At 43.6% G+C, this 71,221-nt stretch overlaps 3 protein-coding genes, 1 non-coding gene and 1 pseudogene across 7 annotated transcripts; 3 read left to right on the forward strand and 2 right to left on the reverse strand.

Moving 5' to 3' along the window:
• The first annotated feature begins 13,949 nt into the window (after window positions 1-13,949).
• LOC146578264 (uncharacterized) lies at window positions 13,950-41,238 on the forward strand. The gene is made up of 7 exons (XM_085268613.1): window positions 13,950-13,980; window positions 15,490-15,531; window positions 15,611-15,877; window positions 31,862-32,125; window positions 37,127-37,303; window positions 37,878-38,003; window positions 38,126-41,238. The coding sequence occupies exons 1-7, from the start codon at window positions 13,950-13,952 to the stop codon at window positions 38,128-38,130; spliced, it is 912 nt and encodes a 303-aa protein (XP_085124739.1). The 3' UTR covers window positions 38,131-41,238.
• LOC146578265 (E3 ubiquitin-protein ligase TRIM21-like) lies at window positions 21,966-23,721 on the forward strand. Of its 4 annotated transcripts, none has more exons than XM_085268550.1 (2): window positions 21,966-22,319; window positions 22,650-23,721. In XM_085268550.1, the coding sequence occupies exons 1-2, from the start codon at window positions 22,005-22,007 to the stop codon at window positions 23,685-23,687; spliced, it is 1,353 nt and encodes a 450-aa protein (XP_085124676.1). In that variant the 5' UTR covers window positions 21,966-22,004; the 3' UTR covers window positions 23,688-23,721. The 4 variants fall into 4 exon arrangements, with proteins under 4 accessions (XP_085124676.1, XP_085124677.1, XP_085124675.1 ...); XM_085268551.1 differs by having other exon boundaries at window positions 21,966-22,289; window positions 22,635-23,721; XM_085268549.1 differs by having other exon boundaries at window positions 21,966-22,264; window positions 22,301-23,721.
• Window positions 41,239-53,152: 11,914 nt separating the features above from the next.
• LOC146578266 (uncharacterized) lies at window positions 53,153-68,723 on the forward strand. The gene is made up of 7 exons (XM_085267792.1): window positions 53,153-54,375; window positions 63,125-63,166; window positions 63,246-63,512; window positions 63,596-63,835; window positions 63,925-64,146; window positions 64,309-64,434; window positions 66,436-68,723. The coding sequence occupies exons 1-7, from the start codon at window positions 53,178-53,180 to the stop codon at window positions 66,471-66,473; spliced, it is 2,133 nt and encodes a 710-aa protein (XP_085123918.1). The 5' UTR covers window positions 53,153-53,177; the 3' UTR covers window positions 66,474-68,723.
• Window positions 68,669-68,740, reverse strand: trnap-agg (transfer RNA proline (anticodon AGG)). The gene has a single exon. It is a non-coding gene; the product is annotated as a tRNA-Pro (tRNA).
• A 1,169-nt stretch (window positions 68,741-69,909) lies between these two features.
• LOC146578268 (uncharacterized) overlaps window positions 69,910-71,221 on the reverse strand; it is a 7,678-nt pseudogene continuing 6,366 nt past the window's right edge.

A 71,221-nucleotide genomic window follows, 5' to 3' on the forward strand; every position in this document is an offset into this window, starting at 1 on the left:
TGTAACATCATTTGTAATGTGGGTCTCAACAAGCTCAAGGAACGCTTTAAAAGTAGCCATTAATATGGTAAAATCACAGGTAGCCAGTGTAGCGCTGTTTTTTAAATATGCTGAAAGTGTGGCAGCAGAGTTTTGAACGAGCTGGACTCTTGACTGAGTAAAGTCTGCACTACGTGAGGAGACTGGAGGAGATGAAAGCATGGAAAACTGTGAGATCAACAGATTCATCTTTTTCTGGTGAAATGTCTGGAAGTTTCTTTGGTTTGTGTACAAGAAAGTGAAACAATTTTCTTGAATTCTTACACATTTTTACATGATATTAGTCGGCGGCTCCTTTACTAAACAGCTCCAACTGTTTGATTTGTTTGAATTTTACAGGACAGCTTTTCCCCGTGTTACTCATTCATTATGGAGCTACTGTAGTTAACATGTAATGCTTCTCTAAAACCCTGTGACACAATCTTCTTTAACATTAGTGCGCATTAACCCCACATCTTCCCTGTTTTATTGCTGATGTTGGCCTGACAGTATTGGGGTAACAATGTCTCCTCTGTTTAGGAGAGGGCAGCAGGGTCACATCCTCACTGACATCACCTGTATTTGCACTACAGTCATTCCCTTCACTGACCTTTGCTCTCCTTCTCTTTTCCATCAGGTTGTGTAAAACTGAAACAGGCATTAAATGTTTACTACAAATGATGCTTTACACAGAAATGCATTGTTAGCTGTTTTTACACACCAGCCTGTGTGAACCTTTAGTCTGAGCATGGGGTCAAAGGTCAGGACAGAAATGCAGCACTGTAACACATATACATATGTAGAACATCAGACATTTGACTGATTTGTGTTGTGACATTTTCGTTTATACAAATAAATCATCATCACACACAGAAGAAATGTGCAGACCGTACATTTATTAGCTAATATCAGTGGATACAAGAAAAATGGTATAAAGACAAACACTAGCAGCCTTAGCGTTTCTGTTCTGAATCTCTAATCTCTCACAGACATTCATCAAACCCTGTCCTCTATCAGCTTTCAACATAAGAAAAGTATTAGGCCTCATTGAAAAACAGTCTGTGTGCAGATGAAGTACTTTAAAAATATCTGTGATTTATCTAGATTTTCTTGACTGAGTTTACAATTTACTAGAACTGCCAAAAAACATGAATACAAACAAATGATGAAGGATCCACTTCAAGGAAAGTGGAAAAGCCTCTGTTAGCTGCTGTTTGCAGCTAACAGAGGCTAACAGAGGCTAATACCAACGCTAACCAACAGTTTAGCATATCGTCGACAGCTCACCTCAGCATGGCTGTCCTCGGTCAGCAGTGAGCTTTATTAACTTGCACACAGTTTTACACCCTGTTTGAGAGTAAATAAAAGTGGACATTTCTCAGCTCCAGCATTGACAGCTGAGGTAAACGGTGGACCGACAGCTTATCCACAAAATGGGAAAAACTCCGGTCCAGAATCCGGTCCAGTCCTCGTGGCAGTAAAAACTGTAATCATGCATACATGCTTTTGTCACACCTGACCATTTCGTACAATATAATTGAAGTTTTGGATTTAAAAATTTAGCAGACGTGAACGGCAACATTCCTGATGAGGCTGGTCAACGCTGTTCAACTAGAAGCCTACGTGGATGATATCCCAGCCTACACATCCCCCTGAACTGAACTGCCTCAGTGAAATACTTGCTCACTCACACCAAACTTCATTAAATGTGAATGTGTTACTTTGCTGGTTCCCAGTTGCAGCTTAAGTGCATCCAATATTAGATTTCCCAGCTTTTCAAACACACCATGAGCTGTGCCATTTTCTGGGCACAGCAGGTTAACACCATATAAAGATTTCCTGATGTTGTATCTCCAATAACAGGTCACGGCATTTCGCTCTCGAGGCAGCCAGTGCGCTTCCCTGCAGTCCCAAAAGGTTGATTCGGTTCATCTTGACGCACACCTGTGTGAACTTATATTCAAAAGGTTTGTCCGTGTAAAGATCTGATAGTGGGTGTGGGGAGTCATAGATTCAGCCCCCCCCCCCCCCCCCCCCCCGAGGACCACCGGATGGGCAGATGCTCCACCCTCCTTGAAAGAGCTGAAGAGATGCCTATATGGGACGTCACCCAGTAGCCACAGTGCAGAAGTCAGAGAGGGCCGGCAGCCAGCTGCACCAGAGCGGCCCGAGGTTTGAGGGTCCTCCACCCCCCAAAGTAGCCTGACGGAGTCACGGATGCCAAGCAGCCGCCGGGAGTGAGCCAGTATGTGAGACCTGACTTGACACATAGACATAGACAAACATGCACACACAGACCACAAACATACACCACCCTCATACACACATATACAAATATTCAGCACTCACCCAGTGTGGAGACAAGATGAACCCACACTCCCCAAACACACTCTGAACCCCAAGTCCATTTCTTTTAGGGGAGAAATGTTTGATTTTGGGGTGGGGGTAAATTTCATGATACATGATCACATGGTCAAATATTTTTAGACGTTTGGCTCCTCCCACGGGATGGTGTGCATCTTTCTCTGCTTTCTCTGAGATGTGAGTATGGATATGTGTGTGTTGACTGTTGAGGCAGGTGGATGCTGCTGATTGCTGGTTTGAAAGAGTTCCTAAGTGTTGATTGGATGATTGGATGTACAGCAGCTTCTTAAACCCCAGCTCACAGCCACCTCCGCCCTCTACTTCCCTCCTCTGTACCAAATAAGGAGCTAGCTTTGATCCAAATCAGCTAACTGCGCATCACCAGCTCTTCCTCGTCCTCGCTGTCCAGAAGCAGCAGCGTGATGATCTTGACAGGGAAGTGGTGAAGCTGAAGGTGTCACTCTGCTGCCAGTCGTCGTCCCGACAACATGAAGACTTCATCTGTGTCTCTGCTCCTCGGTGAGTCAAACGCTGAAATCCTTCACTCACTCATAGCGTTCATTTATCTTATAACACAGTAACAGAGTGTGTGCTGGATGCTCTCACTGACTGACTCTAAAATGAAATCTCTTCAGGTCTGTCCAAAGTCTGAAGTTACGTTTATGCGAGAAGAAGAGTTCACTCTTCTTCTTTAGTGTTTTTGTTGTTTTAAAGTTCAGATCCATCGTGTGTTCTGGACTCAGAGAGTTGGACCTTCATATCCAGTTTGTTGTCTGTAACATGTTGACTTGTAGAGAAGTCAGGCAACCTCTTTTTTTTATCGAAGATCAACTTTCATTCAGGAAACCACAGCTGCTAGCTGCAGGTACCACATGCTCCTCTGGTCTGTTATGTAGTCTTCACTTCCACTATAGAGAGCAAACTTTCCTTCATGTGGACTCTAATGAAAGGACTGGAGACTGTTTTTTGTCATTTACCTTACTTTTGTGTATTTTGTTTTCTCATGATGAGCTTCAAACAGAAGCAAACTGGGACTCAAACCTGTGAATAAAAATCAATGAAGCAGCTTCTCCAGGTTTTTATTCAGCAGCTGATGCTGAATAAACAACTAACCCTTATCCCATGGCTTTGGTTTATAAGTTCTGACTGTTTAATCCTGAGAATGCTTTTCTTGCCTGCTGTACCCCTTACTCCTTTATTCCCCATTGCCCATCCATCCAAACTGCTGAGCCTTCATGAATCCTGAGTGGGGAGCAGTTTCTCTTCTGCTTCCAATAATCAACAATTCCCCAAAATCTGCTTAGTTTGGGAAATGTTTAGGTGCAGGGTGTTGGATTGTCAAAACAGATATGACGCCCACCTCATTCAGACCAAGTGTACCAACATAGTTTCGTCAGCATGTGTTAAAACTGAGCTGGCGCTTTGTGTGATGTTTATAAGTCTAAATGTACTTTTAAAACCTAAACAGAACCTTAAAAGCGAATTAAAGGTCTCCCCCCTTTAATGTGTTGTTTTTGGAACAAGACCAGATTGAAACAGGTTCCTGCCCTCTGACCTTCAGTGACCTCTGACCTGTTGCAGGTGTGTGTGTGCTGCTGCTGTCTGCACTGAATGTTTGTGCAGGTGAGTAGATGAAGTGAACCATGGTCCAGGACAAACACTGAGTGTAAACACTGATAGAAACTGTCCGTCTGTCCTCCAGTCTCTCTGAGCGTCAGTCCAAACCTTCAGCAGTTCTTCACAGCAGCCTCAGTGTCTCTGACATGTGACGGTCAGCTGGGCTCTGATGGATGGACGGTGAAGAGGGACACAGGAAGTGGGACTGAGTCATGTGGAGCAGGGGGGCGGGGCTTTGGGAAGATAAATGGTCCATCCTGTGTTTTTGATGAGTTCAGCCCAGTCAGTGGAGTTTACTGGTGTGAAGGTGAAGCTGGAGAGAAGAGTGAAGAAGTCAACATCACTGTATCAGGTAATGAAGTCATTCATTTCATCAGACTAACAGCACACTGTTATACCACCTCTACATCACTCTGTGGGTCTTTTCCTCAGATAAAGAAGTGATCCTACTACACCAACACCACCAACAACAAAAACATCAGCAAACATCCATATCTCCTGTTCTCCTCCTCCTCTTCCTAATCCCTCCTTCATCATCCCAGTCATAGTTACTGTAGGTTCTCTGGTCCTTGTGGTTCTGGTTTTGGTTCTAGTTCAGCTTCTTTGGAAGAAACGCACAGGTATGATATCTGTCTGACCCACCTGGGCTCTTTTGGTTCAAGCAGCAAATTAAAATATTTTGAAATTTCACTTGAGAAAATCTGAGGGACTTTCCTGTCTGCATTTATTTTGTAGAGCACTGGGTCCCAACATCTTTAGACTGATGCGTTCCCATGGCCCAATTGAAAAGTTTTAAAAGTTCTGGAAGTGGGTCCATAAAAATGAAAAGTATTACTGATATAAACTGGGCTTATCTCTCATTCAAAGTCACGTCCAGACAGCTTCCATCAGGGTTTCAATTTTAGGATCGCTCCCCAGAAATTAGATTCAGACTAAAACCCCACAGACACAAACACCAGTTTGGGTTGTTTTTCCTGATTGGCTGTCACTTGTTAAGGTGGTATGATACAGGAACAGTGTTCTGTGGTCTCATCACTCTGATGCTGCCATCATGGCTCTGCTTAATCCATAATCAACGAGTCTTTGCTCCTGAATCCTGTACCTGTAACATCAGACTGTCTATGAAGGTCTTCTAAACATCCTACAGCAGTGAAGTGATCACCAACGTTCATTCACATCACATCATTTCTGCAGGGAGACACCAGCCAGCCTCTACAAATGATGTCACATATGCCGAGGTCACCATTAGAGAGTCAGCCAATAAGATGTCAGTCATCCAACCAGAAGGGATTTACTCCAGCCTGAGCATAAACACTACAGGTACACATTCTAGCAGGTGACATAAATGAGCGATAAAAGCAAGAGAAATTGAGAGTTGAAGAAGATGAGACTTTTTTTCTCCTCTTCATGCTGCCATGAGTATTTGACCTCTGTCTCTAAATTAATCTGAAAGCTTCTTGTTCTGGACAAATTTAAATGTAAACCCATTTTCTAAAAATTTTAAATTTAAAAAATGTGTAAATAAACAAAGAATACAAAGATTTGTAAATCTTATATTTTATTAACAATACAATACCAAAACCAGGTTAAAAGAAGAGAAAACCAAGTGGTACCAAAGACCAACAGCTGGAGGAGGAACACTTCCAGAAATGACTGTCAATGAACACAGTTCACCACACCACCTATTCCAGGAGCGCAGCTTCATAGTAGGAGAGTCAGGTGCTGAACTGGCCTGCCTGCAGTCCTGATCTTTCATCAATGAAAACATCTGGAGCATCATGAAACCAGAAGCAGGACAAAGAAGAGCCAGGACTGCTGGGCGGCTAAAACCCTCCATCAGACACGGATGGAGCAACATCCCACTCCCAAAAAGTCCAAAAGCTGCTGTCCTCAGTTCACAGACATTTCCAGAATGATGTTAAAAGGCGAGGCTGTACAGGAGCATTACAAAATTACACTTCTGACATGTGTTTGGTTTTCTGTCTTTGAGAGAATATGAGACTTGAAAATCATTGGATTCTGTTTTTATTTGTTTTAAACAGCATCACTACTTTGAGGTCGTAACATGTGGTCATGGAAAAAATATTTTTACCTCAAATATATCAAAAGTTTTGAAAGTGGGACAGGAACGCAGGATCCACAGCAGGTCTGCAGCTCTGTCGCTAGTTTCCTGTTTTACAGTTAACGTTGTCACTGGTTTCCACTAAACCTTTACTGTGGTCTCTGTGGTCGAGTCACTGTTTGAAAAATGGGACAGTGACAGTGTCAGACAGCCGTGGCACTGATCCTGCAGCTTCAACAGATCGCTGCACTGGAAGAATGTGATTGGTACATAGTGTGAGTCAGTTCAGGTTAGTATGAACGTCTGCCCTTTTCCAAAATAAATGTGGGAAATTTTCTTTATCCATGTGTGTTTGGTGAAAAATAAAGTTGACAAGTCGCTCAGAGAGAGATCAAAGATGAGGTTAGGCCACCTTTTGGATTCCACACGAGGAGCTGATGAAGATGCAGAGTCACCAAAGTGACGGGAGAAAGTTCTCCTGTGTGAGACGCAGCAGTCACATCAAAAGCAGATAAATGGTGAAGTCACCTGAGTCAGTAGCTGTTTTTCCCCAGAGTCGAGTGTTCATTCACCCACATCAAAACAGGTGCTGCTGGTGTGGTTAACTGATGAGAGAAGCTGAAGTCTCTGCGTGACAGGGCTTCCTTGTTGACACCAGTGGGAAATGATCAAAGGTAAAACAACCGGTGTGATAAACCACGAAGTGTTTTATGTGTTTAAGTTCAGTTTAACTGCTGTTCGAACGTTGTGGACTGTTTCCCGCCATGAAGAAAGAAAAGATAAACAGTGTCTGACAGAACATGAGAGTGTGCTGAACTGGATCAAATTATTACTGAGAATGAAATACCATGACCTCATGAACTACAGTAAACTAAGAATGATGATGATGAGTAGAAGGAAGAAGACTACCTACAACCTCCCTCCTCAAATGCCTGTCTCCTCAAGGTCAGCTTTGTTTCACTCAGCAGTTCCACCTCAACAACGCCGTGTGGTTCAGTCGAATTTTCCCGTATCAGTTATAGTTTCCCTGCTTTCTTTCTTTCTGGTTGTTTCTGCCCTCCCGTGACCATCCTAGAGCCTGTCTCTCTGCCTGTTCCTGCTCACAGAGAGGCTTGTACCCTGCCTTCCCCTGCACCCTTTCCAGTTCCCTGAATGGTGGTCGCTGTGGTCCAGTCAGTCCCAGTTGCCTAGAGCAGCTAGGGCTCCGCTTGTCCCTGCAACCATATCAGTTCCTCAGGTAGCAACAGCTAGTGTCCATGCCTGCTCCCAGCGTGAGGACATTCAAGGCCCAGTCCACCTTTGCACCCTGGCTGGTGTCCAACTACTTCCCATGCCTGTCCCTACTCGTAGGGTGACAGTGGCCAAGACACAACCTATCCTTGCACTCGCACCCATTCCTTGGATTGGGACAGCTGTTCAGCCAATCCCTTCAGCAGTACCTGTTCTAAGCGCTCAACGAATCTTAATACACCATAGAAGCACAAGCAACAGGGGTGGGGGTAAGCCGGTGTAGACAGCACATCTGGTCCTGTAGCATGCGCTGGGCCCAGATCTGCCCCCTGACCTCGGCCTTGGAGATAAGCATGCAGAGGTGTTTGGGGTGCAAAGGATGGGAACGAAGATTCTAAACACAGTCTGTTATCATGGAGAAAGGTCTTGTTGTCCAGCTCCAGCCTTGAGGCCACAGCTGGCGCCAATGTGGTAGGCGCATGAGATGGTAGTGATTTTCCTTTAGTGCAAAAACTGCATGCCAATTTTACAGTTGCTCTAATTGTCCGTCACTGGTCTCTCAATCTCCAAGATGTTATTACTATTATTATTATCATGTTATTACTATTACTCAGCTCTTTTTAGCGGCTGTTTGACCACAAACAGCTGGTGCAGCTTTGCTAGATTAACCCAATGATTTAAAATCATGGTTGACATTAAATATTTTGCATGTAAATGATCAAAGAACGTAGATTTTACGATTTGAGCCCCGTTATTATCTTTAGGGTGACCTTAGCCCTTTGGAAAACTCCAGAACTTCCTGATTAAAAAATTTGCAAGTGATTTCTTTCATGGCAGTTTTTCATTTGTGAAACAAATCAATTCCGTTGTAAAAGCCAACTTCTTCCAGCTCAGGGCAAAAAATAAGTGAACCATGGTCCAGGACAAACACTGAGTGTAAACACTGAAGTGCTTCACTCATCTGTCACAGATAGACACACTAACAGAGTGTGAGCTCTCACTGACTGACTCTGAAATCAAATCTGTTCAGGTCTGTCCACAGTTTCATGTGTTGTTTAGGCGACAGGAAGAGTTCACTCATCTTCTTTTGTGTTTTGGTTTTATTTGATATTTGTTTGTCATGTTGTGAAGAGGAAATCAAGTAGAGATGTTTTCAGTTTCTGTAACATGATGGTTTGTATAGATATCAGCCAACAATCATCAGATATCAGCTTTCACTCAGGAAACCACAGCTGCTAGCTGCATGTACTAAATGTTTGTCTGACCGGCCTTTGTTGTATAGTCTTCACTTCCTCTTCTGTTTACAAATTTTCCATCATGTCAACTGAGTCAAATTTAATTTCTCTCAGAGTTTGTATGCTTTGTTACTTTCTGATGATGAGCTTCAAATATGAGCAAAGTGAGACTCAAACAGGACGTAAACCTGCAAATAGAATCCATGAAACAGCTTTTTCACACTGTTCATCCCACAGCTGAGGTGGAATAAACATCTAACCTTCAAGAATGTGCTTTTTTATTTTGCAAGACCTGCCTGCAGTACCTTTACTGTCCACTTACCCAAAGCTGCTGAGAGCCTGAGTGGGGAGCATCAACTCAAACAAACAACAAATCAGTGGAGTTTACTGGTGTGTCATTCCGTTACAATCGAGGTGAGTGGCTGCAAATTTCCACCAGGTTCTTGAACCTCTTTCATATCCGCCCCAAGCAGGCCCATAATCTCTTCATCTGCTCCACTCACCTGGAGCTGATTTTTGGCAATCAGGCTGGAGATATTTAAGCCTCACACTGACGTTCCTTCTCCACCAGTTAGTCAGCTACTCCATGTTGGAGCTGGCTTTTATGTCCCTTGTTCTCGTGTGCCTTAGTTTTCCACGTCTCTTACTCTACCTTAAGCTCATCCCTTGGACCTCGAACAACTTACCTTCACTCTGGAAATCTCTCCGTGCCTCACCGGCCTGCCATCCCGCTCCATCCAAACCTGTGGAACGTAGATCAGCCAGCTCACACCATCCAACTCACCTGGACTCACACTGCCCCTCCCTCAAAGCGTTTTTCACTCCAACTGCCAGTGAGCTATAAATACAGCTAAACTTACCCTCTCCAGTGTTTCCCCTTCTTCTAACTCCGTTCTCCTGACAGCTAGACCTAAGCTGTCACGCTCCAGTTACCCTTCCAGCCCAATTTCCGCTTTTGGTCCACAACCACGTTACCAGGTTTCTCACGCCAAGTCACTGTTGCATTCTGTGTGGCTGTTTTCTGCTACTGCCAAGTGTTAACCTGTGCTAGACCAATAAATGTTGTTAAACCCTGCTTCTCCTCCAGGGTTCTGCTCAGTTCTGGCCCTCATGACACGTTCATTTAATCATCAGAATAACAGCACGCTGTTTTAATTTTTATATAAAGAAAGGATCCTGACATCCTGACACTTCCTGAAAAGACAGGAAGTGATGTCACTCTACGCTGCAAAGACAAAACTGGTGGCATAGTCACTGCTTATTTCTACTTTAATGGACAACTAACCAAAACAGAGCATCATGATTAATGTGCAGCAGTCTGATGAAGGTCTCTGCAGATGAATTTGGATCATCTCCTCAGAGTTTTCTGAGGGTCAAAGGTCATAACACTGACATCACTTCCTGTATAAAGACAATCTGCTGAACTGATCATAAACTGACTGAACCAGCTTTATCATGTCTCCTGCAGGTCCTCCAACCACAGCCTCCGTTACAACAACAAACACTCACACCACCTATTCTCCTCCTCCAGCTCTTTCTTCTTCCTCCTCCTTCATCATCACAGTCATGGCTGCTGTGGTTTTTCTGGCCGTTCTGGTTTTGGTTCAACTTCTATGAAAGAAACACAGTATGAAGTCTATCAGACACTACACCAGTTCTTCTGGGTGAAGCAGCTGATTTAGCTGATTACACCTGAGACTAGAAGTTGTTTAACAAGTACACGTTTACCTGTTTTCTGACAGGTGATGTAAATGTGAGATAAAAACAGAACCAGAGGAAGAGAACTAAATATTTATATCTGCAAAGAGGTCATTAAGAGTAACTGTGTCTGTTTCTACATTGAAACTGTGACACTAACCTCTGTCCTGAAGGTCATTGACTGAATATTGATCATGTGAGTCATCACACGAGCAGAGGTGTGAATACAGGCGTAGGTCATTACAGGTGAACAGCTGAAGCCTCCATGAGACATTGATCTCAAGACTACTGAAAAACGTGATCTTCTTCACAGTGCTGCTTCAGCTCACTGACGTTTATGTACGTGATGCACAGCTCTCTGAAATCCCACCAACACATTTCATTCAATGTTAGGGTCTCGGCTTTGGACTATCGCAGCACCTCAATTTCAAAAATGGACAAATGAACAAAAGCATTTTGTTCTCAGACATTCAGACTGTCTCTAAACATTCTCAGTAAAAAAAATTACAAATAATCTGAGTTCAGTTCAACAGACAGAAACTCAAACTCAGTCCTTCACTCACTCATACACAACAACACTGACGTCGCCACACAGGTGAGAACGAAGGTAGGCTGGGCGTACCTGTATGTGGACTAACCACAGAGGTCCAGAGAATCATGAACAAATGAATTCATCTTTAGAAAGTGAACAAATCCTGACTGTGGTTTGTATTTATGCACCAAACAACAGTTGAGAGCAGCCAGTCTGTTGGGGGTCACTGGGTGGGGTACTCAAGGGTTCTTCATCCAGTGAATCTTTGGAGACTTTAGAGCTCATGTGGACAATGACAGTGAGACCTGGGTGGCGTGACTGGGCACATCATGCGAAGGCCCAGGTCTTTGGGGCCTACAGACACCACAAAAGAAGAAGATCAAACAGAAAATGAATGATGGAAACTGAGGTCAGAGCTGCAGACTTGCTGGTGAGGAGAGGTAATGATCTTCAGGCAAGGCAAGCGCTGTTCAGTCCTCTCCTCATCTTCCTCGTGCTCCTTTGTATATTCCATGTAGCATTAAAGGCACGAAGGAGTTTAAACAGGTAAAGTCAGGTAAATGGATCCTGGTTATTGATTCAATGTGACTAAAGTCAGTAAAGAATAAATGTTTAGGCTTTATTGTGTCAGTCAGACAAACATTAACAGTAACCTGTCTCTTCGATCAGACACAGAGATGAGTGATGACATCAGCAGCAGAAGTAAACCTGAGTGCAAACAAAGGGAAATGTTTCTTCTGTGAGCTGTGTGACGTTAGCACTGACCAGCAGAGGGCGTCGGAGTCACATGATTGAAAATAAAGGCATAAATTGTCCAAAATTAACTTTCTTTATTTCTGTTCCCTTTATGTGTCTCCTTTCATCTTGCCTCCTTGTCTCCTCCCTCCTTCCACCATGTCTTCCCCACTCTCACATTCTTACTTCTCCAGTCTCATTGTTCCTTCCTCCTCTATGTATGTCTCCTTCATCGCTTCTTTACTCTTTTTACCCTTCTCTTCTTTCACTTTATCTCCTGCCTCCTCCTATGTTGCCTCTATCTTCTTGTCTCAAAGTTTCCTTCATCCTTCACTCCTCCTTCGTTGCCTACTCTCTCCTTGTCTCATTTATTTCACTCTTCTTTATTTTCTTCTTTTCAGTTTCCTCCTTGTCTCTCATTGGTTCCTGCCTCCCTGTCTCCTCCTCCCTTGACTGTGAGGATTCGTGAAATTGAAACATGTTCAACACAAACTGATTCTCCACACACACATCTATGGGCTCAAATTGTGGTCATAAATATTTTGTACTTGTAAATCTGACCGACTAGTTGTGAACTGAGTTTTGTAACCTTGTAAACCAAAATATCTAAAACATTTGTGTTTGTGCATCTATAGATGCAAATTGGTGTGTGTGCAAAAAAAGATTTGGGTTTTTTTTTTTTTTTTTTTTTAAAAGAAAGAAAAGAAAAATAATAATAACAATAATTATTATTGTTACCAGCCTAATAATAATTAGGCTGAAGAACCAACAATTTTAGCCCATAAGAACCATAAGAATGAACTACCTCCAGGACCTGAAGCTCAGTAAAGCACCCCTCCAACAGCCAAACCTATCTGTTCTCTCATTGGATTGTTAAATTTGTGATTGACATGACGTTAACCAATCAGCTCAAAGGAAGAAAAATTCGGTCAAAATTTTTACTTTGAGGTTGTGTGATCCCCTTACAGTCTGAGCACACCCTTCACTCCCCAAAATTTAAATACGGGGACCACTACCCGAGTCTGAGAGTCAAGGGCCCCAGATATGCAACGTTGCAAAGGCCTGTCAACCAAGTGAGCCCTACAACATCGAGAGCCTTCAGGAACTCAGAGTGAATCCCATCCACACTACAGGCTCTGCCACCAACAAGGTGTTTAATTGCCTCATTGATTCCAGACTCACTTCCCTTACAGAAGATCATCTGTGGGATTAGGACAGCTTGAAAAAGTCTTCATACCCCTTGAAAATTTACACATTTTTTCACCTTAAAACCACAAACTTAAATGTTTTTATTTATGTTTTTAGTAATAGGCAGAGGCTAGCCTGTTTGGCACCCTGGACGAACACTCCATTAAAAAAAGATGATCTGATGTCTTCTCTGCTTAATAAGGTAATTAAAGAAGCACTGACACATTTTTCTGTATGTTTTTACATAATTCCACCATTTCTGGTTATAGATGCAGAAACTTCATGAAATGAAAAATCTTCCTGATCACAACCTCAGTCTTTTTCTAAATGACTTCTGCATACTATTGTGAATAAAAAATGAAATCTGAGATTTGCGAAACAGTTCTTTCTGTTGTTATTTACATTTTACGAAGGCCCCCAGATCTTGTGTAACTGGGTTTGTAAAGGCAGTTGTTCAAGCTCAGCAGCCTTGCAGTGACAGTCGGTCACGGGACTTTCATAGCGATCTGAAACTGCAGCTTCCCAGTGAGAAGCTTACAGGTAAAGTCACAGGGGTCATAATTTAATAAAAAGATTTACTCAATCTAGCCTTCCCTAGTTATTGTCTGTATCCTGTAAATGTTCTTTTATGTAGTTTTAATTATTTTATTTTATTGTTAAATAATCTCCTAGTCGAGTTGTGTTTGTATTTTCTTTTACATATTTTCACTGCACTGCAGCAAATTAGTGCGCTCCACCTGTTGGTGTCTTTATTGGCTTTTAATGTTTCCCTCCTATAAATGATCGTATTACTGTAAAACACTTTGGGGTACTGCTGGTTTTAAATGTGCTATATAAATAAAGTTGTATTCTCTTTGTTATTTCCTGTTCTCAGAAGGAGCATTGAGCTGTTCATAGACTGCATAAACTGCAGTATTAGCAAACTGCACATATAATTTATGTCCACTCAGGACTGCATGCTTGTCTTTCCACGTTCATATGTATATTTATATTTAGTCCCATGTCTCTGTATTAATCTGTTTATCTTAATAGTTTTGTTATCATATCTCTGTTTCTACACTGATTTTATATGTTGTTTCTTGTATATTTGCTGCTATGATAACTCAGTTTCCCTCTGAGATCAATAAAGTTTCTCTGATTCTGATGAAGACGAGTGTATTAGAAACAGCTCGTCCTTGTGGAGAAGCAGCAGCGTGACGAGCTGATGATGTTAACAGGGAAGTGGTGAAGCTGAAGGTATCACTCTGCTGTCGGTCTCCAACATGACAACATGCCGACTTCATCTGTCGCTCTGCTCCTCGGTGAGTCAAACCCTCCCTTCTTCAATTCTTTATCACAGCTCCAACACACACTAAAGGTCAAAGGTAAAGAGCCTATTTTCAGCAGCTGGAAGCTCTCGCTGATAGTTTCTCTCACATGAAATCTGTTCAGATCTGTTGGTTTTGTTTTCTTTAGTGAGAAGAAGTGATCACTACTACTTTTGTTTATCTAAGGCTGGTTGTATCTGATATTTGTTTGTGTGTTTGGACACAAATCAAGTAGTGTATTTCCTGTAAGCACCTCATATTTAACTCGAGTGTATGAAGATACAGCAAATGACAGAAAACTGTGTCAATTGCATAAACTCTTTAAAATTTAGAAGTTTAACTCTGCGTTTCTCTGTCCTGTAATCTGGACTGACTCACAGAGCTGAAGCTTCATGTCGTGTCTGTAAGAGAGGAAAGTGACCTGTTTTCATCAAACATTAACCTTTACTCAGGAAACCACGGCTCCTAGCTGCATGTACCACATGTTCTCCTTATCTGCCTGTTGTAATCATCACTTCCTCTGTTCAGACCAGATTGACTGAGTCTAACTAAATGACTGAAGATAGTTGGTTTTTCAGAATTAACGTCGGCTTTTCCTCATTTTCTGTACGCTTTGTTAATTTTCTGATGGCGATTTAGACGAGCGGGACTCAAACGACTGTAATGTTTACTAAACAGATTTTTCAGGTCGCTCACTCAGCAGCTGATATTGCCAAAGTCGCCTAACTTTAATCCAGTGATCTCGGTGGTTTGATGGTTCATTAACTCTGATTGCTTTTTAAAATGTCTCTGTCTTACTTAGCCAGTAAGAGCTGATTGGGCCTAACCTACCTTCGCCAGCACTGGCTATGGGAACCTGCTAATGTTGGGTTTAATGTTGTGATTAGTAGAATCCGTAGTTTTTTACTTACTGAACAACTACTTAGAAACCTGCAGACGTATCAATACAAAAGAATTAGGGCCTGCAAAACAAGCAGGTCAACCCCACCAGTTTTAACTGGTCCTGATATAAAACTGCTAGGACAGGTTACCCTCTCCTGGGAAGTTGGCTGCAGCCATGTGGATTTCTGAATGGAAGAGATCCATGTACATGCCGATTTTTTAATCATCCAATGCATTAAAAAACAATAGTCATAAATAAAGTGTTTTGGCTTGTGATTCCTAAATAAACACACTAACACTAGCTACACGTTTTTAAAGGGTGCAAATCCAAGTCTCCTATTCAGTGACTCTGGTCTCCAGAGCTGAAAATAGGTTTGAGGTTCTTTTGAGAATTCTGAAGTTGGTTTAGTCTAAAATGCCTGAGTTGAGAGCAGGTTCGTGTAATTTCAGAATTTCTACCTAAAAAGAAATTAAAAGGAAAAATAGTCCATTTGAATTCAGCTCGAGCATTTTACACCAAATCTGCTTGATCAGGTTTGAATGATGTTTCCAGAACCACACAGGAACAGATTACAATTCCCTGCCCTCTGACCTTCAGTGACCTCTGACCTCCTGTTGCAGGTGTGTGTGTGCTGCTGCTGTCTGCACTGACTGTTTGTGCAGGTGAGTAGATGAAGTGCACCATGGTCCAGGACAAACACTGAGTGTAAACACTGATAGAAACTGTCCGTCTGTCCTCCAGTCTCTCTGAGCGTCAGTCCAAACCTTCAGCAGTTCTTCACAGCAGCCTCAGTGTCTCTGACATGTGACGGTCAGCTGGGCTCTGATGGATGGACGGTGAAGAGGGACACAGGAAGTGGGACAGAGTCATGTGGAGCAGGGGGGCGGGGCTTCGGGAGGTTCAATGGTTCATCCTGTTTGTTTGCTGAGTTCGAGCCAATCAGTGGAGTTTACTGGTGTGAAGGTGAAGCTGGAGAGAAGAGTGAAGAAGTCAACATCACTGTATCAGGTAATGAAGTCATTCATTTCATCAGACTAACAGCACACTTATACCACCTCTACATCACTCTGTGGGTCTTTTCCTCAGATAAACAAGTGATCCTGGAGATCCCTGCACTTCCTGTGAGGACAGGAAGTGATGTCCCACTACGCTGTAAAAAGAAAACTGGTGGCACAGCCGCAGCTTATTTCTACTTTAATGGACGTCCTGTTGGACCTAAATCAGAGAAAAACATCACCATTAACGTGCAGCAGTCTGATGAAGGTCTCTACTGGTGTTCTACTGATGAGTTTGGATCATCTCCTCAGAGCTTTCTGAGGGTCAGAGGTCAGAACACTGACATCACTTCCTGTTTAAAGCCAATCTGCTAAGCTGATGATAAACTGACTGAACCAGCTTCCTCATCTCTCCTGCAGGTTCTGTGACACCAATCTCTGTTGCAACAACAGAAAGAGCAACAACAACAACAACCACCATCACCACTCATACCTCCCTTCCTCCTCCTCCTCCTCCTCGCGTTCAGCAGGAGGCGTGGATGATGAGCGGCGATAAACTTGCGAGAAGCAAGTCATGCTCAACTCCACCGGTGGAATCTGACAGCGTGGGAAAGTGTGAAAACATCCATGATCACCAACGGATTTCAGAGGGGCTGGACTGCTGCATGATGGAGAGGACACCGCCACGGCCCTTCTGAGGGTGTTCGACTCTGACACTGACAACGAGGATTTCTTTGGTTTTGAAAGTGACAACGAAGGAAAGAAGCTGAGAGTGGATGACGAAGCCATCCTGAGCCTGTTCGTATCCGACACTGGAGAAGAGGACTTTGGTGGTTTTAGTGCGCAGGAAGAAGAGAAAGATGGTGAATGACTGACTTTTCTTCTTGTTAAAGCCGTGTCGCTGCACCTGAGCCTAAAAGGTAGTTGTTATATTTCCACTGTAGTGTCAATACACTATTAGAGCTTATGCCGAGTCAGACTGCACACACAATAGTTTGTTTACAAGTTGACTTCTTCTTTATTGGGATAACACAGAAGTAACACACACACATAACTGGGCGTGGTGCCCCCTACTGGCGATGGCTTGCATAGCACACAATAATTCTTGGTTCATACATAACAGTAGTCCGAAGCTATTTTTCTGGTGTGCTGTAGGTTATTGTTATGTACTACATTTGTTACCCATTTATGAAGCACAGTACATGTTTCGTACTTGTAATTACCGCTACTTGTACTTTGCATAAAAAGTTATGCAAATATGTACCCATAACTTGTTTTTCAAAATATTAATAAAAGGGGTGTGTCTCCAAACAGCCATCTCTTTCCTGACAATTCGCTTTGTGCATATTCTCTTACATATGATAAGTCAACATTGAAACACCTGCGGCCTTTAGTCACGTGCGGTAATGTATGTACAAAACAGGATTTTCCCCTGATTTTAGCTTGTGCGGCTAATATTCAGGTGCTCTTTGTAGTCCAGGAAATACGGTAATTTTCTTGAATTCTTACACATTTTTACATGATATTAGTAGGCGGCTCCTTTACTAAACAGCTCCAACTGTTTGATTTGTTTGAATTTTACAGGACAGCTTTTTCCCGTGTTACTCATTCATTATGGAGCTACTGTAGTTAACATGTAATGCTTCTCTAAAACCCTGTGACACAATCTTCTTTAACATTAGTGCGCATTAACCCCACATCTTCCCTGTTTTATTGCTGATGTTGGCCTGACAGTATTGGGGTAACAATGTCTCCTCTGTTTAGGAGAGGGCAGCAGGGTCACATCCTCACTGACATCACCTGTATTTGCACTACAGTCATTCCCTTCACTGACCTTTGCTCTCCTTCTCTTTTCCATCAGGTTGTGTAAAACTGAAACAGGCATTAAATGTTTACTACAAATGATGCTTTACACAGAAATGCATTGTTAGCTGTTTTTACACACCAGCCTGTGTGAAGCTTTAGTCTGAGCATGGGGTCAAAGGTCAGGACAGAAATGCAGCACTGTAACACATATACATATGTAGAACATCAGACATTTGACTGATTTGTGTTGTGACAGCTAGTTTTTTCTTTATACAAATAAATCATCATCACACACAGAAGAAATGTACAGACCGTACATTTATTAGCTAATATCAGTGGATACAAGAAAAATGGTATAAAGACAAACACTAGCAGCCTTAGCGTTTCTGTTCTGAATCTCTAATCTCTCACAGACATTCATCAAACCCTGTCCTCTATCAGCTTTCAACATAAGAAACATATTAGGCCTCATTGAAAAACAGTCTGTTTGCAGATGAAGTACTTTAAAAACTATACTTAAAAACATTTCATACACAAATCTGTCATTTATCCAGATTTTCTTGACTGAGTTTACAATTTACTAGAACTGCCAAAAACACATGAATACAAACAAATGATGAAGGATCCACTTCAAGGAAAGTGGAAAAGCCTCTGTTAGCTCCTGTTTGCAGCTAGCAGAGGCTAACAGAGGCTAATACCAACGCTAACCAACAGTTTAGCATATCGTCGACAGCTCACCTCAGCATGGCTGTCCTCGGTCAGCAGTGAGCTTTATTAACTTGCACAAAGTTTTACACCCTGTTTGAGAGTAAATAAAAGTGGACATTTCTCAGCTCCAGCATTGACAGCTGAGGTAAACGGTGGACCGACAGCTTATCCACAAAATGGGAAAAACTCCGGTCCAGAATCCGGTCCAGTCCTCGTGGCAGTAAAAACTGTAATCATACATACATGCTTTTGTCACACCTGACCATTTCGTACAATATAATTGAAGTTTTGGATTTAAAAATTTAGCAGAGGTGAACGGCAACATTCCTGATGAGGCTGGTCAACACTGTTCAACTAGAAGCTTAATATAAAATGACCTGATATAAGTGTTTTGTAAGCATGTATTGCAATCCTTCTATGTTCTAGTTTTCCCTCAGCATGTATCATCTGGACACTCTCACCAGTGAAGCTTAAGACCCTTATTGAACCTGAACATCAACTCAAAATAAGCACAGATATGCAATATGTATAAAATAGTTATAACTGCATCTGGAATACAAGGTTAATATGATAACTGTATGCATAAACATCTTAAGATAAGATAAGATAACCTTTATTAGTCCCACACGTGGGAAATTTGTTAAGGCCATCTTAAAGCCATCTGTTACATTGTTAAAGCAATGATCAATTTGAATAACCTAGTAATTCAAATAGCCTCGTCTAGCCAGCTGCTCAGAATAACTTAAGACTCTGCTTTCACTTCTGCAAACTCTCTGCAAGCCTGCAGTTTCCTGTCAGCCTGTGACTTTAATCTTTCTGAAAGACACACACTGTTAAACCTCTGAATGCAATATCAATGCTGCAGATTATATTCTTAATGCAATGGTAATGATAATAATTATTTAACAATAGCAGTAAAATAATTTCCCTGCTCCACAAAACACATGTGTTAGAAATGTTCTTCAATCAGCTCTTTTTACTCTCATTTCACAGCCAGTACTTTTTACTTTTACTTGAGTAAAGAAGTTGAAACAGTACTTGGAGTATTTTTAACAGTAGTACTTCTACTTCAGTACACACTGTGTGTACTTTTACCACCTGTGTCTGAGACCTCCTTCAGGGTCCACCTGAAGCTCTCAGTCTGCTGTGGAAAAAGGAAATCCAGGTGAGTTTCTCCTGATCACCTGAGGCCGTCATTACTGTGTGAACCCACACACCACTCCTCACTCCTCCACCCACTGCACACAGTCACTGAGTACAGACCGGCTGATTCCTGTAAAGGGAGAGGCAGGAAGAGGCGGAGCAACAGTTGAAAAACAAGAAGCTCAACGTCATTTTGCAGAAGTGAAAGTGTGAGAGAGCAGCAGCAGAGCTGCAGTCGAGTCCTGTTTGTCTCTAAAAGAAGATTCACTGGAGTCCATCAGGTTCCTCTCAGCAACAGTGGTGAGTGCAGCTGATCACACTTCCTGCTTCTACACAAATCTTCACTCTGTTCACTTCATCAGGGTCTAGAGCGCCACCTCATTTCTCCATGGTGCCACTTAGGCTACGTCCACACTCGCCCGGATAGATTTGAAAACAGCGCTCCACGTCCACACTAGTGTTTTCAGTCGTTTTCACAGAGTTGTGCGTCCACATTAAGACGGCTGAAAACGCTTACGTTCCAGTCCTGCGCATGCGTGAAACGCAAGACGATTCGACCGGTCTCATTTCTGTCTGCCGCTTATTCACTTTCCGGCTGTTTGAATCGTCGCAGCAGAGGTGAGCAGCGTGATAGGAGTGGATGTAGTTGTGGGTAATGAGAAAAGATGAAAAGAACGATTGATAACTTTTTCGTTAAGGCCGGTGCTCTGACACGGAGCCATCAACCTCTCAGTGTCTAACACTGGTCTGCAGACGGCATCAGATAATGAGCCACATTAGATGGACTCTGAGCCCACTGACAGTAAAAGGGTGAAGTGTAGACATTTGGAAGAGAGCGGCCTGACCAGTTTCTCTGACTATGATACTGTAAAGCTGACAACATGATGCATTTACTGTGGTGAGTGTGCAAAGACCATGGCAGGTGTTGTGCCAAGGTAGGGATCCCCAACAGGATCTGTTTCCCTGCGTCAGGAACATCGGCTGGGCAGGGAAAGCGGACCCAACGCACTCCGCCTCCATCACGACCAACTAGACGTGGAAGGAGTGATGTTTTAGTGACAACATGAAAGATGAGTGTGACCGTTCAGTTTGTGGGTTACAACAGAAAATGATACATTTATTGTTCTCGTGTGTTATCGGACGGGATCATTTTAACAAACCGAGGACATTTTCCTGATAATTATCTGTATCCTCCTGTAACTTTACTGTTTAAAGAGCTAAAACCTCCAACATTTCAGGATCAATAAGTCCTTATAAGACGTGTTTGTGAGCTAAAAATCAAGAATGTGGGATACTGTTTGTCTGTGTCAGCCAAACAACTTCACATCTTTGTAACCACTGTTAAAAAGATGTTCATCCTGTTGATCCTGTTCATCTGGACGCTGCACTGTACAGCAGACACGACGTTGTTCAGTTTGTGTTTCAGATGAACCAGTTTGTGTCTGAGTGTGTTGCTGGGTCTCCACCAGTTACTCTGACAACTGAAGGTTCAAGATTTTTATTTTGACATTTGCACACAGGACCAACAGTCCATGCACAGTGGAATACTTGTGCAGAGCTTTCCAAGTCAAATCACACTTTAACAATATAAAGACAGAAAAAGCAGGAGGATAGAAATGAAGTCCGGAGTAGGGTAGTCGTACTATTTTCTATATACAAAGAAAAAGAAGAAAATGTACAGAGAGTGTGTAGTTCTCTACCTCTTATCACACTCACAGTGTTGCACATTTGTTCCACAGATCTGTTTCACAAGTCTGTTGTGAGTGTATTGCCCGATGGTCAGTGAACCGCTGATACATTCAAAGTGAGGTTAAGTAGTGCTGTGTTATTTTAAGTGTTCAGTGTGTTTTTGTTTGCCGTCAGTCTGACAGTTGTGGGGAAGAAGCTGTTGAAGAATCGTGTTCTGTGTGTGATGCTGCTGTCCGCTCTGTTGTGTCTGAGATTGTATGTGCAGCTTTGTATGTGCAGGTCCATGGATGCAAGTGTTGTTCCCATAATCCTCTCTGCAGACTTTCTGACTCTGCAGAGCCTTCCTCTCTGTCTGTGTAGTGTTTCCATACCAGAGAGTGATGCCTGCGGTGAGGATGCTGTCTATCAGTCCTCTGCAGGCCTGGGTGAGAGGGTGGTGGTTCATGCCAGCTTTCCTGAGCAGCCGAATGAAATAAAGCCTTTGCTGGGCTTTTTTCACAGTTTCTGTAGTGTTGAGAGTCCAGCTCAGGTCTGATGTAACCTGCAGTCCCAGGAATCTGTGGCTGTTTGCCGTCTCCACCTCCGTCCCTTTGACGATAAGAGGTTGCAGGGGAGGGAGTTCTTCCAAAAGTGCAGTATTCATTCCTTGGTCCGTGTTGAGGATGAGGTGAAGAAGCTTCTGTGATGAAAAGAAACTTAAAGAAGTCCAGACGCTTTTCTCTCCAAGCTCCTCAGACTACTGACGCTTGTTTCTCTCTTTGTAAAAATGAAATTTAAAGTGAATTTTGAATCAAATGTTTCTCTTCTTTCTCCCTCAGAGTGCAGACATGTCTGCTGCCAGCAATCTGCGATCTGAAGATCAGTTTCTGTGCTCCATCTGTCTGGATGTGTTCACTGATCCAGTCTCTACACCATGTGGACACAACTTCTGCAAAACCTGCATCAGTCAGCACTGGGACATGAATGTCATCTGTCAGTGTCCCATGTGTAAAGAGACTTTCTACACTCGACCTCAGCTGAAGATCAACACCTTCATCTCTGAGATGGTTGCTCAGTTCAGACGTGAAGCTCAGCAGAAAGCCAGCAGCAGCAGCTCCGAGCAAAAAGCTGCCAAACCAGGAGAAGTTCCCTGTGACGTCTGCACTGGAACCAGACTGAAGGCCCTGAAGTCCTGCCTGGTGTGTCAGACCTCCTACTGTCAGACTCACCTGGAGCCTCATCTGACACTGAAACGTCTGAAAAGACATCAGCTGATTGATGCTGTGGAGAACCTGGAAGGCAGGATGTGCACGAAGCACGATAACCTTCTGCAGCTGTTCTGTAAGACCGACCAGACATGTGTCTGCACGCTCTGCCCTGTTTTAGACCACAAGAACCACGAGTTTGTTCCTCTGAGAGAAGAATATGAAGGAAAGAAGGCAGAGCTGGAGAAGACAGAGGCTGAGATTCAGCAGATGATCCAGAAGAGACGACTGAAGATTCAGGAGATCACAGAGTCGGTGAAGATGAGTAAAGATGCTGCAGACAGACAGAAAGCAGAAGGTGTTCAGGTCCTCACGGCTCTGATGGAGTCTGTTGAGAGACGCCTGAAGGAGCTCATGAAGGAGATCGAAGACAAACAGGAAGCTACAGAGAAACAGGCTGAAGGTCTCATCAAAGATCTGGAACAGGAAATCTCTGAGCTGATGGAGAGAAGCTCTGAGGTGGAGCAGCTCTCACGCTCTGAAGACCACCTCCACCTCCTCCAAAGCTTCTCCTCCCTGAAAGCTGCTCCACCCAGCAAGGACTGGACAGAGGTCAGAGTTCATCCACGATCATATGAGGGGACTGTGGGGAGAGCTGTGGCTCAGCTGGAGGAGACAGTCTGGAAACCCATGAAGAAGAAGCTGTTAGAGGCTGAGCTGCAGAGGGTGCAGCAGCATGAGGTGGATGTGACTCTGGATCCTGATACAGCTCATCCTGAACTCATCCTGTCTGATGATGGAAAACAAGTGTACTGTGGTGATGTGAGGAAGAAACTTCCAGACAACCCAGAGAGATTTTCTTACTGTGTTATGGTTTTAGGAGAGCAGAGTTTCTCTTCAGGCAGATTTTACTTTGAGGTTCAGGTTAAAGGAAAGACTAAATGGACTTTAGGAGTGGCCACAGAGTCGATCAACAGGAAGGGAGGAATCACACTGAGACCTCAGGATGGTTTCTGGACTGTGTGGCTGAGAAATGGAAATGAGTACGAAGCTTGTGCTGACTCTCCAGTTGATCTCTGTCTTCATCCTGGTCCTGAGAAGGTGGGGGTGTTTGTGGATTATGAGGAGGGTCTGGTCTCCTTTTATGATGTAGGTGCTGCAGCTCTGATCTACTCCTTTACTGGCTGCTCCTTCACTCACAAACTCCACCCATTCTTCGAACCCTGTACCAATGATGGAGGTAAAAACTCTGCACCTCTGATCATCTGTCCTGTCAATCAAACTGATCAATGACTGATTTAATTGGATGAATGATTGATTTTTCTTGAAGGGAACAAATGAACATATTGAGTGTAAATCCTCTACAGTCTCCATGTTTCTATAGAATCTGATCATCAGGACTCTGATTCACACTTTGATTCTCATGGAGTTTGATTTGAACAGAAGAAAAGTTGAATCAGGAAATGTTCCCACTGATGGAGACTCGAGCTGAAGAGCAAATATCAGAGAACAAATGTCCAAAAGCTTCATTTCCAATAAAGTTTGTTCAATGCTTTGAGTGAATCCAGACTCATGTGTGGCTGTTATACGGAGCATCAGAGTCCAGCTGAGTTATGTTGGATACAAACTGCTTATTTTGGCTCTGTGAGGAGTTTTGTTCACTGAAAACTGATGAGACGGATAATATTCAAAGAACTCTGTAGAGATTCATGCATCCATGTTCTCCACCTGCAGGTGTGGAGGAGAAAGGTGGAGCACAGACTGCTGCATCCTTCCAGTCACATCATTTTGATGATTATATTTGCATGTTGTGATGATTTGGGTTAAAGACAAACAGAGTTGAACGGCTGCAGTCACAGCATGAAGACGATGCTGAAGCTGAGCTGTCAGTGAACATGTTTCACTGTGATTTGATTTGAAGAATAGAAAGTGTGTGTGGCTGCTGACAGCTGCAGTCTCTGCTAGTCTGCATAACACACACACAACTTTCCCCCTGAGGCAACGATGCAGCAACAACACAACAGCTGCAGACACACACACACTGTTAAAGAACACTTTACTGTTTAAGGCAGAATTCCTCAGTAACAATGATTTGAGTCTACTGTGTCTACTGTGGTTTCCAACATACAATCTACTGAAACATGTTTTTCTTTCTGCCGTACAAACTATTTGATCACAACATCTTTGCTTTTTTCCTCCAATCGTTTATTCTGATTATTTTATTTAGTTTAACTAAGAAAAGCTTAAAATTTAACTCTTAACCTGATTTAAACGTTTAATTTCTCATTAACTCAGACTTTTAATTTATTTCCTTGTTTAATGTATTATTTCTTTATCCTTGTTTAAGTTTGGCCGATCCTTTCTGTGTAACCTGTTTAATCTGACCTTTGACCCTTTAATTTTAACTTAACAGTACTCTTGTTTTGACCTTTGACCTCTTTATTCCTTATAACCAAAAAAACCCTTTTATCTGATATTTTCACCTTATTGATTGATTATATATATCTATTATATTTTCTCACCTTACCTTATTTTGACCTTTGACCTATGTCCTTGTTAGCCTTGATCTTCCTTCATCAAACGTGAAATTTCTTTCACCTTTGAACTTAAAGCTTAAATCAAACCTTTGTTAAAAAGCTTCTTACCAACTTGTAATTCCAACTCTCTGCATTAAACACGTATCTTATCATATAAACACTGGATCACTGAGAGAACTTTAGGCAGAACCAAATGAAGCAGCTGACCTCGTCAAACTCACAGCGACAGTAACTGACAGTGAATTATTTTAATCTTCTTCATTGTATTTGTTAGAAACATTTATTTTCCTTTAATTGGACTTTGGTTAAGTTCAATCCGATGTATTAACCGACCTTTGAGGTGAAGTGCAGCTGCGAAGAACGCTACGGCAGGCAATGAGGTGCGTTTAATGTCGCTCTGTTAATTTGAGCGTCCATAAATTGAATGTCTTATTTTTTCTTACTTTATTATTGCTCATTTATTGGAGAATTAGGCCATTTAATTAAGATAGATTTTATGTTGTTGGTGGTAAAGATCTGGATGGATGCTTTATTCTGTGTTTCTATTTTTCAGTTTTACTTTTCAAGACTTGGTGAATTGCCTTTTTCTACTTTTTGTTTAGTTTTGTTAAAATTAGCAGCAGTGAGAAGTGTTGTTGTCGGTCTTGAATATATTTGATGTAGCCCATACTGTTAAGGTAAGTGTCATGTTTTTAGTTGTTAGTCTGATGAAGAATCTTTTATTTTTCTCCAAAAGTTGATTGTGTTTATCTGGACATAGTGTTTTTCAGGTCCAGCTGAATGCAGGTTTCCCCAGTCTTATACGTGTCAGGAGCATCAGCACAGCTGAAATGCATTTTTCCTAAGCACCGCGTCTCTGTGGCTTTTAAACCCCAAAACACGCTAAAACAACAATGGGTCCACCCCAAGGATGGGGTCCCCCGGTGTAGTTTCCACTGTGACAGACTGTGGGCTTCCTCAGAGTGAGGCTGAGAGCGGCAGGCCCAGCTGGAGTCTGACCCGTGTCACACAGTGGAGGTCAAACCTTCTGTGCCACAAACACCAGATTAACCAGTTTCACTCATCATCCTTCTACTGTCAGATTTTACTGGTGCAGGTTTGATGAATCACCATCTGAGAACGTCTCTGATGTGGGCGCCACTCACAGGGATCACTTCCTGTAGAAGGGTCACATGACCTGTTATAGGCCCCTTTGTGATGATGACAGCGACGCCCCTTTCGTGTGAGGTTAAACCCAGAGAGCTTCGTGTGACCTCTGACCCTGATCACCAGCGTTAGGGTCAGTGAAGGTGAAATACCGTGTGACAGGAGGAACAATAAAGTTTTATTTGTACGAACACGTAGAACAGATGAAGTCAGAACGAAGCAGGTGGAGCTCAGTCAGGGTCGAGGTGGAGACAGGTGAGCTGAAGGGGAGGAGCCAGTCTGGTCAGGAACTCTCTGTCTCCTCAAGTGAACCTCCTCACCTCTGAAACACACACACACGACTCTGAAGGTTGCAGTCAGGGTTGGTCAGGGTGGTGAGGGTGGGGTTACCTTCTGGTCTCTGGTTGGTGTGTTTCCTGCAGGTGAGGCTGAGCGGCCGAATCATGACATCACTGCTGCACAGACACAACAGGAAGTGGAGGAGGAAGTCGTCAGCGTCCCCGTCACACACCTGAGACAGACACAGAGGTTATGTCTCTGCAGACTCACGGCTCGGCCCTGTGGAAACGTCCTGCAGGACGCCTGTTTCTCTCTGTGGTGGCCCCCCCACAGCGTCCCCACCGTGCTTCACTGTGTGGACGCTGTTCTTTGGGTTGTAGCTGCATCTTCTTCTCGTTTCACCTCCTCTGACCACAGGACGTTTCAGTCTGCAGGTCTTCGTCCTCAGCAGTGTGGCTGAAGGTGTCTGCAGACGTGGAGCTCTGTGAGCTCACAGTGCGTCCCTGTGCAGCCTGTAGAGTCTTTGAAGTCTTTGCTCTGACAGGCTTGTTCTGTGCTGGGCGGCTCTTTGACTTTCTTCAGGTTTCCCTTCCTGACACTCTGATAACCTCAGATATCCACAACGTGAATCCTCACAAACATCTTTTTCTCTCTTTTCACTCAAACCTTCTGACGTTTTCACACCGACTGTAAATATGAAGAAAACCCTCAGTTTGATGCCACGCCCCCAAACCAGTTCGGCAGTAAAGTGTGAGCAGACGGAGCTGTTACCAGGATGTAAACAGGATGTGCCCTTTCACAGTTAAAGCCTCAGGAATAAAAACATGACCCGATCTTAAATTTTTAAAGATAAAATAAAGTTTAAAGACGACGATGAGCACGTGACTCACTGCTCAGAGCCCACTCACCCAGGTGCATGATGGGAGCAGGAGGAGGAGGCTGGGCCGAGCGTATAGAAACCAAACAAACAAATAAACAACAGCACGACAAACACGTGAACCAGACTTTACCTGTAAACTTACCTGGTGTCTCCCAGGGAGACCACAGTTATGGAGCTGACAGGTAAGTACGTGCAGTACACACTTCCTGTCCTGAAACACACACACAGGTAAACCACACAGGTACGTAACCATGGGCGTGACTTTGTATTGAACATTGGGGGGTCAAGATCTCTGTCTAAATAAATAAATCTGGGTACATTTCCAGATGATTAAACAACTATTTTGCTGGTAAAACCTGAAACCAGTAAAGAAAACCAGCAGCCTATTAATGCAAGATAATCCATAACTTTATTGGGGCTGACATTGTTGGAAATGAGTCCAAATAAAGAGTCCAAACTTTTATAAGCCTGTCTATGTGTGTCTCACCTGGACAGCCTCCTCTGGAAACCAGACAACAGCAGAGTGTTACCCGGCAACAGGCCAGGTGGGTAGGGGGTAAGTAAGTTAGCTGGATTTGATTGTTGACGATTTCGCGTGATCTTGGATCGTTCGGTTCTCCGAAGCTCATCCGGGACTTGCTGTCATAGCAACAGATCCGTAAGCGTAAACCTGCTCGGGAGCAGGCTTACTTTATGTAAACAGGATTAGATCACAGCCACTCAGGTATGTCCGCTTCATGTATACGAAAGCAACGGTGAAATATACTCACTCAAATGAGCAATCCTATTTATCCATATTGTATATTCTGTATCTATATATGTGTATATATGGTGTATTTATGCTTATATCCTTACTCTCATTCCCCTTAATGTATCTGTAACATGCAACTTCCTTCGGTGCTTTGCTACTGGAAACTGAATTTCCTGGAGGAACCCACCCGAGGGATTAATAAAGTTTCATCTAATCTAATCTAATCTAATCTACTTGGGTTTTCTTCCTGTAGCCCTCATGTTTACTCAAGGTTTAGTTCTGTCTTCATGCTGATTTTCTTGTTCAGTCGTGTCTCATGTTGCAGTTTGTCAATCCTGTCCCTGTGCTCTGTGTTCCCTCTGTTCAGTATCAAGTATGTGCCTCATGTGTTTCCTGTTTTATTTTGATAGTCCCTGTCCTGTGTGCAGTGTGCTTGGTTTTGCTTCCCTTCTGTCATTAGGCCTGATTTGTCCCAGATGTGTTACCACCTATTCCCCATCTTCTCGTAGTCCTGCTTGTGTATTTAAGCCTTGTGTTTCTCTGTTAGTTGTTGTGTTGTACCCTCACTGTACTGTGTTTTGTTTTCTATGTGCCTCTGGTAATGTTCTGGTTCACTCTTTCCTGGTTTGATTTTCTAGTTTCCCGGGTTTCTAGTTTGGGCTTAAGTTTTGAGTTTCTAGTTTTGTTTTCTTCTATTTCTATTCGAGTGTTCTCCAGCAATAAAGCTGCCACTTTAGTTAATCATTCTGTCTCTGGGTCCTGCGTAGTGATGGTGAGATGAAGCCTCATGATGAACTGAAGCTTTCCATCCAATTGGTCGACTCATGGTTCGAAGCATTGTGATGATTCATTTGTTCTACTACTCAATTCAAGAGAAGCGGGCTCTTTGATTATAATGATGTGTAAACCTTATGTACATCTGGATAATGACACAAACTAGTGTTTGGTGCTTCACTTTTTAATAAACTAAAAGACAGAAATCAGATTATAGGATGTGTAGTGTTGTTTATTTATATTTTGGTGTTTATCATTTGTGATATTTATTACTGTGTGCATACTTTATTAGGAGAGACAAAATTTAAAAAAAACATCTCTTCCTTGCTGGTTCCATCGAAGAAGAAATGCACAAGTAACTATGTAGCACGTACGTAATCCAATTCCACAACACGGTGTGATGGGGAATCAGCTGTTTTCCTGCCCATGTTATTTCGAATCTGGCGCGAACCGGTGAACCAGTCCCTGAATCAGTTACGTGGTACGGACTGCCCGCGAGGCCTCGAGCGTCACTGCATACGTAATCAAAGCAAGCCTCGATACGCGCTTCAGAAAAACGCCCCCGCGATTACCCGACGCACGATTCGAAGCTTCGACACACAGGACACATCACTAGTCCTGCGTTTGGGTCCTACATCCTGCCTGCCACCTCAACACCTTTAATTTTACAGCTTCTTAGTTATTATAAAGTGCTGCAACTCATAATGTTTTCTAAGATAGTAAAACCAGATTTAAACCGACTACTTCTACAAAGATGGAGCTAAAGTGATGATATACATTTATAGTTTGGACTTGGACACATACAGTCTGTTTTTCCTTATAACTACATGTGAGTTCAATTAACATTTTGTAGGAAAAGGGAATTTGTTTTTTAAAAGGATTATAGATTCGGAGCTGAATTACCCAACGGAACATCTCATTCACTGACGTTTGCTGGAGAAGCTGCTCTGCCTCTTTGTGATGGAGCAGCAGCGTGACGTACTGAAGACTGTTAACGGGGAAGTGCTGAAGCTGAAGGCGTCTCTCTGCTGCTCAGACTGACGTTCAGTCGTCATCCAGACAACATGAAGACTGCACCGGTCTCTCTGCTCCTCGGTGAGTCAAACACTAAAATCATCGATTTATTTATCACAGCTCCAACAAACAATATGGCAGGAAAACAACCTTTCAGCAGTTACAAGCTTGCAGCTACTGACTTTAAAGTTCATGTAAAAATTCTGAAAAGTTTCGTCAAGGCGAGAGGAACAGTTCATTCTCCTTCTTATGTCTTTCTGGTTTCATTTGATTGGTGGCTGTGAAGTTGGGCAGGAACCAAGAAGTGATGTTAATGTTGAATAATGGAGCTCACACTTTTAACTGAAATGTATGAAGAGTGATAGAAAATGGTTTCAAACATGCATGATGAAAGTTTTTCGGTTTAAATCGATCTCATCATCACTGCAAACCTCTCAGAGGTTCAGACTCAGCAGTTTAACCTGGAATCCTGCAGGAAAGTCACCATATAGTCTGGACTAAGTCAGCAATTAAACTTTCTGCCCAGCTAAGTGTCAGTAACATGAAGACCAAAAGAACAAAAGAGACTTGACCTCTTTTCATCAAACATCTCTTCAGTCAGGAAACCACAGCCTCTGACTGCATGAAGCACAGGGTCCTCTGACTGCGTCCCCTCTTTTATCTAGTCTTCACTTCCTCTATTCACAGCCAATTTTCCATTAAGAGGACTGAGTGTATTCAAACAACCACAGACGGTTTTGACTGTTAAAGTTCCCATTCCCATTGACATGATGACCTTTAAACAGCAGCAGTGTGGGAGTGAAACAGGCCGCAAATCTGAAAATAAAAACTGTGCTTTTGAAGGGTGGCTTCTTAGTCCCACACTTTCTTCTCTGCACATGAATGAAAGCTCATCCATGCACAGTTCCCTCTCCATTGTTTACAATGCTGTGCACTGTGATGTTTACCGTTGATTGCCATCTGATCAAAAAATGTATAGAAAACAGAAAAAGACAGGCTAACCTGCGTTGCTGTCTCGGTGGTATTTTATAACTTCCTGTTCCTGTTACAGTGCACGGTGGTGTTTGTGTAGTTTAATCTGCGTGGCTCACAGATCTGGCAAAAATACAGACCTTCCATAATTAAGTAGAAGTACAAATACTACTGTTCAAAAATACTCCAGTAAAAGATGAAGTACTGATTCAACTTATTAACTCAAGTAAAAGTAAAAAAAAAAAAGTACAGACTAGGAAATGTACTCAAAGTAAGAACGTACAAAGTAGTAGCAGTAAAACCCTGGCTGATTGTGACCCACACCCATTACCACACCTTGGCTCATGTGATTAGGTAGAGGATCATCAGGGGGTCCATTGTCCCTCTCAGGGGGAAACTCCCACAGAGCTTAAATGTGGGTCTCTTCACCGTTTGATCCTAGAACTGAAGAAGCTTCTCAGATGAGAGGTGGAACGTCTTCAAGCAACTCAAAGAAGTCCAGACGCTTTTCTTTCCAAGCTCCTTAGATTGTGGCAGATACTTCAGGAGATTAAAAAGTTTCCTGAGAGAAAAAAAACAACAACAAAAAAAAAACTGTGCAGCCTCAGTCTTTCTTTAAATGACCTCTGACCTCCTGTTGCAGGTGTGTGTGTGCTGCTGCTGTCTGCACTGACTGTTTGTGCAGGTGAGTAGATGAAGTGCACCATGGTCCAGGACAAACACTGAGTGTAAACACTGATAGAAACTGTCCGTCTGTCCTCCAGTCTCTCTGAGCATCAGTCCAAACCTTCAGCAGTTCTTCACAGCAGCCTCAGTGTCTCTGACATGTGACGGTCAGCTGGGCTCTGATGGATGGACGGTGAAGAGGGACACAGGAAGTGGGACTGAGTCATGTGGAGCAGGTGGGCGGGGCTTCGGGAGGTTAAATGGTTCATCCTGTTTGCTTGATAAGCAAAGCGAGCCAATCAGTGGAGTTTACTGGTGTGAAGGTGAAGCTGGAGAGAAGAGTGAAGAAGTCAACATCACTGTATCAGGTAATGAAGTCGTTCATTTCATCAGACTAACAGCAGACTGTTATACCACCTCTACATCACTCTGTGGGTCTTTTCCTCAGATAAAGAAGTGATCCTGGAGATCCCTGCACTTCCCGTGAGGACAGGAAGTGATGTCACGCTACGCTGTAAAAAGAAAACTGGTGGCACAGCTGCAGCTTATTTCTACTTTAATGGACGTCCTGTTGGACCTAAATCAGAGAAAAACATCACCATTAACGTGCAGCAGTCTGATGAAGGTCTCTACTGGTGTGCTACTGATGAGTTTGGATCATCTCCTCAGAGCTTTCTGAGGGTCAGAGGTCAGATCACTGACATCACTTCCTGTTTAAAGCAAACCTGCTGAGCTTATAATAAATTCAATGACCCAGTTTTATCATCTCTCCTGCAGATGTCTATGACACCACCACCATTTCACCAAGTGCCACCAAACCACCACCAACAACAACTATCAATCTCAATTCCCCTCCTTCTACATCGTCCGTCTCCATCATCTCACCTGTAGCTGCTCTGGGTTCTCTGGGTCTTCTAGATCTTATTCTGGTTGCAGCTTTGCTGTTTTGGAACAAAAAAATAGGTATAAAGTGTGTCAAACCCCCCAGAGCTCATTAGATTAAACATTTTACATGGAAAAATAAATTTTCCTTAATAATTATGTAATTATATACTATAATTCAATTATAAACTGTCCCCATTCACATTGTTTAGCAGAGAACTTATCTTACATGAAAAATATAGATATATATTACACACAGAGAAAGACGTCCAGGTTAGGGATAGTCTCAAACTCACAGATACAGGTTCAGGTCCGCCGTCATAAATAGTGCTCCAAATCAGCTGGGATCGGCTGCAGGTGTGACGGTGAGCACAGGTGCGTGGGCCAGGGGCGGGGCCCGTAATGAGCACCGCCCCAGCAGAGGAGAGAGAGCGCAAAGGAAACAAAACAAACAAAACATGTTGCCAAACACAGAGTGAGCCAGCGAGGCACGAGGACCACGACACAAAGCACGTGCAAACTCCAAAACACATTTCTAGCTTTAACTGAACTTCCAAACAGAGCTACTAGATCACTTAAATTACACAATTGAAAGCATGAAAGCATGTGTGTATTGTTTGTGTATTTATAGTCAAATAATTGAAAAAATATGTTCATTTACCTGTTACTACCACACACCAAAGAGTCAAAGAGTCGGCTCTGAGCGTTTCCTTCGCGACCGACACATCACTAGCAAAATCAAAGATGGCGCTGGAGTGACGGCAGCCTTTCCAAGTAGCTCTGCAACACCGCACCTTTTTTGTTAACTTTAACTTTTTTAGACTAGGCTTTTCAAACTTTTATTCACCTTCCTCTACTTATACCTCTTAGATATAGCGATACAAGATGGATAATGCACTTTTCAAAACTTCTGGAACCAGCTCCTTCATCTATTCGAGAGCGGAGCTGCTGGCACTAAAAACAAAGGGACAGACCGGCATGCGACACAACATCCCGGCCGAGCTAAAGAGGAGCTACAGAGGCTGCAAAGCTGGAGCGAGGAGAGCGGATCACCGGAGGCGATTCAAACCATCAATCCCGACAGTGATCATGGGCAACGTGAACTCGTTACAGAATAAGATTGACGAACTGTGCGCTCTGAACAACCACAGACTATACCGTGAGTGCAGCTTGTTTATCTTCACGGAGACGTGGCTAACCGAGCTAACGCCGCAGGCTAACGTAGACCTATGCGGTTTCACATCCGTGAGAGCCGATAGGGACACGCAGCCCAGCGGAAAAAGCAGAGGTGGGGGACTCATTGTCTACGTTAACAACAGATACTGTAACCCTGGACACGTCTCCGTTAAAGTTTCGGTATGCCGTCCGGACCTGGAGCTGCTAGCTGTTAGCTTGCGGCCATATTATCTACCTCGGGAGTTCAGTCATGTGATCTGTGTGTGTGTTTACATCCCTCCGAGGGCCGACGCAACAGCTGCCTGTGAGAAAATACACACAGTCACAGCAAGACTACAGACACAACACAAAATGGGAAAAACTCCGGTCCAGAATCCGGTCCAGTCCTCGTGGCAGTAAAAACTGTAATCATGCATACATGCTTTTGTCACACCTGACCATTTCGTACAATATAATTGAAGTTTTGGATTTAAAAATTTAGCAGACGTGAACGAGCAACATTCCTGGTGAGGCTGGTCAACGCTGTTCAACTAGAAGCCTACGTGGATGATATCCCAGCCTACACATCCCCCTGAACTGAATTGCCTCAGTGAAATACTTGCTCACTCACACCAAACTTCATTAAATGTGAATGTGTTACTTTGCTGGTTCCCAGTTGCAGCTTAAGTGCATCCAATATTAGATTTCCCAGCTTTTCAAACACACCATGAGCTGCGCCATTTTCTGGGCACAGCAGGTTAAAACCATATAAAGATTTCCTGATGTTGTATCTCCAATAACAGGTCACGGCATTTCGCTCTCGAGGCAGCCAGTGCCCTCCCTGCAGTCCCAACAGGTTGATTCGGTTCATCTTGATGCACACCTGTGTGCACTTATATTCAAAAGGTTTTTCCGTGTAACGATCTTATAGTGGGTGTGGGGAGCCATAGATTCAGCGCCCCCCAGGACCACCGGATGGGCAGATGCTCCACCCTCCTTGAAAGAGCTGAAGAGATGCCTATATGGGATGTCACCGAGCAGCCACAGTGCAGAAGTCAGAGAGGGCCGGCAGCCAGCTGCACCAGAGCGGCCCGAGGTTTGAGGGCCCTCCACCCCCCAAAGGGGCCTGACGGAGTCACGGATGCCAGGCCCTGCCAAGCAGCCGCCGGGAGTGAGCCAGTATGTGAGACCTGACTTGACACATAGACATAGACAAACATGCACACACAGACACAAACATACACCACCCTCATACACACATATACAAATATTCAGCACTCACCCAGTGTGGAGACAAGATGAACCCACACTCCCCAAACACACTCTGAACCCCAAGTCCATTTCTTTTAGGGGAGAAATGTTTGATTTTGGGGTGGGGATGAATTTCATGATACATGATCACATGGTCAAATATTTTTAGACGTTTGGCTCCTCCCACGGGATGGTGTGCATCTTTCTCTGCTTTCTCTGAGATGTGAGTATGGATATGTGTGTGTTGACTGTTGAGGCAGGTGGATGCTGCTGATTGCTGGTTTGAAAGAGTTCCTAAGTGTTGATTGGATGATTGGATGTACAGCAGCTTCTTAAACCCCAGCTCACAGCCACCTCCGCCCTCTACTTCCCTCCTCTGTACCAAATAAGGAGCCAGCTTTGATCCAAATCAGCTAACTGCGCATCACCAGCTCTTCCTCGTCCTCGCTGTCCAGAAGCAGCAGCGTGATGATCTTGACAGGGAAGTGGTGAAGCTGAAGGTGTCACTCTGCTGCCAGTCGTCATCCCGACATCATGAAGACTTCATCTGTGTCTCTGCTCCTCGGTGAGTCAAACGATGAAATCCTTCACTCACTCATAGCGTTCATTTATCTTATAACACAGTAACAGAGTGTGTGCTGGATGCTCTCACTGACTGACTCTAAAATGAAATCTCTTCAGGTCTGTCCAAAGTCTGAAGTTACGTTTATGCGAGAAGAAGAGTTCACTCTTCTTCTTTAGTGTTTTTGTTGTTTTAAAGTTCAGATCCATCGTGTGTTCTGGACTCAGAGAGTTGGGCCTTCATATCCAGTTTGTTATCTTTAACATGTTGACTTGTAGAGAAGTCAGGCAACCTCTTTTTTTTTTTATCGAAGATCAATTTTCATTCAGGAAACCACAGCTGCTAGCTGCAGGTACCACATGCTCCTCTGGTCTGTTATGTAGTCTTCACTTCCACTATAGAGAGCAAACTTTCCTTCATGTGGACTCTAATGAAAGGACTGGAGACTGTTTTTTGTCATTTACCTTACTTTTGTGTATTTTGTTATTTTTCTCATGATGAGCTTCAAACAGAAGCAAACTGGGACTCAAACCTGTGAATAAAGATCAATGAAGCAGCTTCTCCAGGTTTTTATTCAGCAGCTGATGCTGAATAAACAACTAACCCTTATCCCATGGCTTTGGTTTATAAGTTCTGACTGTTTAATCCTGAGAATGCTTTTCTTGCCTGCTGTACCCCTTACTCCTTTATTCCCCATTGCCCATCCATCCAAACTGCTGAGTCTTCATGAAGCCTGAGTGGGGAGCAGTTTCTCTTCTGCTTCCAATAATCAACAATTCCCCAAAATCTGCTTAGTTTGAGAAATGTTTAGGTGCAGGGTGTTGGATTGTCAAAACAGATATGACGCCCACCTCATTCAGACCAAGTGTACCAACATAGTTTCGTCAGCATGTGTTAAAACTGAGCTGGCGCTTTGTGTGATGTTTATAAGTCTAAATGTACTTTTAAAACCTAAACAGAACCTTCAAAGTGAATTAAAGGTCTCCCCCCTTTAATGTGATGTTTTTGGAACAAGACCAGATTGAAACAGGTTCCTGCCCTCTAACCTTCAGTGACCTCTGACCTGTTGCAGGTGTGTGTGTGCTGCTGCTGTCTGCACTGACTGTTTGTGCAGGTGAGTAGATGAAGTGCTCCATGGTCCAGGACAAACACTGAGTGTAAACACTGATAGAAACTGTCCGTCTGTCCTCCAGTCTCTCTGAGCGTCAGTCCAAACCTTCAGCAGTTCTTCACAGCAGCCTCAGTGTCTCTGACATGTGACGGTCAGCTGGGCTCTGATGGATGGACGGTGAAGAGGGACACAGGAAGTGGGACTGAGTCATGTGGAGCAGGTGGGCGGGGCTTCGGGAGGTTCAATGGTCCATCCTGTTTTTTTGATGAGTTCAGCCCAGTCAGTGGAGTTTACTGGTGTGAAGGTGAAGCTGGAGAGAAGAGTGAAGAAGTCAACATCACTGTATCAGGTAATGAAGTCATTCATTTCATCAGACTAAAAGCACACTGTTATACCACCTCTACATCACTCTGTGGGTCTTTTCCTCAGATAAAGAAGTGATCCTGGAGATCCCTGCACTTCCTGTGAGGACAGGAAGTGATGTCACACTATGCTGTAAAAACAAAATTGGTGGCACAGCTGCAGCTTATTTCTACTTTAATGGACGTCCTGTTGGACCTAAATCAGAGCACATAATCACCATTAACGTGCAGCAGTCTGATGAAGGTCTCTACTGGTGTTCTACTGATGAGTTTGGATCATCTCCTCAGAGCTTTCTGAGGGTCAGAGGTCAGATCACTGTTTCCTGTTAAAGCTTAAACCTGTTGAGCTGATAACAAACTGAATGACCCAGCTTCATATCTTTCCTGCAGATCCTACAACACCAACACCACCAACAACAAAAACATCAGCAAACATCCATATCTCCTGTTCTCCTCCTCCTCTTCCTAATCCCTCCTTCATCATCCCAGTCATAGTTACTGTAGGTTCTCTGGTCCTTGTGGTTCTGGTTTTGGTTCTAGTTCAGCTTCTTTGGAAGAAACGCACAGGTATGATATCTGTCTGACCCACCTGGGCTCTTTTGGTTCAAGCAGCAAATTAAAATATTTTGAAATTTCACTTGAGAAAATCTGAGGGACTTTCCTGTCTGCATTTATTTTGTAGAGCACTGGGTCCCAACATCTTTAGACTGATGCGTTCCCATGGCCCAATTGAAAAGTTTTAAAAGTTCTGGAAGTGGGTCCATAAAAATGAAAAGTATTACTGATATAAACTTGGCTTATCTCTCATTCAAAGTCACGTCCAGACAGCTTCCATCAGGGTTTCAATTTTAGGATCGCTCCCTAGAAATTAGATTCAGACTAAAACCCCACAGACACAAACACCAGTTTGGGTTGTTTTTCCCGATTGGCTGTCACTTGTTAAGGTGGTATGATACGGGAACAGTGTTCTGTGGTCTCATCACTCTGATGCTGCCATCATGGCTCTGCTTAATCCATAATCAACCAGTCTTTGCTCCTGAATCCTGTACCTGTAACATCAGACTGTCTATGAAAGTCTTCTAAACATCCTACAGCAGTGAAGTGATCACCAACGTTCATTCACATCACATCATTTCTGCAGGGAGACACCAGCCAGCCTCTACAAATGATGTCACATATGCCGAGGTCACCATTAGAGAGTCAGCCAATAAGATGTCAGTCATCCAACCAGAAGTGATTTACTCCAGCCTGAGCATAAACACTACAGGTACACATTCTAGCAGGTGACATAAATGAGCGATAAAAGCAAGAGAAATTGAGAGTTGAAGAAGATGAGACTTTTTTTCTCCTCTTCATGCTGCCATGTGTATTTGACCTCTGTCTCTACAGGTTAAAAGAAGAGAAAACCAAGTGGTACCAAAGACCAACAGCTGGAGGAGGAACACTTCCAGAAATGACTGTCAATGAACACAGTTCACCACACCACCTATTCCAGGAGCGCAGCTTCATAGTAGGAGAGTCAGGTGCTGAACTGGCCTGCCTGCAGTCCTGATCTTTCATCAATGAAAACATCTGGAGCATCATGAAACCAGAAGCAGGACAAAGAAGAGCCAGGACTGCTGGGCGGCTAAAACCCTCCATCAGACACGGATGGAGCAACATCCCACTCCCAAAAAGTCTAAAAGCTGCTGTCCTCAGTTCACAGACATTTCCAGAATGATGTTAAAAGGCGAGGCTGTACAGGAGCATTACAAAATTACACTTCTGACATGTGTTTGGTTTTCTCTCTTTGAGAGAATATGAGACTTGAAAATCATTGGATTCTGTTTTTGTTTTAAACAGCATCACTACTTTGAGGTCGTAACATGTGGTCATGGAAAAAATATTTTTACCTCAAATATATCAAAAGTTTTGAAAGTGGGACAGGAACGCAGGATCCACAGCAGGTCTGCAGCTCTGTCGCTAGTTTCCTGTTTTACAGTTAACGTTGTCACTGGTTTCCACTAAACCTTTACTGTGGTCTCTGTGGTCGATTCACTGTTTGAAAAATGGGACAGTGACAGTGTCAGACAGCCGTGGCACTGATCCTGCAGCTTCAACAGATCGCTGCACTGGAAGAATGTGATTGGTACATAGTGTGAGGCAGTTCAGGTTAGTATGAACGTCTGCCCTTTTCCAAAATAAATGTGGGAAATTTTCTTTATCCATGTGTGTTTGGTGAAAAATAAAGTTGACAAGTCGCTCAGAGAGAGATCAAAGATGAGGTTAGGCCACCTTTTGGATTCCACACGAGGAGCTGATGAAGATGCAGAGTCACCAAAGTGACGGGAGAAAGTTCTCCTGTGTGAGACGCAGCAGTCACATCAAAAGCAGATAAATGGTGAAGTCACCTGAGTCAGTAGCTGTTTTTCCCCAGAGTCGAGTGTTCATTCACCCACATCAAAACAGGTGCTGCTCGTGTGGTTAACTGCTGAGAGAAGCTGAAGTCTCTGCGTGACAGGGCTTCCTTGTTGACACCAGTGGGAAATGATCAAAGGTAAAACAACCGGTGTGATAAACCACGAAGTGTTTTATGTGTTTAAGTTCAGTTTAACTGCTGTTCGAACGTTGTGGACTGTTTCCCGCCATGAAGAAAGAAAAGATAAACAGTGTCTGACAGAACATGAGAGTGTGCTGAACTGGATCAAATTATTACTGAGAATGAAATACCATGACCTCATGAACTACAGTAAACTAAGAATGATGATGATGAGTAGAAGGAAGAAGACTACCTACAACCTCCCTCCTCAAATGCCTGTCTCCTCAAGGTCAGCTTTGTTTCACTCAGCAGTTCCACCTCAACAACGCCGTGTGGTTCAGTCAAATTTTCCCGTATCAGTTATAGTTTCCCTGCTTTCTTTCTTTCTGGTTGTTTCTGCCCTCCCGTGACCATCCTAGAGCCTGTCTCTCTGCCTGTTCCTGCTCACAGAGAGGCTTGTACCCTGCCTTCCCCTGCACCCTTTCCAGTTCCCTGAATGGTGGTCGCTGTGGTCCAGTCAGTCCCAGTTGCCTAGAACAGCTAGGGCTCTGCTTGTCCCTGCAACCATATCAGTTCCTCAGGTAGCAACAGCTAGTGTCCAGCTGTCACCTGCTCCCAGCGTGAGGACATCCAAGGCCCAGTCCACCTTTGCACCCTGGCTGGTGTCCAACTACTTCCCATGCCTAGGGTGACAGTGGGCAAGACACAACCTATCCTTGCACTTGCACCCATTCCTTGGATTGGGACAGCTGTTCAGCCAATCCCTTCAGCAGTACCTGTTCTAAGCGCTCAACGAATCTTAGTACACCATGGAAGCACAAGCAACAGGGGTGGGGGTAAGCCGGTGTAGACAGCACATCTGGTCCTGTAGCATGCGCTGGGCCCAGATCTGCCCCCTGACCTCGGCCTTGGAGATAAGCATGCAGAGGTGTTTGGGGTGCAAAGGATGGGAACGAAGATTCTAAACACAGTCTGTTATCATGGAGAAAGGTCTTGTTGTCCAGCTCCAGCCTTGAGGCCACAGCTGGCGCCAATGTGGTAGGCGCATGAGATGGTAGTGATTTTCCTTTAGTGCAAAAACTGCATGCCAATTTTACAGTTGCTCTAGATGTCCGTCACTGGTCTCTCAATCTCCAAGATGTTATTACTATTATTATTATCTCGTTATTACTATTACTCAGCTCTTTTTAGCGGCTGTTTGACCACAAACAGCTGGTGCAGCTTTGCTAGATTAACCCAATGATTTAAAATCATGGTTGACATTAAATATTTTGCATGTAAATGATCAAAGAACGTAGATTTTACGATTTGAGTCCCGTTATTATCTTTAGGGTGACCTTAGCCCTTTGAAAAACTCCAGAACTTCCTGATTAAAAAATTTGCAAGTGATTTCTTTCATGGCAGTTTTTCATTTGTGAAACAAATCAATTCCGTTGTAAAAGCCAACTTCTTCCAGCTCAGGGCAAAAAATAAGAACATTTTGTAATCGGCTGACTTTAGAAAGTTATTCATGCATTTATTTAAACCAGGCTTGATTACTGTGATAGTCTTTATTTTGGTATCAGCCAGGCTCTGCTCTCTCATCTTCAGCTTGTTCAGAATGCTGAATCCCAGTGGGATAAGGTAGAGATTTCCTGTCCTCTGTTGATTTCCCCTCCACGATATTCATTTGATCTTAATGCGCCTTGCTGCTGCATTTATGGTGGCCCATGAAGGATTCACGAGACCCATCCTTCAAATCTGGGGAGACAGAGGACGCATTTGTGGGCCACATTTGGAGGAGCCTTCAAATATGAACAACCTTCATCGCCTCACTGTGACGTATTCGGCCTACAAATGCGGCCTCTGAATTTGGCAACAGCCAAAGACTATGTGACTGTAACATTAAATCAACAGTGTCTTTAAATGACCTTTGACCTTTAGTGACCTCTGACCTTCAGTGACCTCTGACCTCCTGTTGCAGGTGTGTGTGTGCTGCTGCTGTCTGCACTGCAGGTGAGTTGATGAAGTGAACCATGGTCCAGGACAAACACTGAGTGTAAACACTGAAGTGCTTCACTCATCTGTCACAGATAGACACACTAACAGAGTGTGAGCTCTCACTGACTGACTCTGAAATCAAATCTGTTCAGGTCTGTCCACAGTTTCATGTGTTGTTTAGGCGACAGGAAGAGTTCACTCATCTTCTTTTGTGTTTTGGTTTTATTTGATATTTGTTTGTCATGTTGTGAAGAGGAAATCAAGTAGAGATGTTTTCAGTTTCTGTAACATGATGGTTTGTATAGATATCAGCCAACAATCATCAGATATCAGCTTTCACTCAGGAAACCACAGCTGCTAGCTGCATGTACTAAATGTTTGTCTGACCGGCCTTTGTTGTATAGTCTTCACTTCCTCTTCTGTTTACAAATTTTCCATCATGTCAACTGAGTCAAATTTAATTTCTCTCAGAGTTTGTATGCTTTGTTACTTTCTGATGATGAGCTTCAAATATGAGCAAAGTGAGACTCAAACAGGACGTAAACCTGCAAATAGAATCCATGAAACAGCTTTTTCACACTGTTCATCCCACAGCTGAGGTGGAATAAACATCTAACCTTCAAGAATGTGCTTTTTTATTTTGCAAGACCTGCCTGCAGTACCTTTACTGTCCACTTACCCAAAGCTGCTGAGAGCCTGAGTGGGGAGCATCAACTCAAACAAACAACAAATCAGTGGAGTTTACTGGTGTGTCATTCCGTTACAATCGAGGTGAGTGGCTGCAAATTTCCACCAGGTTCTTGAACCTCTTTCATATCCGCCCCAAGCAGGCCCATAATCTCTTCATCTGCTCCACTCACCTGGAGCTGATTTTTGGCAATCAGGCTGGAGATATTTAAGCCTCACACTGACGTTCCTTCTCCACCAGTTAGTCAGCTACTCCATGTTGGAGCTGGCTTTTATGTCCCTTGTTCTCGTGTGCCTTAGTTTTCCACGTCTCTTACTCTACCTTAAGCTCATCCCTTGGACCTCGAACAACTTACCTTCACTCTGGAAATCTCTCCGTGCCTCACCGGCCTGCCATCCCGCTCCATCCAAACCTGTGGAACGTAGATCAGCCAGCTCACACCATCCAACTCACCTGGACTCACACTGCCCCTCCCTCAAAGCGTTTTTCACTCCAACTGCCAGTGAGCTATAAATACAGCTAAACTTACCCTCTCCAGTGTTTCCCCTTCTTCTAACTCCGTTCTCCTGACAGCTAGACCTAAGCTGTCACGCTCCAGTTACCCTTCCAGCCCAATTTCCGCTTTTGGTCCACAACCACGTTACCAGGTTTCTCACGCCAAGTCACTGTTGCATTCTGTGTGGCTGTTTTCTGCTACTGCCAAGTGTTAACCTGTGCTAGACCAATAAATGTTGTTAAACCCTGCTTCTCCTCCAGGGTTCTGCTCAGTTCTGGTCCTCATGACACGTTCATTTAATCATCAGAATAACAGCACGCTGTTTTAATTTTTATATAAAGAAAGGATCCTGACATCCTGACACTTCCTGAAAAGACAGGAAGTGATGTCACTCTACGCTGCAAAGACAAAACTGGTGGCATAGTCACTGCTTATTTCTACTTTAATGGACAACTAACCAAAACAGAGCATCATGATTAATGTGCAGCAGTCTGATGAAGGTCTCTACAGATGAATTTGGATCATCTCCTCAGAGTTTTCTGAGGGTCAAAGGTCATAACACTGACATCACTTCCTGTATAAAGACAATCTGCTGAACTGATCATAAACTGACTGAACTTAGCTTTATCATGTCTCCTGCAGGTCCTCCAACCACAGCCTCCGTTACAACAACAAACACTCACACCACCTATTCTCCTCCTCCAGCTCTTTCTTCTTCCTCCTCCTTCATCATCACAGTCATGGCTGCTGTGGTTTTTCTGGCCGTTCTGGTTTTGGTTCAACTTCTATGAAAGAAACACAGTATGAAGTCTATCAGACACTACACCAGTTCTTCTGGGTGAAGCAGCTGATTTAGCTGATTACACCTGAGACTAGAAGTTGTTTAACAAGTACACGTTTACCTGTTTTCTGACAGGTGATGTAAATGTGAGATAAAAACAGAACCAGAGGAAGAGAACTAAATATTTATATCTGCAAAGAGGTCATTAAGAGTAACTGTGTCTGTTTCTACATTGAAACTGTGACACTAACCTCTGTCCTGAAGGTCATTGACCGAATATTGATCATGTGAGTCATCACACGAGCAGAGGTGTGAATACAGGCGTAGGTCATTACAGGTGAACAGGTGAAGCCTCCATGAGACATTGATCTCAAGACTACTGAAAAACGTGATCTTCTTCACAGTGCTGCTTCAGCTCACTGACGTTTATCTACGTTATGCACAGCTCTCTGAAATCCCACCAACACATTTCATTCAATGTTAGGGTCTCGGCTTTGGACTATCGCAGCACCTCAATTTCAAAAATGGACAAATGAACAAAAGCATTTTGTTCTCAGACATTCAGACTGTCTCTAAACATTCTCAGTAAAAAAAAAATTACAAATAATCTGAGTTCAGAAACTCAAACTCAGTCCTTCACTCACTCATACACAACAACACTGACGTCGCCACACAGGTGAGAACGAAGGTAGGCTGGGCGTACCTGTATGTGGACTAACCACAGAGGTCCAGAGAATCATGAACAAATGAATTCATCTTTAGAAAGTGAACAAATCCTGACTGTGGTTTGTATTTATGCACCAAACAACAGTTGAGAGCAGCCAGTCTGTTGGGGGTAACTGGGTGGGGTACTCAAGGGTTCTTCATCCAGTGAATCTTTGGAGACTTTAGAGCTCATGTGGACAATGACAGTGAGACCTGGGTGGCGTGACTGGGCACATCATGCGAAGGCCCAGGTCTTTGGGGCCTACAGACACCACAAAAGAAGAAGATCAAATGGAAAATGAATGATGGAAACTGAGGTCAGAGCTGCAGACTTGCTGGTGAGGAGAGGTAATGATCTTCAGGCAAGGCAAGCGCTGTTCAGTCCTCTCCTCATCTTCCTCATGCTCCTTTGTATATTCCATGTAGCATTAAAGGCACAAATGAGTTTAAACAGGTAAAGTCAGGTAAATGGATCCTGGTTATTGATTCAAAGTGACTAAAGTCAGTAAAGAATAAATGTTTAGGCTTTATTGTGTCAGTCAGACAAACATTAACAGTAACCTGTCTCTTCTATCAGACACAGAGATGAGTGATGACATCAGAAATAAACCTGAGTGCAAACAAAGGGAAATGTTTCTTCTGTGAGCTGTGTGACGTTAGCACTGACCAGCAGAGGGCGTCGGAGTCACATGATTGAAAATAAAGGCATAAATTGTCCAAAATTAACTTTCTTTATTTCTGTTCCCTTTATGTGTCTCCTTTCATCTTGCCTCCTTGTCTCCTCCCTCCTTCCACCATGTCTTCCCCACTCTCACATTCTTACTTCTCCAGTCTCATTGTTCCTTCCTCCTCTATGTATGTCTCCTTCATCGCTTCTTTACTCTTTTTACCCTTCTCTTCTTTCACTTTATCTCCTGCCTCCTGCTATGTTGCCTCTATCTTCTTGTCTCAAAGTTTCCTTCATCCTTCACTCCTCCTTCGTTGCCTACTCTCTCCTTGTCTCATTTATTTCACTATTCTTTATTTTCTTCTTTTCAGTTTCCTCCTTGTCTCTCATTGGTTCCTGCCTCCCTGTCTCCTCCTCCCTTGACTGTGAGGATTCGTGAAATTGAAACATGTTCAACACAAACTGATTCTCCACACACATCTATGGGCTCAAATTGTGGTCATAAATATTTTGTACTTATAAATCTGACCAACTAGTTGTGAACTGAGTTTTGTAACCTTGTAAACCAAAATATCTAAAACATTTATGTTTGTGCATCTATAGATGCAAATTGGTGTGTGTGCAAAAAAGATTTGGGTTTTTTTGTTTGTTTTTTTAAAAGAAAGAAAAGAAAAATAATAATAACAATAATTATTATTGTTACCAGCCTAATAATAATTAGGCTGAAGAACCAACAATTTTAGCCCATAAGAACCATAAGAATGAACTACCTCCAGGACCTGAAGCTCAGTAAAGCACCCCTCCAACAGCCAAACCTATCTGTTCTCTCATTGGATTGTGATTGACATGACGTTAACCAATCAGCTTAAAGGAAGAAAAATTCGGTCAAAATTTGTACTTTGAGGTTGTGTGATCCCCTTACAGTCTGAGCACACCCTTCACTCCCCAATATTTAAATATGGGGACAACTACCTGAGTCTGAGAGTCAAGGGCCCCAGATATGCAACGTTGCAAAGGCCTGTCAACCAAGTGAGCCCTACAACATCGAGACCCTTCAGGAACTCAAAGTGAATCCCATCCACACTACAGGCTCTGCCACCAACCAGGTGTTTAATTGTGTGGATGCTTTAAGCATCCACACTATTGAGTTCCTGTTTCTCTTTAATCTTTATACTTTATTATTCTAGTTGCTTCTGTACACTTTTTGGCACTTAACTACTTCCACAATTTTCAGCCGATTTTCACCGTTCAAATTTTAAACTATTCTGCTATTTTTTGCTAATGCCGGCTATATCTTTTGGTGCTCATAACTTCTATACTTTTTGAGATATTGGATTTTTTTTGGCAATATCAATGTGGTCACTTTTTTCTGCTCGCCAGGCAGAGCTGTGTTTTAGCTCAGTGAGATGAGCATCCGTTCTCAGACTGGGAGGCCCGGGTTCAAATCCCGCTTATGGCAACATTTCTTTCAGTTAACAGTTAAACTTTTTTAACTCTTTTCAACACAAATTTCAGCTTTTTCATCCCTTTTCAGCAGAATTTTCAGTTTTTTCACCACTTTTCAGCACAAATCCCAGCTTTTTCAGCTGTTTTCAGCAAAAAACTCTTTTCAGCAGAAATTCTACTGATTCATCTCTTTTCAGCAGAAATTCTGCTGATTCATCTCTTTTCAGCAGAAATTCTGCTGATTCATCTCTTTTCTGCAAAGTTTTAGCCTTTTCACCTCTTATTAGCACAAATCTCAGCTGTTTTCAGAAAAAAACTCTTTTCAGCAGAAATTCTGCTGATTCATTTCTTTTCTGCAAAGTTTTAGCCTTTTCACCTCTTTTCACCTCAATTCTCTGCAGCTTCTGCTCATTTCAGCAGAATTGTCAGTCTCTCCACCTCTTCTTTGTGAGAAAGAGTTTGGGGCAGTGAGATGAGTAGCTTCTTTGAGACTAGAAGGGCCAGGTTCGAATCCTGCTCAGGCAGAATTTTTTTTTTTTTTTTTTTTAGCTTTAAAGCATCCACACTGCATTTTCGCAGGAAATGCAAATTTTTCTAGTTGCCTCATTGATTCCAGACTCACTTCCCTTACAGAAGATCATCTGTGGGATTAGGACAGCTTGAAAAAGTCTTCATACCCCTTGAAAATTTACACATTTTTTCACCTTAAAACCACAAACTTAAATGTTTTTATTTATGTTTTTAGTAATAGGCAGAGGCTAGCCTGTTTGGCACCCTGGGCGAACACTCCATTAAAAAAAGATGATCTGATGTCTTCTCTGCTTAATAAGGTAATTAAAGAAGCACTGACACATTTTTCTGTATGTTTTTACATAATTCCACCATTTCTGGTTATAGATGCAGAAACTTCATGAAATGAAAAATCTTCCTGATCACAACCTCAGTCTTTTTCTAAATGACTTCTGCATACTATTGTGAATAAAAAATGAAATCTGAGATTTGCGAAACAGTTCTTTCTGTTGTTATTTACATTTTACGAAGGCCCCCAGATCTTGTGTAACTGGGTTTGTAAAGGCAGTTGTTCAAGCTCAGCAGCCTTGCAGTGACAGTCGGTCACGGGACTTTCATAGCGATCTGAAACTGCAGCTTCCCAGTGAGAAGCTTACAGGTAAAGTCACAGGGGTCATAATTTAATAAAAAGATTTACTCAATCTAGCCTTCCCTAGTTATTGTCTGTATCCTGTAAATGTTCTTTTATGTAGTTTTAATTATTTTATTTTATTGTTAAATAATCTCCTAGTCGAGTTGTGTTTGTATTTTCTTTTACATATTTTCACGGCACTGCAGCAAATTAGTGCGCTCCACCTGTTGGTGTATTTATTGGCTTTTAATGTTTCCCTCCTATAAATGATCGTATTACTGTAAAACACTTTGGGGTACTGCTGGTTTTAAATGTGCTATATAAATAAAGTTGTATTCTCTTTGTTATTTCCTGTTCTCAGAAGGAGCATTGAGCTGTTCATAGACTGCATAAACTGCAGTATTAGCAAACTGCACATATAATTTATGTCCACTCAGGACTGTATGCTTGTCTTTCCACGTTCATATGTATATTTATATTTAGTCCCATGTCTCTGTATTAATCTGTTTATCTTAATAGTTTTGTTATCATATCTCTGTTTCTACACTGATTTTATATGTTGTTTCTTGTATATTTGCTGCTATGATAACTCAGTTTCCCTCTGAGATCAATAAAGTTTCTCTGATTCTGATGAAGACGAGTGTATTAGAAACAGCTCGTCCTTGTGGAGAAGCAGCAGCGTGACGAGCTGATGATGTTAACAGGGAAGTGGTGAAGCTGAAGGTATCACTCTGCTGTCGGTCTCCAACATGACAACATGCCGACTTCATCTGTCGCTCTGCTCCTCGGTGAGTCAAACCCTCCCTTCTTCAATTCTTTATCACAGCTCCAACACACACTAAAGGTCAAAGGTAAAGAGCCTATTTTCAGCAGCTGGAAGCTCTCGCTGATAGTTTCTCTCACATGAAATCTGTTCAGATCTGTTGGTTTTGTTTTCCTTAGTGAGAAGAAGTGATCACTACTTCTTTTGTTTATCTAAGGCTGGTTGTATCTGATATTTGTTTGTGTGTTTGGACAGAAATCAAGTAGTGTATTTCCTGTAAGCACCTCATATTTAACTCGAGTGTATGAAGATACAGCAAATGACAGAAAACTGTGTCAACTGCATAAACTCTTTAAAATTTAGAAGTTTAACTCTGCGTTTCTCTGTCCTGTAATCTGGACTGACTCACAGAGCTGAAGCTTCATGTCGTGTCTGTAAGAGAGGAAAGTGACCTGTTTTCATCAAACATTAACCTTTACTCAGGAAACCACGGCTCCTAGCTGCATGTACCACATGTTCTCCTTATCTGCCTGTTGTAATCATCACTTCCTCTGTTCAGACCAGATTGACTGAGTCTAACTAAATGACTGAAGATAGTTGGTTTTTCAGAATTAACGTCGGCTTTTCCTCATTTCCTGTACGCTTTGTTAATTTTCTGATGGCGATTTAGACGAGCGGGACTCAAACGACTGTAATGTTTACTAAACAGATTTTTCAGGTCGCTCACTCAGCAGCTGATATTGCCAAAGTCGCCTAACTTTAATCCAGTGATCTCGGTGGTTTGATGGTTCATTAACTCTGATTGCTTTTTAAAATGTCTCTGTTTTACTTAGCCAGTAAGAGCTGATTGGGCCTAACCTACCTTTGCCAGCACTGGCTATGGGAACCTGCTAATGTTGGGTTTAATGTTGTGATTAGTAGAATCTGTAGTTTTTTACTTACTGAACAATTACTTAGAAACCTGCAGACGTATCAATACAAAAGAATTAGGGCCTGCAAAACAAGCAGGTCAACCCCAGCAGTTTTAACTGGTCCTGATATAAAACTGCTAGGACAGGTTACCCTCTCCTGGGAAGTTGGCTGCAGACATGCGGATTTCTGAATGGAAGAGATCCATGTACATGCCGATTTTTTAATCATCCAATGCATTAAAAAACAATAGTCATAAATAAAGTGTTTTGGCTTGTGATTCCTAAATAAACACACTAACACTAGCTACACATTTTTAAAGGGTGCAAATCCAAGTCTCCTATTCAGTGACTCTGGTCTCCAGAGCTGAAAATAGGTTTGAGGTTCTTTTGAGAATTCTGAAGTTGGTTTAGTCTAAAATGCCTGAGTTGAGAGCAGGTTCGTGTAATTTGAGAATTTCTACCTAAAAAGAAATTAAAAGGAAAAATAGTCCATTTTCCATCCCCAATATTTGAATCCAGAGAACAAGAGCAATAGAATAAACAACATCACAATGATATATGGGAATATAACAGTAAATACTAAATATTAAACATTATTTTGCAGCACATAAGATCAACAGAACACAGTGTGCTTTGAGGTAGGAGCCAAAAAGGGTGTAGTTTGTGGGTGTGATCACCCGTGTGTACACCTGTGAGCATGGACGCGCTTGTTTTTAAAAGGTTCCTTCATGTAATGATCTGCTAGAGGGTGTGGGGGGGCCACAGCCCCGTCCTTCAGGGCATGAAGCAGGTATGGAGGAGATCAAAAAAAAAAAAAAGAAAGAGCTGAGGAGAGTCCCAGATGAGGGCTCACTCAGCAGCCGCAGAGCAGAAGCCAGGGGGGAGTTGCAGTGACGCGCCCGTGAGCTCTGCCGGCAGCCAGCTGTGCCTGAGTGACCGAGCCCCAGGCCGAGAGGCCCGAGCGAGCCCCAGGCTCCAGGCCCCGATAAGCACCCACCAAGGAGTGAGCCGGTGTGTACCTGGACGCCCATCCCCAGACACAAAGAACCACCAACGCACTGATGTCTGAGGGCGTCTGCCACCGGATATGAACTTTTTTCAAGACAGTGAATCTTGAAACCAGAGAAAAAATAGAGAGTTTTAACTTGTTCCATTGGCAGATTTTCTTCACTTATTTCAAGCTAAAATATTTATTAGAATTCAAATTTAGACAGAAACAAAGTGAATAATATTATTTTATTATCACGTTGATGCAGCACATGGTTCAGTTAGCTTTGTATAAACACGTGTTAGAAATGTTCTTCAATCAGCTCTTTTTACTCTCATTTCACAGCCAGTACTTTTTACTTTTACTTGAGTAAAGAAGTTGAATTAGTACTTGGAGTATTTTTAACAGTAGTACTTCTACTTCAGTACACACTGTGTGTACTTTTACCACCTGTGTCTGAGACCTCCTTCAGGGTCCACCTGAAGCTCTCAGTCTGCTGTGGAAAAAGGAAATCCAGGTGAGTTTCTCCTGATCACCTGAGGCCGTCATTACTGTTTGAACTTTACCCACACACCACTCCTCACTCCTCCCACCCGCTGCACACAGTCACTGAGTACAGACCGGCTGATTCCTGTAAAGGGAGAGGCAAGAAGAGGCGGAGCAACACCTGAAAAACAAGAAGCTCAACGTCATTTTGCAGAAGTGAAAGTGTGAGAGAGCAGCAGCAGAGCTGCAGTCGAGTCCTGTTTGTCTCTAAAAGAAGATTCACTGGAGTCCATCAGGTTTCTCTCAGCAACAGTGGTGAGTGCAGCTGATCACACTTCCTGCTTCTACACAAATCTTCACTCTGTTCACTTCATCAGGGTCTAGAGCGCCACCTCATTTCTCCATGGTGCCACTTAGGCTACGTCCACACTCGCCCGGATAGATTTGAAAACAGTGCTCCGCGTCCACACTAGTGTTTTCAGTCGTTTTCACAGAGTTGTGCGTCCACATTAAGACGGCTGAAAACGCTTACGTTCCAGTCCTGCGCATGCGTGAAACGCAAGACGATTCGACCGGTCTCATTTCTGTCTGCTGCTTATTCACTTTCCGGCTGTTTGAAACGTCGCAGCAGAGGTGGAGGAAAAGCACCGAGTTTTAAAATGGACTAACAATGAGGTGGAGTTGTTGCTGCGAGTAACACAAAAGTACAAAGTTGCAAAAGCGAGAGAGAAATAAAGAATTTGAAGAAAAGCTCTGTGGAGCATGTGCAGACTGATATTCATCTTTAATAGGACTGTCAAAACTGCAGCTGTATAATGCTCTCCACTATCTTTGTTTAATTGGTCACATGCCTGCATCACATGACTAACATGCATCATTGTTTTAGAAAGTCTCTGTTTTCACTGTTCACTGTGACACAAACGCACCGTCTCCAAATTATTTACTTTCCGGCTGTTTGAATCGTCGCAGCAGAGGTGAGCAGCGTGATAGGAGTGGATGTAGCTGTGGGTAATGAGAAAAGATGAAAAGAACGATTGATAACTTTTTCGTTAAGGCCGGTGCTCTGACACGGAGCCATCAACCTCTCAGTGTCTAACACTGGTCTGCAGACGGCATCAGATAATGAGCCACATTAGATGGACTCTGAGCCCACTGACAGTAAAAGGGTGAAGTGTAGACATTTGGAAGAGAGCGGCCTGACCAGTTTCTCTGACTATGATACTGTAAAGCTGACAACATGATGCATTTACTGTGGTGAGTGTGCAAAGACCATGGCAGGTGTTGTGCCGAGGTAGGGATCCCCAACAGGATCTGTTTCCCTGCGTCAGGAACATCGGCTGGGCAGGGAAAGCGGACCCAACGCACTCCGCCTCCATCACGACCAACTAGACGTGGAAGGAGTGATGTTTTAGTGACAACATGAAAGATGAGTGTGACCGTTCAGTTTGTGGGTTACAACAGAAAATTATACATTTATTGTTCTCGTGTGTTATCGGACGGGATCATTTTAACAAACCGAGGACATTTTCCTGATAATTATCTGTATCCTCCTGTAACTTTACTGTTTAAAGAGCTAAAACCTCCAACATTTCAGGATCAATAAGTCCTTATAAGACGTGTTTGTGAGCTAAAAATCAAGAATGTGGGATACTGTTTGTCTGTGTCAGCCAAACAACTTCACATCTTTGTAACGACTGTTAAAAAGATGTTCATCCTGTTGATCCTGTTCATCTGGACGCTGCACTGTACAGCAAACACGACGTTGTTCAGTTTGTGTTTCAGATGAACCAGTTTGTGTCTGAGTGTGTTGCTGGGTCTCCACCAGTTACTCTGACAACTGAAGGTTCAAGATTTTTATTTTGACATTTGCACACAGGACCAACAGTCCATGCACAGTGGAATACTTGTGCAGAGCTTTCCAAGTCAAATCACACTTTAACAATATAAAGACAGAAAAAGCAGGAGGATAGAAATGAAGTCCGGAGTAGGGTAGTCGTACTATTTTCTATATACAAAGAAAAAGAAGAAAATGTACAGAGAGTGTGTAGTTCTCTACCTCTTATCGCACTCACAGTGTTGCACATTTGTTCCACAGATCTGTTTCACAAGTCTGTTGTGAGTGTATTGCCCGATGGTCAGTGAACCGATGATACATTCAAAGTGAGGTTAAGTAGTGCTGTGTTATTTTAAGTGTTCAGTGTGTTTTTGTTTGCCGTCAGTCTGACAGTTGTGGGGAAGAAGCTGTTGAAGAATCTTGTTCTGTGTGTGATGCTGCTGTCCGCTCTGTTGTGTCTGAGATTGTATGTGCAGCTTTGTATGTGCAGGTCCATGGATGCAAGTGTTGTTCCCATAATCCTCTCTGCAGACTTTATGACTCTGCAGAGCCTTCCTCTCTGTCTGTGTAGTGTTTCCATACCAGACAGTGATGCCTGCGGTGAGGATGCTGTCTATCAGTCCTCTGCAGGCCTGGGTGAGAGGGTGGTGGTTCATGCCAGCTTTCCTGAGCAGCCGAATGAAATAAAGCCTTTGCTGGGCTTTTTTCACAGTTGCTGTAGTGTTGAGAGTCCAGCTCAGGTCTGATGTAACCTGCAGTCCCAGGAATCTGTGGCTGTTTGCCCTCTCCACCTCCATCCCTTTGACGATAAGAGGCTGCAGGGGAGGGAGTTCTTCCAAAAGTGCAGTATTCATTCCTTGGTCCGTGTTGAGGATGAGGTGAAGAAGCTTCTGTGATGAGTAGAAACTTAAAGAAGTCCAGACGCTTTTCTCTCCAAGCTCCTCAGACTACTGACGCTTGTTTCTCTCTTTGTAAAATGAAATTTAAAGTGAATTTTGAATCAAATGTTTCTCTTCTTTCTCCCTCAGAGTGCAGACATGTCTGCTGCCAGCAATCTGCGATCTGAAGATCAGTTTCTGTGCTCCATCTGTCTGGATGTGTTCACTGATCCAGTCACTACATCATGTGGACACAACTTCTGCAAAACCTGCATCAGTCAGCACTGGGACATGAATGTCATCTGTCAGTGTCCCATGTGTAAAGAGACTTTCTACACTCGACCTCAGCTGAAGATCAACACTTTGTTCTCTGAGATGGTTGCTCAGTTCAGACGTGAAGCTCAGCAGAAAGCCAGCAGCAGCAGCTCAGAGCAACAAGCTGCCAAACCAGGAGAAGTTCCCTGTGACGTCTGCACTGGAACCAGACTGAAGGCCCTGAAGTCCTGCCTGGTGTGTCAGACCTCCTACTGTCAGACCCACCTGGAGCCTCATCTGACACTGAAACGTCTGAAAAGACATCAGCTGGTTGATGCTGTGGAGAACCTGGAAGGCAGGATGTGCACGAAGCACGATAACCTTCTGCAGCTGTTCTGTAAGACCGACCAGACATGTGTCTGCATGCTCTGCTCTGTTTTAGACCACAAGAACCACGAGTTTGTTCCTCTGAGAGAAGAATATGAAGGAAAGAAGGCAGAGCTGGAGAAGACAGAGGCTGAGATTCAGAAGATGATCCAGAAGAGACGACTGAAGATTCAGGAGATCACAGAGTCGGTGAAGATGAGTAAAGATGCTGCAGACAGACAGAAAGCAGAAGGTGTTCAGGTCCTCACGGCTCTGATGGAGTCTGTTGAGAGACGCCTGAAGGAGCTCATGAAGGAGATCGAAGACAAACAGGAAGCTACAGAGAAACAGGCTGAAGGTCTCATCAAAGATCTGGAACAGGAAATCTCTGAGCTGATGGAGAGAAGCTCTGAGGTGGAGCAGCTCTCACGCTCTGAAGACCACCTCCACCTCCTCCAAAGCTTCTCCTCCCTGAAAGCTGCTCCACCCGGCAAGGACTGGACAGAGGTCAAAGTTCATCCACCATCATATGAGGGGACTGTGGGGAGAGCTGTGGATCAGCTGGAGGAGACAGTCTGGAAACCCATGAAGAAGAAGCTGTTTGAGGCTGCAGAGCTGCAGAGGGTGCAGCAGCATGAGGTGGATGTGACTCTGGATCCTGATACAGCTCATCCTGACCTCATCCTGTCTGATGATGGAAAAAAAGTTTATCATAGAAGAAAGAGGAGGTTGTACGGTATTGGTACCCGTCGGCGAAATCCCTCTCTGCATTTAACCCATTCACTCAGTGAAGCAGTGGGCAGCCATTGGGCGCCCGGGGAGCAGTGTGTAGGGACGGTACCTTGCTCAGGGGTACCTCAGGGTAGCTGTTCAGGGGAATCGAACCCCCGAGAGAGATTTTCTCAGTGTGTTATGGTTTTAGGAGAGCAGAGTTTCTCTTCAGGCAGATTTTACTTTGAGGTTCAGGTTAAAGGAAAGACTAAATGGGATTTAGGAGTGGCCACAGAGTCGATCAACAGGAAGGGAGGAATCACACTGAGACCTCAGTATGGTTTCTGGACTGTGAGGCTGAGAAATGGAAATGAGTACGAAGCTAATGCTGGTCCTTCAGTCCGTCTCTGTCTTCATCCTGGTCCTGAGAAGGTGGGGGTGTTTGTGGATTATGAGGAGGGTCTGGTCTCCTTTTATGATGTAGGTGCTGCAGCTCTGATCTACTCCTTTACTGGCTGCTCCTTCACTCACAAACTCCACCCATTCTTCAGTCCCTGTAACAATGATGGAGGTAAAAACTCTGCACCTCTGATCATCTGTCCTGTCAATCAAACTGATCAACGACTGATTTAATTTGATGAACTGATTGATTTTTCTTGAAGGGAACAAATGAACATATTGAGTGTAAATCCTCTACAGTCTCCATGTTTCTATAGAATCTGATCATCAGGACTCTGATTCACACTTTGATTCTCATGGAGTTTGATTTGAACAGAAGAAAAGTTGAATCAGGAAATGTTCCCACTGATGGAGACTCGAGCTGAAGAGCAAATATCAGAGAACAAATGTCCAAAAGCTTCATTTCCAATAAAGTTTGTTCAATGCTTTGAGTGAATCCAGACTCATGTGTGGCTGTTATACGGAGCATCAGAGTCCAGCTGAGTTATGTTGGATACAAACTGCTTATTTTGGCTCTGTGAGGAGTTTTGTTCACTGAAAACTGATGAGACGGATAATATTCAAAGAACTCTGTAGAGATTCATGCATCCATGTTCTCCACCTGCAGGTGTGGAGGAGAAAGGTGGAGCACAGACTGCTGCATCCTTCCAGTCACATCATTTTGATGATTATATTTGCATGTTGTGATGATTTGGGTTAAAGACAAACAGAGTTGAACGGCTGCAGTCACAGCATGAAGACGATGCTGAAGCTGAGCTGTCAGTGAACATGTTTCACTGTGATTTGATTTGAAGAATAGAAAGTGTGTGTGGCTGCTGACAGCTGCAGTCTCTGCTAGTCTGCATAACACACACACAACTTTCCCCCTGAGGCAACGATGCAGCAACAACACAACAGCTGCAGACACACACACGATTGTGCGCTCCCTTTCAGTCTGAACTCTCAAACACACAAACAAACTCTATCAATGTCGTACTGTTAAAGAACTCCTCCTTCTTCAGTAACAATGATTTGAGGTCTCTACCAGTGTCTCTTGTTTTGACCTTTGACCTCTTTATTCCTTATAACCAAAAAAACCCTTTTATCTGATATTTTCACCTTATTGATTGATTATATATATCTATTATATTTTCTCACCTTACCTTATTTTGACCTTTGACCTATGTCCTTGTTAGCCTTGATCTTCCTTCATCAAACGTGAAATTTCTTTCACCTTTGAACTTAAAGCTTAAATCAAACCTTTGTTAAAAAGCTTCTTACCAACTTGTAATTCCAACTTTCTGCATTAAACACGTATCTTATCATATAAACACTGGATCACTGAGAGAACTTTAGGCAGAACCAAATGAAGCAGCTGACCTCGTCAAACTCACAGCGACAGTAACTGACAGTGAATTATTTTAATCTTCTTCATTGTATTTGTTAGAAACATTTATTTTCCTTTAATTGGACTTTGGTTAAGTTCAATCCGATGTATTAACCGACCTTTGAGGTGAAGTGCAGCTGCGAAGAACGCTACGGCAGGCAATGAGGTGCGTTTAATGTCGCTCTGTTAATTTGAGCGTCCATAAATTGAATGTCTTATTTTTCTTACTTTATTATTGCTCATTTATTGGAGAATTTGGCCATTTAATTAAGATAGATTTCATGTTGTTGGTGGTAAAGATCTGGATGGATGTTTTATTTTATTCTGTGTTTCTATTTTTCAGTTTTACTTTTCAAGACTTGGTGAATTGCCTTTTTCTACTTTTTGTTTAGTTTTGTTAAAATTAGCAGCAGTGAGAAGTGTTGTTGTCGGTCTTGAATATATTTGATGTAGCCCATACTGTTAAGGTAAGTGTCATGTTTTTAGTTGTTAGTCTGATGAAGAATCTTTTATTTTTCTCCAAAAGTTGATTGTGTTTATCTGGACATAGTGTTTTTCAGGTCCAGCTGAATGCAGGTTTCCCCAGTCTTATACGTGTCAGGAGCATCAGCACAGCTGAAATGCATTTTTCCTAAGCACCGCGTCTCTGTGGCTTTTAAACCCCAAAACACGCTAAAACAAAAATGGGTCCACCCCAAGGATGGGGTCCCCCGGTGTAGTAACCTCGTTTCTTCGAACATCGACGTTCATTCAGGAAACCACAGCTGCTAGTTGCACTCACCACACGTTTGTCTTATCTGCCTATTATGTATCCTTCACTTCCTTTAATAAGAGCAAATTTTCCACTATAAACACAGAGTCTAACAAAAGACTGGAGACTGTTTTGGTCATTTCCCTCAGAGTTTGTATGTTTAGTTGTTTTTCTGGTGATGAGCTTCAAACAGCAGCAGATTGAGACTCAAATAGAACCTAATAAAATCAGTGAAGCTATTCATTGCTCATGTCATCCATCAGGGAGTTACTTTAATATCATTACATTGTTTGCTTTTAGTAAATGTGGAAATTGAATATGAATTCATTTTATGTTTTTCTTTTCTTTTTTATTTCTTAATACCTAACTGCTGCACCTGTACTGCCCGTATCTCTGCAGATATACTGTATAGCCACTCAAAACTGATGTTCAGATAGAGGGTGGGAGCCGCCTGTTTTCTCTCTCCACTATAATCCCTGACAATTTTATTAGTTTGGGCGACCTTTACATGTAGGTTGTTGGGATCACAGCAGAGTTAGAACAGAGGGGACATGGTGTTTGTTAAATGTCCGAATGGCCCAGGTGGAAGAAGCTGTTAGTGAATCTGGAGATGTGGGACCTGAGGTACCAACATACAACACTGTAAAAAATGACAGATGCCACCAAAGAGTCACAGAAGGTCTTCAAAGCGCTCCCTGGACTCCAAATGACCTCAGCCGCCTCAGCAACTGCGTTTTCTAAGGACAGCGCTAGCAAACGCTCTCCGCTTGCGAGTGAAAAAGAAAAAGCACCCCTTCCCTTCCTTATTCATGTTGAAGTGTACCATGTCCACCAATCAAAAAATGATGTGGCAACATGAGGCGTTTGGTTGTTTAGGAAGAGGGAGAAGTTTTAGGAGTGACACCAATGAGAGAGAGAGAGCGAAAGAAAGAGAGAGAGCGAGTTTTCACATGTGAGAGATTAGTGACGTTTAGTGTGTTTGGAGGCTGTAATTAGTGTGTTATGCAGTTATTGGGTTTTTGTGAGTTATACTAGTGAATGTCACAGGTGCTCCTGCTGTCAGACCTTGTGGTGTTCTCCTCTGTTTTATAGTGGACAGGACCTATTTTTTGGGAGTTGCATGAATACTTTGTGTGCCTTCTTATTTGATGCAACACACCTGATTGTTCTGTAAATAGTTTGAAATGATTGTGCAAAAAACTCTGAGGCCTTTGCTGCATTTTGGGGTAAATAGCAACATTTTACTTTGTTGTTTGCATCATTTTTAAAAATGTATCATTTCTATTTGCATTTCAAGTTATGAAAGGTATTCATTAAACATGTTTATGTTTTAACTGTTTTCCACTCGGAGTATACAAGAGGTTGAAGATACTATTACATACGGAGAGAACTCCACACCGGGTGTAGGCTTGCATGACTAAGAAACTATTTGAGGCAATTTTGTGGAGTTTGAGGTTAGACTCGGCTGCACATGTGTGCTTAAGCCGATCGATGGCTGCAGCCTCTGTGGGAACTGAAATCAGCCCGTCATCGATGCAGAAGTGTCTCTCGACAAAGTGTCTTGTGTCTGCTCCAAAGTTCGTCTCGCCTTCCCAGGTGGCTCGTCATAGGTAATAGATGGTTACTACTGGTGACGGGCTATTACCAAAAATATGCACCCGGGCGTGGTCTTCCTGCACTTTGTCACATGAGTAGAAGTAATCAACAACTTTCTATTCATTTTTATTCTTATGAGCACGAGAGAGAGAGAGGGGGGGGGGGGGGGCAGGTACACAGTCACTAAAGATGAATAGCACAGCATTTAGTTGAATAGACGTTAAAAGAGAAGGTGTTTCAACAGCTGTTGTCTACACCCTTGACACAGGAGAACAGAAGACTTCACCACCAACTGGGTGTCACCAACTTTCTCACAACACCTCACTGTGACCTACATAGATAACCAGTGTGCAGCTTTGAAATATAACATCCAGAGTCTATGTGACAAATGGCTAAACAAGTGCCATCATAGCAGGGAGAAGGGTGAACATGGTAACATAGAAGATGCTCTCCCAGGCCTATTACTGCCTTCTGGTCATAATGTCCATGTCATGGTCCTGGGTCGGTGACCCAGCGCTTTTAGTTATCATTTTCTAGTTTATGATGATGATGATTATTATTGTTTGAGTTCTGTGTGTTATATTTGGTCTGCCTTTGAGTCTGTCTCTGTCTATGGTGTCACCCCATCTGTTTGTGAATCTGTCTGTTTAGTTCAATGTCTTGTCTGGTTCCATGTGTCTGAGTTTCCTGTTTTATTGTGAAGGTTTGTGTCATATGTGAGTGTGCTCAGTCTCGTCAGCTGTGATTTCTCCCAGGTGTGTTCCCCTCCTGTCTCTCATCCCTTGATTACTGCCGTCTGTGTATTTAAGCCCTGTGTTTCTCTGTGTCAGTGTCGCGTCGTACCCTCAACTAGCTGTGTGTTCTGCTTCTATGTTCCCAGTGTTTGGTCTCCTGCTCCAGTTTAGTGTTTCTTTCCAGTGTTTCAGTCCTTGGTTCCTCTGTTCTGACTTTTGGTTTTCTTTTGGTGAGTTTAGTTTGTACGAGGTTTTTCCCAGCAATAAAGCTGCGCCTTAAGTTTCACTTCCGTGTCTGAGTTCTGCATTTTGGGTCCACCACTCCTGCTTGCCTGCCACACAGCGATTCATGACAGAACGACGCGACCAGTAATGGATCCAGCGGACTCACCGTGGAAGCGCAGCTCCCGTTTTGACGGGACTCGGCTAGCGCTTGGAGGGCCTCCGTGCTGCCGTTCCTCACTAGCTGCTTACCCTTCGGTCCACTCACCTGCTTCCTCTCCGCGGACGCCCAGGTCTCGCAGAAAACGCTCCAGCCGGTCCCGGGAGGATTACTACGAGCCTGCAAGCAATCAGCTCACACCAGCACAGGCATTTTATAAAATGCTGGGGATTATCATTGTCCCCCCCAGTGCACCCAACATTTCCACACCGCAGCAGGAGCAACTGCAGCCGAGTTTTCCCACATCACCTTCAGCCAGCCCTTCTCCCTCTTCAACTTGGAAGCGGCGAACGTCCCGCCAGCACTCACGGCTCCGGCAGGAGCCTGGGACTCTTCTCGACCAACCGCCTAGGGTGAGTGACAAAGTCCCCCTACATTCGCCTTCTGTGTCGAGGGATAAACGTACCGTTTCCCCCAAGGCCGCTAACGTCAGCTTCATGAACTCTAGATCCTCTATTCCACCTGTTCCAGAAAATGACAGTATTCATTTTGAGAGCGATCGTTTCCACTTTGGTTCAAAAGACTGTGCTTCTGATGCTCCCTCGGACCCAGGAGTTAAGACTGTTTCATCTGGAACTGTTTATTCTGGAGCTATGTTTATTCAGTCAGCTGCCCGTCCGCTTTCAGCTCAGTCCCCTGCTCAGCAGCCGTCTGTAGCTCAGTCTCCAGTGTCACCTGCTCAGCAGCCACCTGTAGCTCAGTGTCCTGTGTTCCCTGCTCAGAAGCCGCCTGTAGCCCAGACACCAACTCCACCACCACCATTTTCGCCCCAAGCTCTGTTAGCCGCCCGGCCCGAAGCTCTGTTAGCCGCCCGGCCCGAAGCTCTGTTAGCCGCCCGGCCCGAAGCTCAGTCGCCACCTCCACCACATTCAGCCTCGCTTCCCATAGCACAGTCACATCCACAGCCTGACTTACTACAAACCTTATTTCAATCCTTAGCTCAGTCAATAGCTCAGTTGGTAGAGGAATCATCAGCCTTATCGTCAGCTCGGTTTCAAACTTCACAACCATCATTTTCCCGACCTTTTCCTCAGTTGCCCTCAGCTCAGCCACCTATACAGCCATCATCTTCACCTACACCTCCGGTACAGCAAGCTATGTCTATCCAACCCTTACAGAACTGTTCCACAACCTTGAATTCTAATCAGAGAGACAAACCAAACAATATTGTTATCAGTCCTCAAAAGCTGGCCAGCTCTGAGACTGAGATTCACTCCAGGGCCTCCCCAGAGGCTGGGTTTCAGCCCCCAGCAGACTCTGGACCCCTGGCGGTTAAGAAGCCAGCTGAGGACCGCACCCGGCCGTTGCTGCCTGAGCAGACTCAATGCTCTGTGCAGCTGCAGTCTGCCATGTGTTTGCCAGAGGCCCGTGTGCCTGCTGGTCCTGTTGCGTTCCTGCCAGAGGCCCCCGCGCCTGCTGGTCCTGTTGCGTTCCTGCCAGAGGCCCCCGCGCCTGCTGGTCCTGTTGCGTTCCTGCCAGAGGCCCCCGCGCCTGCTGGTTCTGTTGCGTTCCTGCCAGAGGCCCCCGCGCCTGCTGGTTCTGTTGCGTTCCTGCCAGAGGTCTCCGCACCTGCTGGTTCTGTTCTGTGTGTGCCAGGGGCTCCAGTGCCCACTGGTTCTGAGACTGTTTTTGCTGGGGGGCCCGAGGAGCCCGTCCAGCCTCCAGCTGCTCCACCAGCAGCCTCATCCGCGCTTGCAGCAGCGGTTTCATCCATGCCGCCACCTGCTGCAGCGCCTCCGTCTGCATCCTCCACGCCGTTGCCTGGCCCGGCCTCTGCTGCATCCTCCACGCCGTCGCCTGGTCCGGATTCAGCATCCTCAGCGTCGCCTGGTCCAGCGCATGCTTCGGCTTCATCCGCTTCACCTGGTCCAGCCTCCGTGTCTTCATCCTCGCCTGGTCCAGCCTCCGTGTCTTCATCCTCGCCTGGTCCAGCCTCCGTGTCTTTATCCTCGCCTGGTCCAGCCTCCGCATCACCTGCAGTGGCCTCCTCTTCAGCTTCCTCATCAGCTGCTTTGCCTGGTCCAGCTTCGGCTTCCTCATCAGCTGCTTTGCCTGGTCCAGCTTCGGCTTCCTCATCAGCTGCTTTGCCTGGTCCGGCCTCCGCTTCTGCATCCCCGTCTGGTCCAGCCTCTGCATCCTCGTCATCCCCGTCTGGTCCAGCCTCTGCATCCTCGTCATCCCCGTCTGGTCCAGCCTCTGCATCCTCGTCATCCCCGTCTGGTCCAGCCTCTGCATCCTCGTCATCCCCGTCTGGTCCAGCCTCTGCATCCTCGTCATCCTCGTCTGGTCCTGCCTCTGCATCCTCGTCATCCTCGTCTGGTCCTGCCTCGTCTGGTCCTGCCTCGTCTGGTCCTGTGCCCACCAGGCCATGGCCAGCACGCCTGGGACTGGAGGGCCGCCGCTGCCTTCCGCGCGGTCGGCCTCCTGAACTGCTCCGTCGTCTCCTTCGTCGCCGCCGTTGCCTTGCGCACGGCCGGCCTCCTGAACTGTTTCCACGTCGCCTCCTTCGCCGCCGCCGTTGCCTTCCGCACGGCCGGCCCCCGGAACTGTTTGCCCGTCGTCGCAGTTGCCGTCCGCACGGTCGGCCCCCGGAACTGAACCGTTTTGGCCTCCTGCGCTGTCGGCCTCCGGGTCGGCCCCCTGAACTTGACCTTCTGGGTCTTTCTGGGCTCTGTCCCTCCTTCCTGGTCCCCCGCCGCCCGCCCTGGTGGGGTTGTTTTCTGTTTTTGGCTGTTTTTTGTGCTTCTGTTGGGCGGTCTGGAGCCCGCCCTTGAGGGGGGGGTACTGTCATGGTCCTGGGTCGGTGACCCAGCGCTTTTAGTTATCATTTTCTAGTTTATGATGATGATGATTATTATTGTTTGAGTTCTGTGTGTTATATTTGGTCTGCCTTTGAGTCTGTCTCTGTCTATGGTGTCACCCCATCTGTTTGTGAATCTGTCTGTTTAGTTCAATGTCTTGTCTGGTTCCATGTGTCTGAGTTTCCTGTTTTATTGTGAAGGTTTGTGTCATATGTGAGTGTGCTCAGTCTCGTCAGCTGTGATTTCTCCCAGGTGTGTTCCCCTCCTGTCTCTCATCCCTTGATTACTGCCGTCTGTGTATTTAAGCCCTGTGTTTCTCTGTGTCAGTGTCGCGTCGTACCCTCAACTAGCTGTGTGTTCTGCTTCTATGTTCCCAGTGTTTGGTCTCCTGCTCCAGTTTAGTGTTTCTTTCCAGTGTTTCAGTCCTTGGTTCCTCTGTTCTGACTTTTGGTTTTCTTTTGGTGAGTTTAGTTTGTACGAGGTTTTTCCCAGCAATAAAGCTGCGCCTTAAGTTTCACTTCCGTGTCTGAGTTCTGCATTTTGGGTCCACCACTCCTGCTTGCCTGCCACACAGCGATTCATGACAGTCCAATGTCTTTCAGTGACCTCTGACCTCCTGTTGCAGGTGTGTGTGTGCTGCTGCTGTCTGCACTCACTGTTTGTGCAGGTGAGTAGATGAAGTGCACCATGGTCCAGGACAAACACTGAGTGTAAACACTGATAGAAACTGTCCGTCTGTCCTCCAGTCTCTCTGAGCGTCAGTCCAAACCTTCAGCAGTTCTTCACAGCAGCCTCAGTGTCTCTGACATGTGAAGGTCAGCTGGGCTCTGATGGATGGACGGTGAAGAGGGACACAGGAAGTGGGACTGAGTCATGTGGAGCAGGTGGGCGGGGCTTTGGGAGGATAAATGGTCCATCCTGTTTGTTTAATGAGTTCGAGCCAATCAGTGGAGTTTACTGGTGTGAAGGTGAAGCTGGAGAGAAGAGTGAAGAAGTCAACATCACTGTATCAGGTAATGAAGTCATTCATTTCATCATCAGACTAACAGCACACTGTTATACCACCTCTACATCACTCTGTGGGTCTTTTCTTCAGATAAACATGTGATCCTGGAGATCCCTGCACTTCCTGTGAGGACAGGAAGTGATGTCACTCTACGCTGTAAGAAGAAAACTGGTAGCACAGCTGCAGCTTATTTCTACTGTAATGGACGTCTTGTTAGACCTAAATCAGAGAAACTCATCACCATTAACGTGCAGCAGTCTGATGAAGGTCTCTACTGGTGTGCTACTGATGAGTTTGGATCATCTCCTCAGAGCTTTCTGAGGGTCAGAGGTCAGAACACTGACATCACTTCCTGTTTAAAGCCAATCTGCTGAGCTGATGATAAACTGACTGAACCAGCTTCCTCATCTCTCCTGCAGGTCCTTCAACCACAGCCTTGTTTACAACAACAAAAGAAGCAACAACAACCATAACGTCACTCACAAACACTCATATCTCCTCTTCTTCTACCCTTCTTTCTCCTCCCCCTTCTCCCTCTCCCCCCTCCTCCCTCATATTCCCAATTGTAGCTGCTATAGGTTCCCTGGTGCTATTGGTTCTGGTTCTGTTTGTACTTCATCTTCTGTGGAAGAAACGCACAGGTATAGCGTCTGTCTCAAATTTTCATCCAAAGTCATCATGTTGGACACATCAAGACAGCCTCCATCAGCGTTTCTATTTTTAGAACACTTAGAAAGTAGATTCAGACTAAAACTCCACAGACACAAATACTAGTATTCTTTCAGATCACTTCATCTTTGCAGGGAGATACCAGTCAGCTCCAGTAAATGATGTCACCTATGCTGAGGTCACCAGTAGAGCCTGGACCAATAAGACTCCAGCCAGCGAACCTGAAGTACTTTACTCCAGTCTGAGGACAAACACTGCAGGTACACATTCACCTGTGTTCTAGCGAGGGACATCAATGAGAGATAAACCCAAAAGTAGTTTTCATTGGGCTTGTAAAATGTGGTCAATGAAACAATGAGAATCTTCTTCTCACATTTATCAAACTAGTGTTTTGAAAGTGGGATTGACAGCAGGTGCATTTCACTCTTCAGGTTCCTGTTTCCTCAGTAAAACCTGTCACTGGTTTCATAATTAAAGCTGTACTGTGGTTTCGTTGGTCAGTTCAGTGTTTATAACATGAGGCAGTCAGCAGAGAGAGACGTGGCACTGAGACAGGAAATCCTGCAGCTTAAACAGATATGATCGGTGTTTGATGGGAGTCAATTCAGGTTTGTGTGTATGACACAAACCTGAACTGAAGATTAAAAATAATCTGAGCGGATTTGGTTTGTTTTTAATCCAGATGTATCTTTTCAAAAATAAATCGGAGAAGCACACGTTGGACAGTTTAATAAAAATACTCTACAAACCAGCAAACCAGCAAAATTAGGAAAATAACAACCAGTACAAGGTGAGAATGTACTGCTCGCGTTCTGACTCTAATCTGAGGAGCAAAAACACATTTTAAGACATTATTTAAAGACAGGCAGCGAGTGGGCTGAACTAACAAGGGCAGGGTGATGCTTCCACAGTTTAGGCTACAGCTGAAAAAGCCCAGTCAGCTCTCACTTTGAGTCACGTTTTTGGGACTAGCAGGAGAAGCTAGTTCAGTGACCACATTATTTCTTTTATTGCCATGTAAATCTGAGGGTTATACACAGTAGTAGCAGTAATCAGATGTAAAAGCACATAAATAGTGAAGTCACCTGAGTCAGTAGTTCATATTTCCCGGAGTCGAGCGTTCATTCACCCACATCAAAACAGGTGCTGCTGGTGTGGTTAACTGCTGAGAGAAGCTCTCTGTGACGGAGCTTCTTTGTTGAGATCAGTGGGAAATGATCAAAGGTAAAACACATAAACCATGAAGTGTTTTATGTGTTTAAGATCAGTCTAGCAGCTATTTGAATGTTGTGGACTCTGTAGAGATAAACAGTGTCTGAGAGTAGAGAGAGTGCATGTCAGCAGATACCGGTGCTGAGATACAGGACTGAACAAAGGAAGATGTAAAGTTACCACACAGCAAAAGATGTTCTTAACTTTGTTTCTTGTCTTCATCTCTTTGTGTGACTAGTGTTTAAAGTGAAACAAAATGAGTTCTTTTTCAGAGAGAGATTCATGAAGCCCCTCACAACGTCTTCATAAGAATTAAGATTTCTCTGCAGGATTATTATTAAATGAAAACAATATATATTTGAATTCAGTTCAGCAGGCAAACAGGGTTGATGGGAAATCCAAGTTCAGTGAGTTGTAAATAAAACCCGGATATTCAGTCACTCATTGGCATGTTCTTGTCTTGATGATGTCATCCCAAAAACACACATGACCAATGCTGACATCATCACTCAGACCCCTGAGAACACAGGTAGGGAGGCTGCACCTATATGACTCATGTCCCAGTGTTATTACATGCTGAACTATCGGGGCGACTGTGGTTCAGTGGATTGGGAAGCTCCTCTATAAGTGGAAGGTCGCCGGTTTGATCCCTCCTGCTCTCTCTCTGTCCTGGTGGTTGTGTCCGATGGCAAGACACTTCCCCTACCGCCTACTGGTGATGGCCAGAGGGGCCGATGGTGCGATATGGCAGCCTGGCTTCTGTCAGTCTGTCCCCGGGCAGCTGTGGCTACAACTGTAGCTGCCTCCACCAGTGTGTGAGAGTGACTGTGGAACTGTACTTTGGGTGCCTAGAAAAGTGTTATATAAATGCAATCCATCATTAACTTTTTTCTCTTTAAGCTTCAGTTTAAAAATTAGGTTTAAAATTTCATATATTTGTTACATACATATACATTTTAATTAGGTTTTAAAGTTGGTAGGACAATAAATGCCTCACCCTTCTCGTGACCTGCACCATGACTGCACACTCAACTGTCCCATTTTTACAGAAGCTAAAGGAACCACAGACACCACAGAAGAAGTGTAAACAGGAAGCTGAGGACAGACCTGCAGACTTCCTGTGGACAGTCTCACTCTGTTAGTCACCGTGGGAACATTTACAGGCAGTCATCAGCTTCCTCCTTTCTTCATTCACTCCCATTCATTCACACAGTGATGTCATTGTGGGAGCAAGTTCCTCCTGAGCAACCAGGATTGACGGGGAACTAAAGAAATCAACCTGCTGCTGGTTTGAGTCTGTGCAGCTTGAACTCTGACAAAGGTCTACTGCGAGGTGAAGAGTCGTCACTTTCAGGAGCTGCTTCCATCATTTCAAACTGATCAATACTCTGAACTTATGAACACTCATGTTTGACACAGAGTGTCCTGTGATGGTCCTCAGTCTTTGAGCTAGTTTTTGTGTTTGTTATGGACTATGTGTTTATTTGTTCTCTTGTTTCAATGACCTTTGTTCTGGTTCTATATTGGTGTCTCATGAGCTCAGGTTCCCTTATTTGTCAGAGTCGTCATTATTTATATTTCTTATTCTCTATTTCTTGTTGTTCATGTTTATTTCCTTCGTGTCCAGTCTGTGCCAGCCTCTTCTCTGTGTTTTGTTATTCTTTCAGTCTCCCCGCTCACGTACCTGCGTTTGTCTGTTTTCTCTGTGTTCTGTCTCATTGTGTTTGTAATCCCATCCCTGTGTTTAGGTCCTCAGTCTCCCTCGTGCCTGTTTTGCTGTGTTCTTCTGTGAGTTCTATGTTTCCTTCGTAGTTTCCTGTTTATATTCTCTAATTTTCTTTCTTTGTTTTTCTTGTATTTTTGTATTTCTTTCTGAGTATCTTCTAACATTAATAACGCTGCCTCTTTTAGCCGACCCCTTTGTTTCCAAGTCCTGCATTTGGGTCTTGCCTCTGCCTGCCACACAGCTGTTCATGACAGGCACAGAAAACGATTTTGAGCCTAGAAGTAATAAATGCATGAACTTGTTTTTCAGCATCACTCTGAGACAGGATATTTCTAATTTTAGAGATGTTGCTCAGATGGAAGAAAGCAGTCCTACATATTTGTTTAATATGTGCATTAAAGGACATATCCTGGTTAAAAATGACTGGTTTCATCTCAAAGCTGGCCAGTTGGACAGGAAACAAAACAAGATGTTATTTACATATGAGCATCACACTTTACCTGAAATACACAAAGAATCTTTCTAATAATAGAAAACAGTTTCAAACCTGCAGGATTAAAGTGATGAAAGTTTGTGATTTAAATTTGTCTCATAAACATCCAAAACCTGCTGAAGGTTCAGTTCAGTTAGTATCTGTAACATGACGACTGAACATGAAGGCAGACGACCTGTTTTCATCAAACAGGAAACCACAGCTGCTGTGTTTAGCATCGCTCCTGCTGATTGGGTCTGTTATGTAGACGATGTTTCCTCTATTAAGAACTAATTTTCCACTGTGTGGACAGAGTCGATAATCGTCCTTGTCTCTCAGAGTTTCATTGTTTGGTTTTCAGTCTAAATGTTGCCATCAGTCACTGTCAGTTTGGGCACCGAACCTTAAACACGCATGTCAAAAATAAATCTACATTAGTAATGCATAAACAGCAAACCAGCAGGATCTCTCTGTGCACTGTGAACACTGAAGGACTAAAATAATTTCCCAGCATTATTTTTCTAACTAATTGTTTTTTTGCTTTAGTTACACTCCAAATAACAGCTGACATGGCATTTCAGACTTTTGCTGTAATCAAATTTGTAAACTTGTATTTAAGTTGGTAGATAATGTGTGCATAATGCACTGAACTAGATTCCTTTGTGATAGTAAAGTATTAATTGTTACTGATGTTCAATCTTGATCCCTTTGTGCAAAAGGAAGAAATGTATGTGCATTTTTCCACATGCATTTTGTTAATGTTGTGTCAAAGAGTTACACATTTATAATATTTGATAGATAGCTGTGTATTTTTGTAGTTCTGTGCACAAGTTTGGATTGAACCCTCTGATTTAATCTAAAATAATACTCTGTGTTCTTTTGTTAGGCCAACATGAAAGACAAATAATTATCTTCAAAAAACTTGTTGGAGAATTAAAATTGTAAGAAATGGAAATCAGATCTCTCAGCTACATCTGTGTGAGGTACTATGGGAACGTGTGATTTCAGGCTGTAGATAACAGATTTCTAAGAGGTTTCGTTAGAAGATGTAGGAGGTTACCCTGTAACTCTACAGACGTGAGGTGGGCTCGTCCAGGATTTGAACCCGGGACCTCTCGCACCCTAAGCAAGAATCATACCCCTAGACCAACGAGCCACATAAACGCTGTCACCAACTTCTTTTCTGAAAGTCACACATCAGAGCACGTAGCTGAAGCTGAATATATGAAACATTGTCTTGAAAGCTGCCAGTCAAAAGTCTGGAAACACATCGCCGTGGTTTTTCCACATTGTGGACACAAACAGTTTCAGGACATCAGCTCAGAGCAACGGTCATTTTAAAGAACTTGCCTCATCCAACCAGACAAGCACTGGTTTCTATGCTTTAGTGCTTTCTAGCTAAGATATGCTAACATTCATTCTTTGCATCAGAGAGCAACTTGGGGTGTTAATCTACCAACTCAGGAGGTAAAGCAGATCATTTCCCAGTTGGAAAATTGATGGGATCATTTCCTGGATGCTCCAGTCTGCATATCCATGGACAAGTCATCTTTTCATTTCCAGTCAATTTTATTCATATAGCGACCAATCACAATAACAACCACCTTTATATTGTAAGGTAGACCCTACAGAGAAAAACCGAACAATCATATGATCATCTGACCAGACCATATTTCACTGGCTTCTCTAAATGTTCAGCAAACTTTAAAAGCTCTTCATCATGCTTTTTCTTCAGCAATGGCACCATGGATGGTGACCTACATGCCATGCCTTCTTGAAACAATTATACCTGCTGATTCCAGGTTTTTCTGTAGCACCTTGGCTCTTCAACGACTCTTCTGATCATTATTATATATGGTGAAATGATGTTCTTTCCACCTCTGCATTAAGAACCCAACAGTGCTCACTAGAACCTTCAGTAGTTTAGAACCAATACCTTCAGTATGTTTTGCAACAATACGGTTGTGAAGGTTTTGAGACAGCTCACTGGTTTTACCCATCATGAGATGTTTCTTTTGTGACACTTTGGTAATGACACAGATCTTTATAGGTCATCAGTTGGGACTGAACCTGCTAATATTAATTTGTAATAACTGTCAGGATGGCTTTCAATTATTGATAAATTTCATTTGCCATGAATCATGATTTCCTATGTCTCATTGCACCTTCCTTTTCTTCCTTTTGTTTTTCTCTGTTATTTCTCATTATCACACGTTAACCCCTGACCTGAACTCAAAGGTGAGTGATAAAACATTAATTGAATTACAATATTATCCAAAGAACAGAAGTAAACACAAAATGCAGTTTCTAAATAAATGTGTTTATTATTAAGGGGAAAAAACCCAAACCTAGATGAACATGTCAGAAAAAGCTATTGCCCCCTGAATTTAATAAATAACTGCAACCAAGCATTTGTAACAACCTGCAATAAATCTTTAACAGCACTGTGGAGGATTTTCAGCCCACTCACTGTTGCAGAATTGTTGTAATTTAGCCACATTGCTGGGTTTTCAAGCATGAACCACCTTTTTAAGGTCATGTCACAGCATATAAATCAGATTCAGGTAAGAACTTTGACTTATTTGGGTGTTTTGCATAATTATCCGGCTGCAGAAACCAAGTGCGCTTCAGGTCAGATGAGAGCGGATGGCAGATAGTCTCCTAAAGAATTGTTTCTTTAAGAGGGCCGAATTCATGGTTCCATTTAGGGAGGCAAGTCTTGCAGGTCCTGAGGCAGCAACACAGCCTCAGACTATCACACTATCACCACCATATTTTACTGTTGGTATGAGCTTCCTTTTCTGAAATGCAGTGTGTAATGACACACACTCATCAGTCCAGGGTTTTTTTCCCCAAAAGTCTTGGAACTCTGCCACGCAGGCTGGTGTGCTCCAGTCCCTTTCTTAAAGTGTAGTCATGACAAAGGGACTTTAATTTTAGCTTGAACTAAAAGCTGATCCTAAACTAAGCACAGATCAAACTGATTGATCAGCCATCAGAGGAGTCGGATCAATGGAGCTGCTTCTGTTCCTGATGTCCCCTGTTTGATGCTGGACCTGAACTCTCCCTGCAGAGACAAGACAGTCAGCCAGGAACAGACAACAAGAGACAAACTTATATTTTTATACTGACCTTTGACCTTTAATAGCACCGTGGTCTCTCTTGAAATGCTTCTTTCTTTGCTGCAGACATTACAGATGTATTCTCCACTGTCTCTCTCTGTGGGCTGTTTCAGGGTCAGACTGAGGTCTCCAGTTTTCAGCAGGTCTTCATTCATCTCCGTTCGGTCTCTGTAATCCTGGTGCTGTTTGTGAGGCTGGTCAGAGCCGTTCTTATACATGTGAACCAACACTGATGGTACAGGGTCAATGCGTTTCCACACCACTGTAGCATCTCCAGGCAGGTTTTGTGTGGTTTTGAAGGGCAGCTGGACAGACTCCGCCCCCTCCTCCACCTCCACCACACAGTCTGAGAGGACAACAAACACAACATGAGCTGTACAGACAGCAGTGAATCTAGAAAACACCTTATTAAGCTTCTTTATAGATGCTGCAGTCTGATATTTACATTTAATTATTGTTGTTGTCATTTTATAAACAAATACACTGTAAGAAATATTTCATAGGTATTTGCACTG

This window comes from Mchenga conophoros, linkage group LG3 (genome assembly GCF_057382185.1).
Source record: "Mchenga conophoros isolate Kocher_MC1m ecotype Shallow Benthic linkage group LG3, M_conophoros_male_GT1.1, whole genome shotgun sequence".
In the NCBI taxonomy this organism is placed as follows: Eukaryota; Metazoa; Chordata; class Actinopteri; order Cichliformes; family Cichlidae; genus Mchenga; species Mchenga conophoros.

Coding starts and splice junctions, on each gene's coding strand:
- LOC146578264 (XM_085268613.1), top strand. CDS start 13,950: ATGCCGACTTCATCTGTCGCTCTGCTCCTCG. Junction 15,532..15,610: donor TGCACTGACTGTTTGTGCAG/GTGAGTAGATGA, acceptor TCTGTCCTCCAG/TCTCTCTGAGCGTCAGTCCA. Junction 15,878..31,861: donor AGTCAACATCACTGTATCAG/GTAATGAAGTCA, acceptor TCTTTTCCTCAG/ATAAAGAAGTGATCCTGGAG.
- LOC146578265 (XM_085268548.1), top strand. CDS start 22,005: ATGTTTCTCTTCTTTCTCCCTCAGAGTGCAGACATGTCTGCTGCCAGC.
- LOC146578266 (XM_085267792.1), top strand. CDS start 53,178: ATGTCTGCTGCCAGCAATCTGCGATCTGAAGATCAGTTTCTGTGCTCC. Junction 63,167..63,245: donor TGCACTCACTGTTTGTGCAG/GTGAGTAGATGA, acceptor TCTGTCCTCCAG/TCTCTCTGAGCGTCAGTCCA. Junction 63,513..63,595: donor AGTCAACATCACTGTATCAG/GTAATGAAGTCA, acceptor TCTTTTCTTCAG/ATAAACATGTGATCCTGGAG.